The sequence below is a fragment of the Aplidium turbinatum genome, chromosome 4 (assembly GCF_918807975.1).
Source record: "Aplidium turbinatum chromosome 4, kaAplTurb1.1, whole genome shotgun sequence".
NCBI lineage: Eukaryota > Metazoa > Chordata > Ascidiacea > Aplousobranchia > Polyclinidae > Aplidium > Aplidium turbinatum.
This window is the reverse complement of record NC_137475.1, coordinates 20,514,228-20,586,316: the sequence shown is the minus strand read 5'-3', so window position 1 is coordinate 20,586,316 and position 72,089 is coordinate 20,514,228. Positions and strand designations below refer to the sequence as shown.

The following is a 72,089-nucleotide window of genomic DNA, read 5'->3' as shown; positions in this document are numbered from 1 at the left end:
TGCATTGACACTGTCTGCTTTGTAAAGCGCTGAGGAGCAACGCATTCTGCGATGGATACAGCGCTATATAAAAACTAACATTATTATTATTATTATTATTATATAAAGGGGAAATAAAAAAAATAAAAAATGTTACAAAACAAATAAACATATATAGGCTATAACTTTATTAGCCTACATAACTTTAGCTGATATATTTAAGATTTGTATGGACAGTTGCTATGAAGATCGGCCATGGTGCGTTATCAAGAGTGCTGATGGTCGTAAGGGGAACACGTCTTGATGCGTTTAGCTCATAGCAAAGAGCAAGGCAGGCAAAGAAAACCCCACAAAGAAATCCTACCACGGGCAAAGCCATTTCAAGCGCAACGCACCATAGGCCTTGCACGACTCACAAAATAGATAGGCTATAACTTGACGACATGAAACAATGACAAAAAACAAATAAAACAAACTAGCAAAAAAACAACATCATCATCTTGCGGAAATTCAATTATACCCAGGGAAGTTATGTCTTAAAGATATCAAGCGTGCTTTGATAAAAGTTGCGTTGATAAAGCGATAATTTTAGACCCCTGTCAGGTAAACTCGCCACTTCCACACCGATCTAACGTTGGCTAACGTTGAATTAATGCAAAAATGACAGTCATCGCCAGCTGGGATGTAGTAGTGGTATGTCCCAGTAATATGATAAATTTGGGTTACCGTATGTTTTACACGTTAAACCATATTAAAGTGACAAAAAATATCCAATTTGGCATATTACGTTAAACGAAATAGATAAACAATCAGACAATAGCATGACGATCCAGTCCAAGATATTGAAATAAAACAACTGGTTGGAGCACATGGCCACCGCTTCACCGAAAGATGGAGATTGGTCAAAAAGGATGGAAAAACTTCTGCAGACTCTGTAGAACTTCTGTGGACAAAAAACACAAGAACCAGAAGGCCAGTAGGAGTACTTACAATCTTACTATTTTGCTAATAAATCTACACACATTGGCTAATCATTGCTGGGCAATAAAAAAAAAATATTAATATGTTTGGTGCATGATGTAATACTTAGATGGGATTATTTCAAGGAAGATTTAGCTTGTTTATTTTTGATTTAAAGCCATTTACAGTTTTACATTCATTTCTTATAGTAGTTGGAAGCTTGTTCCAAACTGTTGGCCCCATGTACCGTATTGATTGTTTGCAAGTGTTAATTCTGCAATATATCGGAATATAAGGAGAATTACTTCTTGTTGTTAGGCTACTTGATTGTTTACACATAAGTATATCATTGAATGTTGTGGGAAGCAGCTTTTTTGAATATTTAAACATGAAAGTTGCAATCTCTGTAGTTTTCATGTGGTTAATTGACTTTAAATTATTGAGTTCCATTAGGCTACACCTTTTATGCTTTCTCTGCGGTCAATGTCAAATACAGTACGAAGAAAGTTATTGCATGTACGTTGTAGCTTTTGCAATGTAGTTTTGTTTTCATGACACCACGTTGAGATACAATATAATATCTGACTCTCAACTAGAGAATGGTAAATGGAGAGAAGTGCTTGTTTGTTTAGGAAAGGCTTAATTTTTTTTGTCACGCAGAGTGTTGATCTTATTTTTTGAAGCAAGATTTCCATATGAGATTTCCATGACAAATGCTCGTTTACAATTATTCCCAGAAACTCTATTGAGGCAACTTGTTCTATGTTGCTTTTTCGAATATTCAAGGGTGGGTGGTATGACAGTGTCTTGCTTCCTTGACTTGAAAATAATATATGTTTGGTTTTGGTGACATTTAGAGACAATCGATTTGTTGATAGCCATTGGTCTATGCATACAAGCTCTTGATTTGCCAAGTCATATACCGTAGAAACGGTTTTATTTTATATATAATGGTGGTGTCATCTGCAAACATAATTGCAGTTCCGTGTTGAAGGCAGTTAGGAAAGTCATTTACATAAATCAGGAATAGAAGAGGGCCTAAGATAGACCCTTGTGGGACACCCAAAGATATGTTGTTAACATTAGAAGATAGTGTGCCATTGAAAACCACTCTTTGTTTTCTATTACTCAGGTAACTCATGAACCAATCATAGGCCACGCCTCTTATTCCGAAATGATATAATTTAGCTAGCAATATTTTATGGTCAATGGTGTCAAATGCTTTAGATAAATCAAGAAAGATTCCTAATGCAAGGTGGTTGTCATTGAGTATACTAGTGATACTATCTATTAGCATTGAAGCAGCATGGCTTGTGGAATGATTTTTTCTGAAACCAAATTGATTGTTATAGAAAAATTTATGTCTAATTAAAAACGAGTATAATCTGTTGTACATGAGTCTTTCTAATATCTTTGAAAAAACAGGTAGTAGGCTGACTGGTCTGTAGTTGTTTGAATCTTTGCAGCTACCCCTTTTAAAGATAGGTATCACCTTCCCCAACTTAAATGAATTTATGAATTTTCCACTCGTTAAAGATAAGTTAAATATATGAGTTAAAGCATGCAGTATGTTGTTTGGGGTTGACTTTACAACTATGGATGGTATTTCATCGATGCCACTGCTAGTTTTTGCTGGCATAGCATGAATAATATTGTTTATTTCATTCAAAGTAGTTTGATAAATATAAATTGTCTCAGAGCATGGAGAATCAAGATATGTTGAAAATATTGTATTTGATTTGGGAATTTTTTTTGTAAGGGAATGGGCAACACAGGAAAAGTGATCATTGAAGTGATTTGCAATAGTTAATCTGTCAGTGACTGTACTATCATTTATTTTGATGCCATGGTTAGTCTTAGACTGGGATTTACCTAATAGATTGTTGATTGTTTGCCAAGTAGCTTTCATATTAAACTTTTGCTTTTCAAATTTAGATTTATAAAATTCCTTCTTTTTATGCTGAACTGTATGGAAGTATAAGTTTCTTGCAGAGGTGTAGTTCTGTTTGGAGTGAATAGTTTTATTTGATATGTACTTTTTAAACAAACGCTCTTTTCTTCGTAATAGATGTAGTAGTTCTTTATCAAACCAAGAATTATTCTTTTTTAAAGGTGTTTTTTGCAAAGGAAAATGCTTATTAAATTGATTGGTATATTCTCCTATGAATGACTCATAAGCTTCATCAGCATCAGTTTGATTTAAGCAACAAGTGATGTCCATATTTTCCAGAGCATTTGAGAAATTCTGTATGTTTGAGAGATTAAACGATCTGGTATATTGATGACATGTAACTGAGGGTTTTCCAATGTTAGTACAATACATAACTGGGAAGTGGTCTGAGATTTCATTAATTAGAATTCCACAGCGAGTTTCATTACCTGTTTGCACATTGGACCATATTTGATCTAAGACTGTTGCACTGGTGTCAGTTATTCTGGTAGGTTTATTAATTAGTGGGTAAAAAGAATTTGAAAACATCAAGTCTGTAAAATTGCCTACATTGATGTTTTCATAATCCAATAGATTATAATTAAAATCTCCCATTATATAGCATTGTTTTGATGTACCTATGTTATTTATGCACTCACTAAGCAGATCAAGAAATTCCAAATTTGACTTAGCTTCCAATACAGGTGCTCGATAAATGCTACCACAGGTCACTTGTTTACTACCAACAAAAATATCAATAAAAATAGACTCAAATACTTTTTCTTTCATAATGGTTAGGTCATCACGCTTGGTATACATAATATCACTTTTTAAGTATATTCCTACTCCTCCACCGCGACTGTTTTTTCGAGCATTTGATATGAATGTATAGCCCGGTAGGTTTAAGTAAGGACCTTTTGAATTAGGCTGAATCCATGTTTCGACTACAGAAATTAAATCAGGACTGATGTTTATAGACATCAGCAGGGCCTCAAGTTTGGTGAAATTTTTTACATTAACAATAGATCGAGCATTGATGCATAATGAAGAGAACACTGGCCCCAGTGAGCAGTCCATTTTTAGTTTGTTGACAGTTGTTGAGTCTACATATGTTGCAGATATGTTAGGCATAAAAAGGTCATCTATGTCATTGTTATTTGTGTAAGATGTGCTAGCAAACATATCATTCAAATGATCAGGCTTGAAGGTAAGATTTGTTGATACACTGTCTCTGTTCATCGTCTTAAACCGTTTGTTGAACAACCCATCAAGAAAGCACCACTACCGCCACAAGTGACGTCACACGCTATGAACAACAGTGATGGACTTTCGAACCTCGGAAATGTAGCTAAACAACAACCTCAACAATCAATGACATCAATTGCCCAGCAGTCGACCGGCGGTGATGTTCATCAAGGAGTAGACTTTCTTCCATTTGTGTCAAAGTCCGGGCGATCAGTCAACCGCCCGCAACGTTTAATTACCATTGTGTAATATTTCTTCCTGTAATATGATTCAAACTGCCTGGCAGCTCATGCGGTTAAAGCTGCAAATATTTACTTGTACGTTGTATTTTAATATTGTAATTATGTAACTTTATACTGTATTTTTTGTGTCTTTTTAACAGCGCCAAGCTGTTGTGCTAAGACGAATGGTCTTAAGGATTGTCCACTCCAGCATTCGTCCATTTGTTTATTTTGCAGTCTGCAGAGCAGCAATGTAGGTTATTTTTGTTTGTTCTAAATACATGTGTTTAAACCATGCAGTTCTTTGCAGGACAGTTACAGCTTTCCCAGTATAGCCATCTCATGTACTTTGAAATGAGGTGCACCTCAGCCACTGCGGCAATTCTTGGATGTCTGGCCATACAAGCTGGTCAATCTGCTTTTCTAAAGTAATACGAAATCGTTGTCTTTTTCTGCAACTGTCTGCATTTCTTCCAATGCAGAACCAGACAACCAGTGATTGTCAATTTCAACCTTTTTCTCTGTATAAGTTGTCTGCTCAATGTTTTTGTTTTATTGTGTATGGTTGAAGTGACTGCAATTGAGAGTGTGGCATGCAAACGGTTGGCATGGCATGTTACTAACCTAATTAACCTATGTTGGGCAAGCATGCATATGCCCACGAAACCTGAGTTTACATACTGTATGAAACAACCGCATGGTTTTGAATCATGTACTGCATCTTTTTTATTTCTGTGTTTTATTTGCAGTTGCCGAACGACTGTTCAGACTAATGAACATTTACGATTTTGTGAATGATATTTAGACCTATCGAAGCGTATGTTCTTTTGTTACGTATTAAATTTTTTTTCCGTATTACAAATAGTAGGCTACCTTCACATTTCGTACAGGTCGACTAACAAACCAAGTCGACAAATATTTCTATAGTCGGACGGGTAATTGAATGTATTTTGCCTTTCTCAGAAATCATCATGAACAACCAAGATCAAAAACGCAAGTGTTCTGCCCTTTTCACCGCCTGCAACGAAAAAAGTGCTTCAGAGCCACTTGCAACCGACTCTCTAGCGCCTCACAGCGAATGCAAAGGCCGAATGTCAATGATCTCCAGCTGCGTTGATCTCTAGCAAACAAAAAGGAGACAAGGCTGCTGCTGCATTTGCATCAACTCAATCGGCATGGTCTGCTTTTTAACAGAAAGAGCCAGACAAACAATGAATGCCTGCTACGGTTTTCAACGGCACTTACAAAACAATTAATGTTTCTACGAGGTGGACTCTTCAACACAGCACAAACTCAGACATTCCTTTGCGGAAGGCAGTGGAACCACGCAGAATCACTTCGCGACACGATATCACAAACACAACACCACATTATTATCATAAACACTAAACATACTTAATTCATACTATGTCTGTTAAAATTGTGTTAACGTTTTTAACTCCTTAAATTTGAGCTAAACTTGGTACCCTTGGTTCCAATTTAGCCCAAATTTGGGGGGGCCTCTGTAGCGATCCATTATTTCAACATATAAGTTTTCCTGCCTTTTACTAAAGTTTCTGTAATTTTCCATGTAAACTGCTCCCGAAGTAAATAGAAAAAGGGAACAGAAAATAAAAGGGTTTGTTCGCCCTTTGACAAGAGCTCACACGAAACCAGCTCACATCAAACCAGCTCAATTTTGGAAAAGAGCTCAGTTAGACCAGTTCAGCTCTCAGAAAACATTAAATTGATTGTTTAGTTAAAAATGTAATGCTTTGTAATAATGTTTCCCTGTTCCGTAATTACAATAATGTTTCCCTGTTCTGTAATTTCATTAGTCTGTAATGTATAAATTCAAATTGTGTTAGAGACCTACAATATTATATGAACACCTTCTGATATCTTAAAATTATAATTCGAATAACAATAATTGTGTGGAAATTATTTCATGGAGTCAGATAGCCAAACTAGATAAATTAGATAAATAGAACTTTCATCAGGCAGTTAGAGAGCCTTAATATTAATTCAAATATAAACAAACCATTCTTATACGTTAAATATAACCTAAATAATATATCGCCACACCCCCCTGCCCTCAAATTTTCTGCAGATGGAGGGGCAGGGGGGGCAATGGTGCCCTTTTAAAGTCATGTAAGCTACTGCACATTTTGCAATATAACGATTTCTGCTATTCGCTTTTAGCCTAATTATAATCTTTCATTTTTGCCTCAAAATAATATTTACGGCACAAAATTTTGCAACACAGTACAGGCCTTAAAACTCGTTTTTTTTTCGGCAGCCATCGTGGCCTACCGGGAGCTCCTTCTCGGCGGCCAAATCTGCGTGCTTGGAGGCAAAAATACAAAACAAAAATAACGATAGCACAAGTAAATAGAATTAAACTTGCAACAATGCTAAAATGATCACTTAGCGTTGTTGAAGTCTGGGCCTGGGCGACGTCCTACAATAGAATCGCTGCACCATGCAATAACTGCTTTATCGGGATTGTAATCCAGTACTCTTCAAACGACACTCGCACGAGTGTCTCCAATGTGGCTGATTTTATAAAAGTTCGCTACTCCCCTAGAATTCTTTTTAGCAACGAAAAACAACGTTCGACATGTGTTGACGATGACGGCAAGGTAATAAAATAAGTATTTCAATGATTAAAACATTACTTGTAGGCTTTAACTGCCCTTTATCAGAACTGACGATGCACTAGCAAGTGCGAAATATTTTTTATGTTGCATCTACTGACATCTGATCCTGTTGCCTTAGCAATTGAGGTTTTAGCTATTTCAATGATGTACATTACTAAAAGAAGCATAATTTTTGCAAAATATGATCAAAAAATGTTTTCCCCATTGATGTCAACTAACTTTGTTCACCTTTTTAACAACGGTTCAATGTCCGACAACATCGAATCGACATAAAAACGACAATATTGCCAGCCGATGTTTAATTAGCAATTCGGATTAAGACTTTGTTAAAATAAACGTCGGGAATTACAAACAAGACTTACAGCGCTGGCGATCGCAGATGGATATTCCATCAATAACAAATATTCCCCACACAATGCAACAGTGGCGATTATGACGCGCTGACCTAACTTTGCGTCACTCTTTGATACTGCATGTTTTCGACAGTTTATCCACGATCATTGTATTGCGAAATTAAATAATGGGCTAGGAGAGACCGGCGGCCAAACCTGGCCGATTGAGGAGGTAGCACCGGCGGTTCATTCAAGCACTACTTAGCGGCCATGGCCGCAGGCTGCTTTAAGGCTTGACAGTAGGTTACATCATTATAAAATAGCATGATGCCCTTCTTTGTATACCGGACACTTGTAGACTATCATTACTCAATGCATAGTGAGCTGATAGATTAGCATTATCGCTATGTCTTAACTTGAAAAAAAATTGGCCTTTTAGTAAACAAAAGTGCCCTTTTTTCGTAATCTTGCCCCCCCAGTCAAAAATCGTTCCGGCGCCCCTGCACTCAGGATTATATTGTTTCTGTTGCAGGTTATTTCAATCGAGAAATGATATAATTCTCCATTTATTTTGAAATCTTTTGTAAATTTTTGGCGTCTTTATCCATGCATTTCTAGTCACGAAAATTTAAAACTTTACATGCAGTGCTTTGATAAATGGAATGAGCTCGCACTGAGGCTTCAGGTTCATCAAACAACTGACAAAAAAATCGAAATTCTTAAGAATAAAGAAAAAAAAATAGATAGAGAGAAATCTTGCAGAAAGTTTCTCAGTAAACAAAATATTCTTTTTCGTGGTCATCGGGAAGATTCTAATTCAAGGAACCAGGAAAATTTTCTTGAAATTTTAAAACTCCTTGTAAATTACAGTACCGTATAGTCATTTACGAACACATGTTTAGTACCAAACTCTCCGAAAAGAGCATGACAACGTACCTTTCACCATTTATCCAAAATGAATTAATTGAGCTTTTTGGTAAAAAAGTAAAAGATCTTATGCTGGAAGAGATAGACAGCAAAGCATTTCTCAATTTTACTTGACAGTAGGCTACTCCTGATGACTCTCATATCGATGACAAGTGGGTGGAATCTTTGATGCGATTTGGCAATCCTAAGAGAATCTTATGACACTTAAAAATAATTATAGCAAAAACGTCTGTCTCTGGGAAAATGTACCCACAGGGTGAAAGCATTTAATGTTTTTTTTTTTCAACAATGAGCGCAATACGCTGGTAAAGTAATGCATTGAAAGAACGATCAAGATCAGCAAAAAGCAAGAAATGCCGATAGAAGAGAGTCGGATCAGTAGGATGAAAAAGATGCCTGGCGAATGTACAGAAGACATAGTCTTTCGGCTGTTGAATAAATCAAGAGATGCATGTTAGAAGCTATGGAGCGGTTTCGGAGTGAAGCGGAAAAGCGTTTCAGCAATGAAGTATTCGGCTTTTAAATCTCCACTACTTGTTGCAAAGTGACAGCATCGAAATAGATATGGACAAAAATGTATGCTGATTACGCAACGTTTACCGAATTAAAATTAAAAATGTCTACATTTAATCGCCTAGTAGACAATCCAGTGGTTTTACATTTAAAAATGATGCTAAACCAGTGGACGTGCTGTAGTGGTTAAGCAAACATCGTTTATGTGAATCTTATTTATATGTGAATCTTAAGATTTACCTCACTGTTGCCGTTTCTATCGCAAGCTGTGAAGTAAGTTTTTCAAAACTTAAGTTGATAATATCTTACTTGAGATTGACTTTGGTAGAAAGCAGGCTGTCTGTGCTAGCAATAATCTACAGTCCATTGAAAGTGATTTAGTCGAGACATTATCGTTTGACGATTTAGATTCTAAATTTGCTTCAATGAAAGCTGGACGTATTGAATTTTGAACTTTTAATAAAACTAAACAAACACTGCTTTCATTCTTCTGTTTTGTGGAATTTTAATGAGCTTTTATGACGATGTTGAAGGGGGGGGGGCGGCATTTTGTGCAAAAATCCAAGGGCGGCATATTGCGTTGCTACGCCACTGCTGTGCAATAAATCGTGACGTTGAAAACAGTTACGCTGGCTGCTCCATTGGCAAGCACCAAATTGCTTGTGAATACTTGATAACTTGTGAAGTAGTTAGAAGAATCTTGTTAAAAACATGGAATCAACGTTAAAAAACAAGGATCTGACTGTTAAATTTTATTCAAGTTACTTTTATATGAAAAACAAGCCAAGTGATACAATGATAAGCCACTTATTTAATGGGCTCTAGTAACTGCGCATAAGCTAATGGCGCTTGAAGGAACTGTTGGTAGTGTGTTAATCATAGCCGTACGAGCCAGGGGGCAGGGGGGGCAGCCCCCCCTCTGTTGTTTCAAAACGTAGCGAATTCGGGAAAAATCTTGAAATTATTAGGGCAAAAATTGCTATATAAAAAGCTACAAAATTGCATGAATTAAGAAAAACTATAAATTAATATCTTTTACCTATCAAACTAAGTAAGTTACAGCTTATTATTTGCACAAGAAATGTGCTGTAAAATTTTCATTTGGCACACCCGTATTGATGTATTGTATTGCATGGTGATCAAACTATAGTACGAAATGCATTTAACCAACTGCATCATGCCAATTTGGGCAGTCACCAAAATATGTCTTTAATACTTTTGTGAAACTGCCCAAATCAAAACACAAAATTTGCTATATAGCTGATTTTATTAATTTTCACAAATGCATCGTGTTGATTTGGGCAGCTAAAAACATGAATTTATTTGATGAAACTGATTAGTCTGTTTATGCAACTGCCCAAATTAGCATGAGGCAGTTTCTCCAAAATGAACAAATTCATTAATTTTTCCCATTTATATAACTGTATCGTTTAGATTTGGGCAACAAAAAAATATGAAATTATCTGATCATAGTCTATTTATAAAACTGCCCAAATTGGCATGATGCAGTTGCCTCGGCATCAAAATTTACAAAGTCTTTAATTTTTTTCATAATATCCATAAATGCATCATCTTGATTTGGGCAACTACAAAATATGAATTTATATAAATCTGGTGAATACTTTTATAAAACAATTCGGGTGGAGAGGTTACAGTAGCCTAGTAGGCTACTTTTTCATCCATAAACGGACATAGCTAAGCAACGCCACAACATTTAACAAAAACATGTTATACCTGTTAAAAGTACTGTAATGTTAAGGTGTTGCTTAGCTTTGTTTGGTTACTTTTATAAAAGGTTCTGCTACTATTCGGCGAGTTCCCTATTCGGCGAGAGCCTTTTTCGGCGAGTTCCCTATTCGGCGATTTTTTGAAAATCCAACGACGCCTTCTGCAAATCCGATGATTGAATATTATTCAATATTCAGACATTGAATCAATGTAAATACGTACTGTTAGGCTAATTGGGTTCTTTGAATCCTACGTCACTGTCTGTATGCAAACTTAGAATATATTAGTTATTTTTGTCATCAAATTACCTAGCCTAACTATATTTTTAGAAGTAGTGCTGCCAGACCTTTTTATTTTTGTATTAAAATTCGTATCATCAAAACTACTTTAATTGATTAAACAAAGTTTATTTGAACAGAGGTAGTATGTCTGTGTTTTATTACATTTAATTATAATTTCTCTATTGTTATATACTTTTTTCTGAATCCGCATGGTCACCCTGAGCTGGTTTCCTGCAATGTTTATTTTTCTGAGTCTTTTATGACATCACAACTGAATATTTAAGTGGCCTTGTTTATTATTGGTGGTGTGTAAAACAATATTTGTTACTCCTGCTTACCATGCTCTTCAAAGATGAATTCAGTTGTTCTATCTTGATTACTTTGGTAGGAAATTCTAGCTAGCTGGTGATCAGTGGCGTAGCCAGGGGGGGGGGACAGCACCATTTTACAGGAATATTCATAACCACATTTTTGTTGAAAATACTTTCAGAATGCACCAAATTCAAAATAATTTTTCAAAATTTTCTGGGGGTAGCCCCCCAGACCCCCCGCTGCTGGGTGTCGCCATAAGCGAAACATGCCGTCAAATCCCCCCCCCTTTCAAAATTACTGGCTACGCCACTGCTGGTGATCTTGTTATGTTAGTTTTTCACTGTTATCATGCACCGTGTAGCGCCCTGCGTTTCACCTTAGGTCCTTTCAACATTCCTTAGGTTTGTCACCGTCGTGAAATCTACAATTGTGCTTCGGGATTTTCACCTTAGGTCTTTTCAACTTTTCTTAAACACCTGTTACCGCTTTGAAATTATCGTTCTGTTGCATATATGTGATGTTACCCAGTAAGTCAAGCAATTCATGTAGTTTGGCAAGTGTGCTTTGGGCTTCCTGAAGTATGATTAGGAATTTGCTTGCTTTTTAAGAAATCGTATGCCAATCAGCTAAACGCATTCTTGCAACCGGCACCTTTCAATCACATATGCGTAATTTTTCGTCTTTTCAACGTTCTGGCTTACAGATGCTTCATTCCTCAGCGACTATGTATATCGCGTTTTGGCCGACCATTTGACAGACAGAGAATTTCACTTTTGGTGTAGGTAGTACGTCAGAGTACTGTATAATTTTTGGTGCAGTTCACTATATGATTTTGGTACATTAGTGATATTAATTCTGGCTCCGTGAGTCAACGTTCAGTGTGCAGTTTCCTGGGTTGGACTTATGATTTGGATTACGTTCTGTTGTGGAAAGATGATTGCTATCTTTTGAGTTATGTGGTGACAATAAAATCATACTTGTAGTAAAGAAGTACAGACCTCGTTCTCGGATCATTTCTGCCACATTGTTGTGCCCGAAACGTCGCTGTAGACTAGTATCACAGCTAGGTATGGGCGGATAAGTTAAGTTACCCGTTGTCCGCTACACACCGCATACATTATATTTGGGCAATTTCTATAAAAGCGTGCACATTTGGGCAAATTTACTTTCTGCCCCCCCAAAATGGTTTGGTTTCGTACGGCTATGGTGTTAATGTCTAAGCAAAACGCTGTTGGTCTGCAATTCTGATAGACTTGAAATTTCTTTCTGCTTTAGCTACTATGTCTTATAATAATAAGTGAGAATTACTGTCTCATTTGCTATAATAAGTAGGCTAAGTGAGTTTCAGTTTATAGCCTTGTTTGTTTGTTTGTTTATCTTTATCCTGCATTGCGGGAAAGCGGACTTGAGCGCTATGCATCGGTGTACGCCTTCTGACATACACCTGACCCACGCTGCAGCCGACGGCAATGTCTGTTTCCGGTTGTCTACTCTTCTTATGTTATGACTTAAATTTGGTACTACCCATTACTCGAAATCGATCACTAGGTAAGGCAATTATCGTAAAGTTTCTTGCCCAGAGAAACAACAGCAAGCGCGGGTGGCTGGAGTCGAACATGCAGGCTCTCGACTGCAAGCCCAACGCGCTAACCACTCGGCCACGGCTGCCGACGTTTTTGCTTCTTTAGGCTACTTGTGAAAGCAATGCAGCCTATCACTTATGGCCTACTTGCACTGAATATGAACCAACTGAAGTAGGCTAATAAGCTGGACTGCCATTCAATCAGGGCCGCAGCCTAACTTCGTCAGTTGGGGTTCCGATACAATTATGAGGCCTCCATTTGTTTCTGTGCTTATTATAGAACATAGAAATGACATAGCCTACTATGTAGGCCTAAAGCTCGCAGGAGCTACAGACCATGAAACACCGGTGTCTATTGCTGTCAATTCTTGCTACAATCAGCTGCTGCTGACAAACATTTATTGTTACTATAAGCTTATAGCCTACCTTGTTTTGGCAGCTTTTCGCTCAATTGCCAACGGGTCAACCTATTAATGAAGATGTATGGGCACACACTTCGCATTTGCGCAAACTCATCCAATAAAAACTGGATTTCCGCAGAAGTTTGGTGATTACTTTAGATACGAAATCGAAACTACGTTTTAATCTTTTTTCCGACCACAGAAGGATTTCAATTATTTGTTTGTTCAGCCTACCCAGTTGCGTATAAGCCACCCAGTAAAGTTGACATGAAGTCCAGTAATAGGCTAGCCTAATCACGTTTTTTGCTCCCATTGCAACAACATGTCGAGTATCCTACGTAGCCTTCACTGCGATCACAAATGCAACACAAAAAGAAGCAACGAAGATATATATAGCCTAGTTGTCGAGTCAGCTGTTATTCTTATTTTAGCATGACATTAAGTGTCTTTACTCTTTGCCGAAACACAGTCGCAAACTCTGGAGCGGTGTCGAACCGACGTCCTTTGCGAACGTCGCGCAAACGTTTTCACCACTCAACCATGCAGTCAGGGGCGTTGACAGGGGGGTCTAGGTGGTACTTTTGGACCCGGGCCCGAAATATTTAAGGGGCCCGGATTTAAAAAATTTCCCCGCGACTTCAAACATTATCAAGATCTTAATATAATCAGATCTAAAGGAATTGCCATCAGAGGTTAAAACAGCCATTTCAGCAGTCAGATAGTAAAGTACCGGGCCCATTTCTGGGTACCGGGCCCACTTCAGCTTTCTGGAGGTAAAATATCCACTTCAGCCACCAAACAGTAAAATAAAAATTTAGTCTAGTACAGTGATTTCCCTAACCACGAATATTACCCGAAACACGAATTTCAAAATAAACAGGCTAATATTTGTTCAAACTCAAAAACTGAAATGGCACAGCTAAGAACATTGCTCGCACTATTTCTGCACTAAAAATTAGACCAAAACCGCTTTTCAGATAGCAGCAATCAGCAAATGTTTGACCGAGGCCCAAACACTTTTCACAAATCAAATTGAAAACTTCCTGACTGTCTGGACTACCTTTGCTGTACTTAGAATGACCAGTGAAATATCAATGGAATCGGAAAGTAATACTCTAGCGCCATGTGACAAATAAGAGTTCAAAAATGCAACCGCTACATAGAGATGGTAAGTTTTGCGGTTCAAAAAATTTTAAGATTGCACAAGATTTGTTAAATGACCATGCTTAAATGACATCAATAAAAGTTTGTACAGTATGTACACAACCTTTATATTCATAACGTTGTCGATGAAGGGGGCCCGAAAATAAATTGGTACCGGGCCCGAGAAATCCTGTCAACGGCCCTGCATGCAGTTGCTACATTACTATAAATTGTTTGTACTTAATTAGAGTTTTATAATGTTAAAAAGTTTACTCAAATTTTAGACAACAGTTAGTAGGCTAATAATTTAATAAAATTATATTTGCCTAACCAGAAAGTATGGTATTGGGGATTCCACTTGCGTTGTAATCCAATTTAAAATGAATGCGTGTGTGTTGCAAACTTGTAATGTGATTATTCCTATTTCGACAGAAAGTAATAATTGCCCAAAATACATATAGTCCGGCAGCCCGTGACGTTTTTGTAACATCATAAGGTACAAAAGGTTTGAGTGTTTTATCAACCTTGCCCCACTGTGGGATGTTCTGAAACCCACATCCGAGGTTTCACTGCTGGGGCGTTTGGGGGCTACGGCCCGGTGAAATGCCTATTTTGGGGGTCAAAAAAACATCATAAGGTACAAGAACAAAACCTACGCCAGAGTTTATGCCTTCACTTGTAGACTTTGGAACAAGTCGATCTGGGTGCCCCAGGTGGGGCATTCCGGAATAAGGGGCCCCTAAAGTTGGGGCAAAATACATAAAAATAACATCATAAGGTACAAAGATGGAACTTCTTTCAGCAGTTGGGGCATGTTCCACTGAGTACGAAACAACTTTTCTTATGGTCCCAAGGTGGGGCTTAACCTCATTTTGGGGGTATAACCCCTAAAATTCACAAAATTAACATCATAAGGTACATGGATGAAACCAAGTGTAGTTGATAGTACCTCACTTACGGATTTCAGAACATTAAATTTTGGTCGCCCCAGGTGGGGCATTCCAGAATAAGGGGCCCCCAAAGTTGGGGCAAAATACGTAAAAATAACATCATAAGGTACAAAGATGGAACTTTTATCATTAGTTAGGGCATGTTCCACTGAGTTCGAAACAACTTTTCTTATGGTCCCAGGGTGGGGCTTAACCTCATTTTGGGGGTATAACCCCTAAAATTCACAAAATTAACATCATAAGGTACATGGATAAAACCAAGTGTAGGTGATAGTACCTCACTTACGGATTTCAGAACATTAAAATTTGGTCGCCCCAGGTGGGGCATTTCCGAATAAGGAGCCCCCAAAGCTGGGACAAAATGCGTAAAAATAACATCATAAGGTAGGCTACAAAGATGGAACTTTTATCGTCAGTTGGGACGCGCTCCACGGAGTTCGAAAAAACTTTTCTTATGGCTCCAAGGTGGGGCTTAACCTCATTTTAGGATATACAACTCCCAAATTCTAGGTTGTAGCCTATTTGGATGGAACCAAGTGTTTGCAAAACGTCAAAATTTTTTTGCTTTAGCTGAAGATTTTTCCTAGCACAAAGACTGATACCGGGTGCGAAAGTCATAATTCCATAATAAGCAACTATAATTTAATATTTCACCGGTTGAAGACTGTAGTGTACAGTAGCATACGTAGGCTACATGATGTAGCAAGAGTACATGTGTGTTACATACGATCTGGCTATTGCAAAACATGCCCTCACCATTCAAGAGCAAGAAAGTTCAAAAAGTGACCGTTTGTTCACATTACTGGGTGGTTTCCACATTTGCATGGCGTTCTTTAAAGCTATGGGTAAGTACTTGGATGGTTCAGGTGGTCTATACATCCTAACAGAAGCTGGTATTCTTGCCGAAGGATCCCATAACGGGTTTCTGCGTGGTACTCATTACAATAGGTGCAGACGAATACACGTTCTTTTCGGAACAGCATTAGAAATCTTGTATTTTAATCAATTCTTGTTACAATGCCCTGCTCTTGAAAATCTGGACGAAGAACTACGTCGTTTATGTATTCGTCCACCCCAGTCAACGATTGGCTTTTTGGATGACGATGTTAAAGACTTTTTGAGTTCCTACCAAAAATTTTCAAGAAAAACCGAAACAGGAGAAAATGGCAAGACTGGCCAGTACTGGTATGGATACTTAAAACTTGTCAAGACGTACCTCCTCTTTGCTCGGAGTATTCATTCTGCAAATCATCAGTTGTTTGTGCACTGCATAGGAGAGATGTCAAGCGTGTTCTTCATTTTCAACCAACCAAATTATGCAAGATGGATTTTGCGAATGTAGGATAACATGCTAAAAATGGAAGAAACTCACCCTGGAATAAGTGATCTGTTTAAACAAGGCATCTTGTCCGTAAAAAGAACTAAAAAAAACTTCTGCGGATGTGCTGTTGATCAAACTTTGGAGCAAACAATCAATGCAGAATCCGCCAATCGACTCACTGGGATTTCGTCTTTCACCAATTCAATTGGTGCCAGACAGAGATGGGCACTTACCCACTTTATGCGCCGATCGATCCTTCACAACTTCTATGAAGATCTGGGGATGACATCAGCAGAAGAAGCATCATTTGACCTTCGTCCTTCGAGCATCGATAGAGACTGCAGACATTTGGATAAACTAATGCAAAAAAATATGCAGTAGGCCACAGTTAATCCATTTAGTGCAAGCTTCGATGTATCCTTTCTATTCAATATTAGCACAGGAAAAGCAGTCGCTCCTGCCAATTCAAATTTTCTTTTGAATGTTTTTCAAAAAGGAACTGAGGAGTGAGGATAGAAACAAATTTACAAGTCAATGCCACCAGTGTAACATCACTTTTGTGAATATAAAAGTTGTGTGAGCGAAATCAAAATTTTCCTATCTGGAAATTTGGTTGTCTGTTGGATTATAGAAACAACATTTAAATTCTCCCTTTGTCTGTAGCGTCCGGAAAAAACAAGTCTATTAACTATCTTAGATTCTGACAGTTTTCAGACTCAAAAGGAGTCTATGCCTCCTTTAGTCATATAGTGGCGCCCATATTTCTGAAATCGTGTTATTTTTAACTTTCAACGCATCGAAAATAGCCTGTGTTGTCGGATTCTTTCCCGTTGATTAATTATTGTGAGATTACATCTGTGTATACATTGGCATAGCACAGTTTGACGTTGATTCTATGCTAAATAGGTTCGCTTGTTTCAAAACGTATTTCTTTGTGTCAATTTCTTAAAGATTCGTTGTATTGTGAAATACTCAGCATTAGCGTCAACGAACGGCCTTTTTATGCAACTGTAACGTTTTTACATTCAGCATCAGGAATAACCTTTTTTCCCAATTCATGGCTTTAAATAAAAGAACTTCGCATTATTTTTCAAATTCAGCAATGATAGCTCATCTACGCGAACATTCCTTTGCGTCAATTTCACACGTAATAAGGGATAGAATTGTTTAGCAGTTTAGAAATAGATTACTGTATTTGTTAACTGAGCTATTGAAATGAACTCTTGATCGTAATTTAAGAAAGGTTATATTAGACTTTCTGGAGTATTTGTTAACTATAATTCTATTCTATTTAGTCGTGATATAATGCTTAGGCGTATCACCTTGTAAATGCATTCTGGAAAAAGGGTTGTCAACAACCGGTAAATATGATTTTCATTTTATTCATAGTTTGTCTCATTTACCGTACATCTCTTATGAAATTTAACATACCAAACGTATGATGTCTATATTGTTGTAACTGTTTATTATTATTATACGTTTTCGTATTTGTAAAGTCACGGTTATTTTCCCCAGAGAAAAACCGCGACCTGACGAGGACAAATTGAGTGCTTCGAAAACAATTGCGCGTTTTTCCAACATAGAACAATCATCCCAGCTTGTTGGTGGTATGCTGTAGTTATACCTATTTTACGCGTGAGAATGTTAAGCGATGGTTTAAAATGTTAATTTATTAGGTAACTGGCTGTCTAATGAAACCCTGTTTGTCTCAAGGATATTCACACTCATTTGTCTAATTTATATATCTGACTCCATTATCTAATTTCCACACAATTGTTATTCGAATTATAATTTCAAGTTATCAGAAGGTCGTATAATGTTGTAGGTCTATAACACAATTTGAATTTAAACAGTACAGAATAATGAAATTACAGGATCGTGAAACATTATCACGAGTTATTACATTTTAATTAAACAATCAATTTAATATTTTTCTGAGAGCTGAACTGGTCTAACTGAGCTGGTTTGATGTGAGCTAGTCCGATTTGATAGAGCTCTCGTCAAAGGACGAACAAACCATTTTATAATCATCAGTTCCCTTTTTCTTATTGACTTCCGGAGCAGATTAAATGGAAAATTACAATTCTTTAGGAAATTACGCATGGTTTGAAATGGTTCATTTTAGTTAAAGAAAGGGAATTTATATGATGAAATAATGGATCGCTACAGAGGCCCCCCCAAATTTGGGCTAAATTGGAACCATGGGTACCAAGTTTAGCTCAAATTAAAGGAGTTAAAACGTTAACACAATTGTAACAGACATAGTGTGAAATAGGTATGTTTAGTGTTTATGATAATAATGTGGTGTTGTGTTTGTGATATCGTGTCGCGAAGTGATTCTGCGTGGTTCCACCGCCATGTGATAACGAATGAAAATGATTGAAAACAGTCTCACGAAATGACACAGGTACAATAGGGCGAATGGCGGTTGTTGAAGTATCACACAGTAAAGTTACGTTGGAATTATGTATCGGAAACTCTTCTATTTGAAGAGACAAATCACTGCTATTGAGCAACTTGGTAATCTCCGCGTCGTTCGGCTGAGCTTTTGCCATCTCAGCATAATCAAACCCTGGTACGTACTGTACATTGTTGATTTCTATACGAGACAGGGTGTTTGCCACACTGTTGTTTTTGCCGTCGATGTGCCGTAAGTCATTGGTAAACTCGCTGATGAACGATAATTGACGAGCTCGGCGTGGGATGAGAGATTGATGCTGGGAATGAAAACGTGCAACAAGTGGCTTATGATCGGTGAAAATGGTGACGTCACGAAGTTCCAAATAATGCCTGAATTTTTTTACGGAATTGAATATAGCAAATAACTCTTTGTCAAAGGTGGGCTTTTTAGTTTGACACAAGTCGAATTTTTTTGAGTGGTAAGCAAGTGGTTGTAGCTCACCGTTGATGTCTTGAAAAAGACAACTCCCAATAGCAAAATCGCTCGCATCAGTTTGTAAAATCAGTCGTGCCCCCGCTTGAGGGTAATTGAGCTTGGTAGCATCAGCCGCGATGCGCTTGCTGTCTTGAAATGCTTTAATAGATACGGCATCCCATGAAATTTTTCTGATTTTACTGAACTGTTTCGTTAAAAATTTTGTCAATGGAGCAAGGCATTCTGCTAATTTGGGTATGTGAGCATGATAATAATTGATCAATCCTAAATAACCTCGAAGTTGTTTGATGGATTTCGGTAAGGGAAACTTGTTTATAGCATCAATTTTCTCACTCAGTGGATAAATGCCGCCTGGTGTTATTTTATAACCCAAAAATTGAATTTCAGACTCGCCTAGGACACATTTGCTTTGATTCAGGGTAACACCATACTTGCTCAGCCGAGCGAAAAGTTCACGCAAATGATGAGCGTGTTCTTGTTTAGACTTCGAGAACACAATAATGTCATCTAAATAGGCCATACAGTGGGGTAGAGGTTGAACAATGAAATCCATGAAACGTTGAAAAGTAGCCGAAGCATTTTTTAAACCCATGCACATCACTTTAAATTGATGCAACCCCAAAGGTAAAATCATGGCAGTGTACTTTTTACTTTCTTCGTCGAGTGGGATCTGCCAGTAACCCTTGGAAAAGTCTAATTTAGAAAAATAGTTTGAACCTCCAAGACGGTGAAGTAGATTTTCTATTTTTGGAATAGGGTAGCGATCGGGGACAGTTTGCCTGTTTAAATTGCGTAGATCACAGCATAATCTGTAAGGATCAGCGCTACCGGCTGGTTTAGCAACGAGGTGAAGTGCACTGCTATAGTTTGATTCACTTACCTCCAGTATTCCATCTGTAATCCATTTGTTGATTTCTGACTTCACCCAATTGTACTTTTCCGGCGGTAGCGGTCGACACTTCGCAAAGCATGGATATCCCGACGTCACAATTTTGTGCTTCACCGGAACGCGTGCGGCATATTCAGCGGTTCGTGGTGCTGTCAGCTTGGGGAACTTGTCCAATATTGCTGAAAACTCGTTCTTTGTCAGTGATATAGGTGCGATACTAGCTTGTTTGCGTAAATGTTGCAGTGCGTAACGTTGTTTCGTGGTTTCATCAATAATGCATTTATTCTTCGGGTTAATTGACAAATTGAAATGCTGTAAAAAATCTAGACCAATAATATTTTGTTTTACATCGGTGATTATAAATGTCCAAGTCTTTATTTGATCGTACCCAATTTTGATGTCCATGGTACGTCTGCCGTAAGTCGGTATTTTAGTATTATTGGCTGCATACAAGATGTCGTTGGAAAATGAAATAGAATTTTTTTCTAATCGAGTGGGTTGAACGCAGCTCACAGCAGCACCGGTATCGCAAAGAAATAGCTGTTGGGAATTTAGATCTTCAAGAAATAGCATGTTGTTATTGAAACCTGGCCCTAAGTGTGATATACCTACCTTAGGGCCGACACCTCGTTTTTTGGTTTCTGTCTGTTATTTTGCATCAAATGGGGATTGTTAGGACGTGCTGTGTTTCATGAGCATGGCCATTGACACTTAAAGGCGGCGTGGCCAAACCTTTGATGATAAAAGCAAGTTGTTTGTTGTCTTTGGGGAACGTTGGGTCGGGGCGCCTGAAATGATGTGCGATGTCGGTTTGGGAAAGAGTTAACAGGTTGACGGCTTCGGTCAGACTGAAGATTAGACACCCTTGCCGACAGATGTTCCATTTGATGTTGTAAGCGATCAATCTGTTGCATTAGTTGGGTATTGGGATTTTGTTCTGTAGTATGCTGCACTGCGTTTACTGTGGCATGGGAAACGTTTGTTAGTTTTGACATTTGATCGGCAGCTTTTGCTAATTCGTTCAATGAAATTTCGAGATTTCCGGCCAAAACAAGTTTGATTTGATTCGGGAGTTTATTTACAAACAATTCCCGAATTAATCCCGTCGATGCGACATTTTGAGGAAGTTTTGCTCGCATCTCGGCAAGCACTTCGGACGGCAGTCGATCGCCGATTTCAGACAGTGACATGACGTCAGCGATACGTTCGTTCAACGTCGGTTCGAAACGCTGAAGTAAGCGTTCCTTTAATTTATCATAGTCTGCCCGGCGCTGATTAAGTCTTGTATGTTTACAATAATATCGTAAGGCAGACACGATACAAGTTTGTCTGTTTTCAGACGTTGGCAATCAATCTGATAAGTGGTGAATCTATTTTCTAAAATCGTAAACCACAACCTAGGGGTATCTCTCCAAAAAGTGTCGCAAAACTTTTCGCCAGGAGAGATTTTAATTTTTTGAGCAGAGGGTTCGCGATTTTCGCTTTCGGGTCGAGATTTTCTTGGGGCCATAATATAGATTATACAAGGCTAAAACTACAATTAAATTGTGAGATCTACAACAAGAGATATTGCTGCGATCGTAATACAAAAATAAGGAATACAAGTACTTCAGGGATATCTAAAGAAGGGGATACGAAGGCTTTTATTGCGTCTGACAATAGAAGGGCTTTTGTTTATCGTAAATAATCTGTGTTTATCGTAAAATGACAATTGGCACCGATAGTAGTTTAATAAATCTTGTTATAATAACTTGCATTGCGCTATTAGCATCAGGCCTGGATATTCACAGCATGCTCACGGTTGCTTGTTAATTCAACTACCCATATACTTGCTTTACATCTCGCCTACTGCAAAGGCTTTATTAAAAAAAGCAGCTTACTGGTAACTTTTCAACTGTCTTTGTAAACAAGTATTGTTTAAATATGCTCTACGTAACATTTGCTAACTGTTTTCTGTAGCTCATTGTACCAGCTGCACTACAAAACTTTCTACGATTTTAAAAAGAACCACATGTTTAACGCTCTACAAACTACCGCCCTGGTAGTGTCATGAGAATAAGGCAATCGCTGCGAGCCTTCATATCCCCTTCTCTAGATATCCCTGAAGTACTTACCAATATTCTGACGTTTTCTTTTGTAAAACCTACTGACGTGCGGGGTCACCAATGTAGTTATACCTATTTTACGCGTGAGAATGTTAAGCGATGGTTTAAAATGTTAATTTATTAGGTAACTGGCTGTCTAATGAAACCCTGTTTGTCTCAAGGATATTCACACTCATTTGTCTAATTTATATATCTGACTCCATTATCTAATTTCCACACAATTGTTATTCGAATTATAATTTCAAGTTATCAGAAGGTCGTATAATGTTGTAGGTCTATAACACAATTTGAATTTAAACAGTACAGAATAATGAAATTACAGGATCGTGAAACATTATCACGAGTTATTACATTTTAATTAAACAATCAATTTAATGTTTTTCTGAGAGCTGAACTGGTCTAACTGAGCTGGTTTGATGTGAGCTAGTCCGATTTGATAGAGCTCTCGTCAAAGGACGAACAAACCATTTTATAATCATCAGTTCCCTTTTTCTTATTGACTTCGGGAGCAGATTAAATGGAAAATTACAATTCTTTAGGAAATTACGCATGGTTTGAAATGGTTCATTTTAGTTAAAGAAAGGGAATTTATATGATGAAATAATGGATCGCTACAATGCGAGCAGACAAATTCGAGTGGAATCACCTCAGTGTAGATCGGGTGTTTTAACATCAGTCAACCCGCATCGCTATACGATCTTACATTGAAAGTTTTTCTCGGTTGACGGAGGTATCAACCGATTGATCCGGTCGTAAGTATAAACCGGTAGTGTACAGAATTATTTCTTTTAGTAAGAAATTTTCTGGTCGCAAAGTTGCGACTCGTTTGTCATCGTTCGAATAACGATTGGCAGTTCTCGTTGATCTCTTGAAGAAGTTTACTTTGTATTGTTATATCGCTTTTTCCTCTTTCTTAAAACTCTTTGAATGTTAGGAAGTGGGAAATTTTATAGCAAAATGGCCTGTAAAACTATTGAAACTGCTGTTAAAAATTTAAATGATTTCTATCTTGAAATCAATAACCTTATGAAAACTCCCCATTGCGCAAAAACGGTACGCGCTCGTCTTCCTGATTTAGATAATTTGTTCAGTTCTCTTATGGCACTTTGTGTTGACATTTCTGCTGATAAACCACTTCTGGAATCTTGTACTTTTAGTAAAGATGACTATTCTCGTGGTAAAGACGAATTCTTGACTTTTGTTGAAGGCTGGTTGCGAGAGCAGGATGATGAACACGAGAGTGGTCATACTCCTTCTATTGATATAATTCGTGTTTTGCAACGTTCCAAAAATGGCTCTAAAACCGGTAGCCATATGACGACGACTTCGAGATCTTGCAGGAGTTCTAAACAAAAGACGCTGCAAGCCAAGTTGGAACTTGCGCAACTGGCGGTAAAACACAATCAACAACGTCGTCTGGAAGAAGAAAGGGAAGCAAAGTTGAAGGCCGAACGAGCTGCCGCTGAAGCTAAGTTGAAGGCCGAACTCGCCGCCGCTGAAGACCGTCGCGTTCTGGAAGCAGCCTGGTTAGAAGCCGAGGTCTGGGAGGTCAACTCCCAAGAAGGTTCTCTACGAAACATTCGATCTCAACCCTTCGACCATCTCAACCCAAACAAGGTACAGTCAACAATGTTTCGTTCCAGTTCTTGTCATATAAATCCTGGGTGTTCTAGCTTTAATGCCGATGTGCCTAATCTCGGTGTTCCAGCACAGAACCTTCCCTTGCCAAATGTTAAAATTAACGAACAATTTTCTATGAAGAATGACTCTGCTATTCTAGCAGGAATAGTTACTGCCGTTAGCAAAATATGAATGCCCCAAACTTTCAGGGGATCCTAAAGACTATTTTACTTTCTTCCGTCATTTTGAAGAAACTATAAATTGCGCAGATATAAGCCCCAGCAAAAAACTGAGTTACTTACTTCTATACACAACTGGCAAAGCGCATAACTCGATTAGTCACTGTCCTTCACTTAAAACGCCTGAAGAAGGCTACAGTAAAGCGTTAACAATTTCGCATGACTTGTTTGGGCAGCCGCGCGTCATAGCAGAATCTTTTAAACGACAGTTGCTTAAAATCTCTGCAATCAAACATCTCGACAAAGAAGCAATGCATAGCTTCGCCACAGCTTTGAGAAAGTGTTACGAAACCTTAGATAGCCATGGACATTCTAACGAATTAAACTCTTACTTAGATGATCTTGCTGACAAGTTACCGCCGTGTATAAACAATTCTTGAAAGAGAAAGTACGCAAAAATTCAATGCAGACAACAAAGGGCATCTACCTTTCGGAACTTCGTCGAATTCGTAGAAGATGAAGCAAAACTTTTAAATGCTTATCCTACTAAAATTGAAAAGCGAAAGTTCTAAGCGCCACGTAAATTCTTTTGGTCGTAGTGGACAAAAAATCAGCAGTCAGCGAACTTGTGCTACGGTTTCAGCCACCCGTGGTAATCGTGCGTCACAATCCTTTGAAGGCAAAACACGACAAAGACAGCGATTTGCCGGTCGCCGGTGTTTCTTTTGCTCTGGAAATCATATACTTTATAAGTGTAATAAGTTTTCCAAAATTTCTTTACAGGATCGCCGAGATTTTCTAAACAAAGAGAGGCGTTGTTTTAATTGTTTCAATAAACATGCCACTTCAGATTGTAGGTTTGAGAGTACATGTACCGAAAAGGGTTGCAAAGGTCATCACCATTCTTTGATGCACTACGTCTCTAGTAAAGCGTCTCCTGATGTCACTCGAGTCAACACAGGTAAGTTGCTTTCAACTTCTGTTTCTTCCGATTCAGTGTTAGGTCATAAAAGTTTCTTTAATGTTGTTCCTATTAAAGCAAGGGCTAATGGGAAAGAAGTTAAAACTTACGCCTTTCTCGACACTGGATCGGATGCAACTTTCTGCGATCACAGTTTGATCGCGTCACTTGACTTAGAGGGCGAGCCCAGCCAAATAAAGCTGAGCACTGTAAATAAAAGCTTAGATATTATTAAAAGTAAAAGGGTCAGTGTCTCAATTTCTTCTTTAGATGAAAAGGTCAACTTTGAAACAGTGCAAGCCTACGCCATAGACAAAATACCAGTGTCTCCAAATCCTAATCTTTCTTGCGACGATGTTTCTAAATTTCCTTTTTGAAAGATTTAAATTTTGAAACTTTAGAAAACGCCCATGTCTCAATCTTAATTGGCATCGATGTTTTAAAGGCTCATAAAGTTTTAGAGCAGAGAGAAGGAAACAATGGCGAACCCAGTGCAATAAAAACACCCTTAGGTTGGTCACTTTTGGGATCATCAAAAAATCAAAACAACATTCTATCTAATTTTATTCATTCAGATGAAAAATTGGACAATGCAATCCAACAGTCTTGGTTTGAAGATTTCAAACCGGAAGAGCTTTCTTTTCCATCGTCTGTGCAAGACAGACATGTTCTTAAAGTGCTACGTGAAGAGGTGTCACGCACTGATGGTCACTATTACGCACCGCTACCCTGGCGGAAGGACGTAAGTTTGCCTGAAAATAGTCGCTTGATGGCAACAAAGCGCTTAAATTCTTTGAAGAAACGCTTTGAACGTGACGATCAATTAAAGCAAAAATATGCGTCAAAAATGCAGGAGTATCTAGAAAACAATCATGCAGAGGTTGTAAACGAATCAAATAGTGATGATGAAGGAGGTCAAAAACGTGTTTGGTACTTGCCACATCATCCAGTGATTCATCCCCGCAAACCAGACAAAGTCAGAATAGTGTTTGACTGCGCTGCTCAGCACAGAGGGGTAGCTTTAAATGATGCCTTGCTGCAAGGTCCTGATCTTGTAAATAGCCTTGTTAGTGTATTGACGCGCTTTCGCAGAGAGCCAATTGCCTTGGTAGCAGATGTGGAAGCGATGTTTCATCAAGTTAAAATAAAAGAACATGACAAAGATGCATTTCGTTTTCTTTGGTGGCCTGGAGGAGATCTTTCTAAACCTCCCGTCAGCCATCGTATGCTGGTACACATCTTTGGTGCTATATCTTCGCCTTGTTGTGCGACCTTCTGTCTGAGGCAAACTGAACAAGAGTTCGGTTCAAACTTCAACTCTGCTACATGTGATGTTGTTAAAAATGATTTTTATGTAGACGATTGTCTAACGTCTGCTAGTTCTGTAGATGACGCTGTTCTTTTAGTCAAACAGCTTAGAGAGTTGCTCCAAATTGGTGGCTTTAACCTTACAAAATGGATTTCAACGAGTCAGGAAGTTCTTAAAACTATTCCTGAAAATGATAGAGCGAAATCTGTTATGAATGTTGATATCAACAGTCCGTTGAAGGAACGTGTGCTAGGTGTTTCTTGGAACGTTTCCAATGACCAGTTTGCGTTTCAGGTTTCAGACAATTTTGAGTTGAAAACGTTTACGAGACGTTCCATTCTATCTGTTGTTAATTCTTTATATGACCCATTGGGTTTCGTTTCATTGCTCCAGTCGTGCTGACTGCTAGAATTCTGCAGCAAAATATCATTCAGCAAAAACTTGGCTGGGATGATCAACTGCGGAATTCAGATGTGCTTGAGTGGCAAACATGGTTTAAGCAACTGCATGATCTTTGGTGAGTTGAATTTATTTCGTTGTTTTAAACCTCTTAACTTTGGTAAAGTTGTTAGTCATCAACTTCATCACTTTTCGGATGCTTCTGTTCAAGGTTACGGGTTTGTATCTTACTTGCGCCTGGTCGACGATACGGGATCTATTCATTGTTCCTTTGTGTGTGGCAAAGCTAAAGTTACACCACCCAAATCAGAAAGTATTCCAAGACTGGAACTTGTAGAAGCGGTGTTGGCAGTTAAAGCCGACAAGTGGCTTCGTTCTCAACTTGATTATTCAAACTGTCAGTCAATCTTTTGGACTGACTCTAGTGCGCTAAGAAGGAGTATTAATAACGAAAACAAACGATTTAGGACCTTTGTGTCAAACCGTTTGGCAAAAATTCATCGACAAACTACGCCTTCCCAATGGAGGCACGTCAATTCTCATATCAATGTCAGCCGACGATGCATCTCGCGGCCTATCTGTAATTCAGTTGTTGAAAACTAGATGGCTTAAAGCTCCGAAGTTCTTGTGGAAAACAGAAGACTTCTGGCCTTCTATTCCCGCTTCAGAAGTAAATTTTGAGTCTGTTCCTTTAGATTTTCAGCCTCTTGAGCCTAATATTGTCTCTGCAGTTCAGGTAAGTCAGACAGTAGCCGTAGACAATCTAATTAGTTATTTTTCGACCTTGCACCGTTTAAAAAAGGCCACAGCATGGCTAAAACGGTTTTGCAAATTTGTCCAAGACAGGTGTTCTGTAACTCCAGGACGTCTTACTGCTGATGAACTGTACATCGCTGAGTTACGTCTCATATCTTATGTACAGAAGCAAGTCTTTTCGCCTGTGTTTGTAATTCTTAAGAATTCTTCTTCTTCTTCTTCTAGCAAAGCACTCAAAAGGGAATTAAAGAGTCTTCCGAATCTTCGATGTGTTTCGAAGTTGAGTCCATGCCTGATGAGTGGTGTTCTTCGAGTTGGTGGACGGTTAGAAAATGCACCGATACTTTTCGAATCCAAACACCCAGCAATATTGCCCTATCAACATCATTTGACAACTTTGTTCATTCGAAACCACCATGTCCTGGTTGGCCATTCTGGTATGTCCCATGCATGGACATCGCTTCGCCAACGTTTTTGGATCATAAAGGGTGGAGCTGCTGTCAGAAAGGAAGTAAGTGTGTTCTGTGTCGCAAACGTAGCGCACTTGGTTCTAAGCAACTTATGTCAGCTCTTCCTCCTGCTCGTCAGAAACCGGATGAGCCTCCTTTCTCACATGTAGGAATAGATTATTTTGGTCCATTCTATACTAAACGTGCACGCAGTTTAGAAAAGCGCTACGGGTGTGTCTTTTCATGCCTCACCATGAGAGCCGCCCATGTTGAAGTCGCTCCTGATCTTTCCACCGATTCCTTCATCAACGCTTTTCGCTGTTTTGTCAGCCGCAGAGGTAAACCCAAAGAAGTGTTTTCCGACAACGGTAGCAACTTTGTTGGAGCCGAGAGAATTTTGCGAGAATCTCTTCAAGCTCTTAATCAAGAAAATATAGGAACGTTCTTTCAACAAGAACAAATAAAATGGAATTTTAACCCACCAACAGCTAGCCATATGGGGGGAGCTTGGGAAAGGATGATTCGTTCAATCCGCCGAATTTTTAATGCCTTGTTAAAGTCACAAACCCTTACAGAGGATGTTTTGCACACCCTATTCCTTGAAGTTGAAAAAATTCTTAATTCTCGTCCTTTAGTTCCCGTTGTTATTGATCCAACCGCCGACGAGATTCTTACGCCAAATCACTTGTTATTACTGAGACCAGAAAGCAATTTGCCGCCAGGCTTGTTTAACCAAAAAGATAATTACATAAGGCGTCGTTGGAGACAAGTCCAATACCTGGCAGATCAATTTTGGAAAAGGTGGTCTCGCGAGTACCTTCCAACTATTGCCTTACGCCAAAAGTGGCCAGACGTGAAACGTAACCTTCACCAAGACGATATCGTTCTTGTTGTTGACAACAATGTTTCTCGTGGAAGATGGAGAATGGGTCGCGTTACCTGATCCTTTCCTGACAAAAAAGGAGTCGTTCGAATTGTAGAAGTTCTCACGCAGTCGGGAAGTATTCAACGGCCTATAGCAAAACTGTGCCTCATCCAGGAAGCAGATGGGATCGCCTCGAAAGAAGATGACATTACGGAAATAGTAAAAGAACAATGATCGGCATTATGTTTTGTAGCACGCTTACAATGAGAGACACTAAATGAGTTGTATGCACAATGCACATACGTAGGCCTAATTATGTACTGTATATGTAAAGGACACTTGTTTGTAGTAGTGTAACATAGAAGTAGCGATGTTTGTGTGTTTGTAAAATGTATCTCATCCCTCGTTAGCATTTTAAAGGGGAGGATGTAACATCACTTTTGTGAATATAAAAGTTGTGTGAGCGAAATCAAAATTTTCCTATCTGGAAATTTGGTTGTCTGTTGGATTATAGAAACAACATTTAAATTCTCCCTTTGTCTGTAGCGTCCGGAAAAAACAAGTCTATTAACTATCTTAGATTCTGACAGTTTTCAGACTCAAAAGGAGTCTATGCCTCCTTTAGTCATATAGTGGCGCCCATATTTCTGAAATCGTGTTATTTTTAACTTTCAACGCATCGAAAATAGCCTGTGTTGTCGGATTCTTTCCCGTTGATTAATTATTGTGAGATTACATCTGTGTATACATTAGCATAGCACAGTTTGACGTTGATTCTATGCTAAATAGGTTCGCTTGTTTCAAAACGTATTTCTTTGTGTCAATTTCTTAAAGATTCGTTGTATTGTGAAATACTCAGCATTAGCGTCAACGAACGGCCTTTTTATGCAACTGTAACGTTTTTACATTCAGCATCAGGAATAACCTTTTTTCCTAATTCATGGCTTCAAATAGAAGAACTTCGCATTATTTTTCAAATTCAGCAATGATAGCTCATCTACGCGAACATTTCTTTGCGTCAATTTCACACGTAATAAGGGATAGAATTGTTTAGCAGTTTAGAAATAGATTACTGTATTTGTTAACTGAGCTATTGAAATGAACTCTTGATGCTTTGAATGCTTATGCGTATGATGTATGCTTGCTTATGCGTATCACCTTGTAAATGCATTCTGGAAAAAGGGTTGTCAACAACCGGTAAATATGATTTTCATTTTATTCATAGTTTGTCTCATTTGTTAACCAGCCGTACATCTTTTATGAAATTTAACATACCAAACGTATGATGTCTATATTGTTGTAACTGTTTATTATTATTATACGTTTTCGTATTCGTAAAGTCACGGTTATTTTCCCCAGAGAAAACCCGCGACCTGACGAGGACAAATTGAGTGCTTCGAAGACAATTGCGCGTTTTTCCAACATAGAACAATCATCCCAGCTTGTTGGTGGTATGCGAGCAGACAAATTCGAGTGGAATCACCTCAGTGTAGATCGGGTGTTTTAACATCAGTCAACCCGCACCGCTATACGATCTTACAACCAGGACGCTAGCACCTTCAACAAGCCAATACGTAGAAACAACATCTGCAACTTTGCTTCTAAAGCTGCCGTTGTGAAAAGCATAACCCGCGAAGGCAAATTTTCTCAGTTGAGAATGGAACGCAATTTGATGGGAAGGCTTCTATGTTTAGCAGTAGATCACAAGGTAGACGTGGAATTGATGCTGTCTTACCCCCTCACACCAGTACCACTGTCTTGTTGCCATATGGATGCAACGATGAAATCAACCCAAATATCAATGCTTTTGAAGGCTCTTGAAATCGAGGGTATGTTTCTTTTTCACACTTTTGGAGATTTGCCGATGACGTTCGGAGGTGTTGCAAAAACAACTTTGAAGAAATTGTGCAGACACAGTGGGAAAACAATACACGTTGTTTTCGATAGAACTGTATCGCCGTCCATCAAAGATGCCGAGCGAGATCGCCGACCAATTCATGGCTTCCGCGCTCAGCAATACGTCATCGAAGGAGAGGCTATAAAACGATCTGTTAATTTTGCAGCCGCAATGAGGAATGACAACTTCAAGCAAGCATTGGTGCATTTTCTTGTTAATTATTGAAAATCAGATGAGTATTCCAGCTTCCTCGACTTAAAGGTTCTTTTATGCTACACTTGATAAAAATGTTATGTTTATCGAAAAGATGACGAAAAAATGTTGTGTGGTGAAGAGGAGTCCTTGTTATGCTAACCACAAAGAAGCAGATACGCGCCTAATGTACCACATCGTCACCGCATGCCAAGATGTGAAAAATGTGGTAGTCCGCTCTAATGACACGAATGTTCTGATTATATTGTTGGGAAATTTGTCGTTCGTACAAAAAGACGTAAACATATGAATGGAAGTTGGTGTAAAGGCAAACAACACTCTGAGATATATTGATGTATCAAAGCTTGGCAGTAGGCTACTTTATCTCCAGACATGCTTCGGTCGCTTCCCGGTTTTCATTGCTTTACAGGCTGTGATTGTACAGCTGCTTTTTCGGGTAAAGGGAAGGCTCGACCCCTTAATATATTGGAGAAAAATGTGCATGCTCAACATGCCTTTGCTGCTTTGGGATATTCAAAAAATCTTGATGAAAACATTGAAAAAGGCATTGCAAAATTTGTGTGCCAGATGTATGGATGTAAAAGTGGTCATTGCGTTAATGAATTACCATTTAAAAAATTCATTGAGACATACAAACCGAAAGGTTCCAATCCATTGCGACGACTGAAAGGTTCAGATGGAAGCAACTTTTCCCCGTACAAAACTGTGCTCCATCAGAAAATACTCAGAGCGAATTACATTTGTGGCATTTGGAATCATGCTGCTGAAAAAAGAGGCTTTTTCCAGACACCAGTTGAAAGCGGCTGGCGTTTGGAAGATGGTAAATTCACTGGTTTGGTTTCATGGAGATCCAGTTCCGTCCACGCTGGACAACGTTCTGCAAAGTGAGAAGGGTTTGGACCAAGACGGAACAGAATCAGATGATGAAACAACAGAAACGGAGGAATGTGACTTTTCTGACGACGAACCTGCAGACCTTTTAATTAATGAATAGATGTTTTTGCCTTTCTCCACCTCAAGCATAAATAAACTGTAGGCTATAGCCTACATAAGCAACTTTTTACCTTTATTCTTGTAAACATAGGGATAGATTATGATTTGAACTTGTATTAATTTTACGGTTTCCACCAGAACTCACGAAACCACATAGAACAAAGTGTTAGGATTGATCTTTTCACATGACTGCAAACCGGGACCAATGGTGCATAGCCTATCCGAGAGAGATTATGCAGGAGGTATGCTTTTTCAAGAAGCCTTTTGACTTGATGAACAGGGCATACGTTTTTAAATAGTTTAATGTGCATCTTTTCGTTCTAGTGTCTTATAATTTAACGCTTCTTTCGCACGCCGTTCCAGGTTTCGTTATTTTGTAGCGAGCAATTTTTTCATTCCTTTCTGCACAAATCACATGTTATTCTAGAAGTCCTCTCAGTTGTTTAAATGAGACCACATAGTGTGATTTGTTTCTGTTCAGTGTTTAGTCTGAGAGAAACTTAAATGTAGGTAGGCCTACGTAGGCTACAACCAAGGGCGGATTAGCAAACTGAATTAGCCCGGGAATTTAAAAATAATAACGGTCCACTTCTATCAAAATAGATTTAGCATAAAAATGCTCGTTTCACAAACAATTTACTTCATTTCAGAAAAAGTCTTTCACCGGTAATATGATGTAGGCTATAAAGTTAGACATTGTACGTATTTGTATAGCAAGCTTCGATTTGTAACTTGAATCATTGTCAGTGTTATTCAAACAAAGAATAAGGATATAGCGCTACGACTATTATATTTCAAATAAAATTTTCTTTTGTACATAAAACAGGACAGTGACCCTCTGACCGGCCAACGGGGAACGTTCTCGAATTCCCAGTAGGCTAATGATTAGACGCCAATCCACCCCTGCGTACAATATGTATTTTCATAGTGATAAAATTTAACCTATTAAGCAAATGTTATGCTGTGTAGATATTATATCTTACATGCTTCGTTGATTTTCCAAAATATTTGCAGACGTTTTGAAATATAACTTACACGAGAGACACTTGGTTTTATACCTTATGATGTTAATTTTGTGAATTTTAGGGGTTATACCCCAAAATGAGGTTAAGCCCCACCTTGGAGCTATAAAAAAAGTTGTTTCAAACTCAGTGGAACATGCCCTAACTAATTGAAAGAAGTTCCATCTTTGCACCTTATGGTGTTATTTTTACGGGTAGGCTACGTATTTTGATCCAACTTTGGGGGCTCCTTATTCGGGAATGCCCCACCTGGGGCGACCAAATTTGATGTTCTGAAATCCGTAAGTGATGTACTATCACCTACACTTGGTTTCATCCATGTACCTTATAATGTTAATTTTGTGAATTTTAGGGGTTATACCCCCAAAATGAGGTTAAGCCCCACCTTGGGACCATAAGAAAAGTTGTTTCGTACTCAGTGGAACATGCCCCAACTGCTGTAAGAAGTTCCATCTTTGTACCTTATGATGTTTTTTTGACCCCCAAAATGGGTTTTTCACCGGGCCGTAGCCCCCAAACGCCCCCAGCAGTGAAATCTCGGAAGTGGGTTTCTGAACATCCCACAGTGGGGCAAGGTTGATAAAACACTCAAACCTTTTGTACCTTATGATGTTACAAAAACGTCACGGGCTGCCGGACTAATAGGCCTATGCTGTCTCATTCTGTGTCAATGTATTAATTCCATAAGAATAAAAGAAGCCGAACCACACACAAACATTAATTGGCTAGAAACCTGGAGTGACCAAAAGCATAGGGTAAGCTAGGACAAAAACATCAAGTAATAAACGGAAAAGCTGCTCTACGTAAACAGAAGTCAGAAAGAAATTCAAAATAAAACAGTTACGGTTCATTAATTAACAGAACGTCACAACGCTTTTCGTCAAAAAGAAAATCTGTAATGCCTTGGGTCATTTTCTTATGGATTCAATAAGCTCTCTAAGATTCATACGTCACACACTAAAATCCAAACAATATTTAGATTTATTCAAAGTAGTATTTATTATGCGTCAAATCATTGTGAACCTGGAGAAATACTTTACAAAGAATTAGCTGCCTAATGGGCGTTTATGCGATAAAAATGTCAGTTTGGCAGTAAAATATTGATAAGTATTTTGATTTGGTTACAGTAATACCGGACTGCAGCAATTGGCACAAGGCTCTTGCAGCAACATGTTTCAACTTGATTCAATGGTAAAGCAACCTGTGTTCTGTCAGGTTATGTACACACAAGTTCAGAAATATTTAGGAATATGCAATGAGGCACATTGAAATTACAAGTGGCTGCACATTTACAATTCGATAATACGAGAAATTGAATACAACGCTAATACAATCATTTCGACGTGGATTCAACATTGCAAGACGATGTAAACATGCGCGGGTTTGCAATTAGATTACTTCTCTTCTGTCCTTGTTTGTATAAAAGTCATAAAATCAGTCGTTGTACCCGTGCTAAAATTCAGCTATGTTCAAACCGCATTACATTGATATTTTCTAAATAGAAAATGGATTTATAAAATATGAATACAATACTGTTTCAGCATATAAAAATGCTGAATTTTACATCGAGTATTACGATTAGTATTATGACCCACTTTTTATACAAAAAAGGATAGATGATTTAGATAAGCAATCTAATTGCAAAACCGCGCATGTTTACAAGTATTCAACGTCTTGATATGTTGAATCAACGTAAAAATAGCTATCTGTTTAATGAAAGGAAAAAAGGAAAATCTTTCATTGAGCTCCGCGTTTTATTTAGGCTGTGGTTGAAGCCAATGTTTATAAAACCGCAATCATTCAAATAGTTTATTCTGCGCAAAAGCAAGCTTGACATACTCGTATGGAATGTGCAGGACATAAAGACTTTTCACAGCACTGACATTGGCCACGGTTTTTTGGTAGTTTATTTTTTCTGGCTTTGGCACCTTCTCCCATAATAGCGTGTTTGCATACGTCGCATCTACGTCGTGTCGACGATAGTTGGGGCAGAGTGGCCCTTCTGCCGCTTGGAGTTGTTACTGAAGGTTGTTTCCCTATTACTGCTTCAATCTTATGTATGGTGTGATAGTTCAGGCCCTGGAGAGATCGCGACTTTATGAATGGCTTCACGAGTTCCATGGCCAGTTCCCAACCGAAGTCGAAGGATTTTCGCTTGCGTGGATCAGTCCCTTCATTTAGTGCTAAAACTGTAGATGCGTTGACGCGGCAAGTATCCAAAAAATAAGCAAACGCAGTAGTTGTCCACCTTGGTGACTTCGCTTTGCACGTGAATGAACCCATCCTTTGGTCGATGATATCGGTGCCACCCTTTGTGAAGTCGTAAAGCTTATACAAGCCTGGCTTCTTTTTGCCGTCATCCTTGGTAATCCCCAATAGAGGTTGCATGGTCGTCAACATCAACACATTCCGCATGCCAGAACTCTTTGTCTTTACTACATAAGAATGTAGGCTGAGATCAGCCTCACTCGTCTGCCAATAAATTTCGTACGAAAATTCCTCCCCACCACTCACTTGCTTCACTTCCAGGGGTATTCCTCTACGTATAGCGTTGAGGGTTCCCACTGACGTTATACCCCTGTCAAGCAACCACTGCGCGAGTGGTATGGAGGTGTACAAGCGGTCATACGAAATATTCCGACCTTGAAGGTCACCGTGTTGTTCCAGGCTCATCACCATTCCTTTTACCACTTCTTCTGTTCCACGAACGTAAAAATTAAATGGCTCTTCCTTCAGTTTACCTGAATACACGGATGCCGTAAATGTGTATGGAAAACTGCTGGCGTTTACAGACTTGAACAGAAGGCCATATTTCGCAGGCTTGTTTGAATTATATTGCTTGAAGGCAATTTGTGTCCTCATGGGGTATAGCGTTTCGTCCAACGACAAGTAGTCATCTGGAATGACATGTTTGCCGCAGTTTTCGTTAAACATTTCAAAAACGACTCGAAATGCGGCAAACCGGTCATTCTTCCAACGTTGCGGCCTAGTATTTTGGTCATCGAACGAATTGTTCGAAAATAAAAATTTAAAGCGGTTCTTGCTCATTGTTGCACTAAACACGGGATGCCCTTGCAGTTGATTGAACAATACATCCGTGGAATGACCAGCCTGTTCTAAAAGCCCCCGAAAATACCCCAATCCAACAAATGCCAGCATCTCCTCGTTGTTAGTTGGGCCAAAATAGCAGTACCTGCTGTCATCGAAAATTCTCTCTGGCAATTGAGAAATAAGTGTGGCAATTTTTGTATTTGTTTCTTGAACAATAATGTTCAAAATGTTTAAAGAAAAAAATAGTTCCCATGCTTGCCGAGGAGTCTTGGCTTCTTTGGCTTCTCTTCTAACATCAGTCGGGCCAGATATAATGTTAGCTCGGCCCCTTCTCCCATTGTGCACCGGTCTCGCATTAGACCAAGTAATGCTGACGCCGCCCTCTTGTCTGTTTTTTGGCTTTTCTACAAAAGTTGTATAAGACTTCAGTGTGTCGGGAAACTCAACAGCATCGTAGTTGTTCATGTCGAGAGAGGAATCTATGCTGTTCACCAGTCTTTTCGATGTTATAATCCGTCGTGGTGGCGCAAACTCCGGTTGAACATCGCCCATGGACGGTAACTGGTCGTCAATCTCGATCGGAATCGCTGTTGCGGAAGTTGACGGAGAAGAATCCGCTTCTTCATCTGAATCGGCGTGCCATAAATCCTCCAAATCATCCGCCTGGCTTTCGTCGTCAGAATCCAGTAAAACATGTTGCAATATTTCTTTAGCACTGAATCCTTGCCTTGCCATGCTTTATTTAAAAGTGAAAAGGACGTAATTTTTTTAATAATGGCGTTGAAATACTAAAGAAAATGTAAAATGAAACAAATTGCTAGTCACATAGAAACTAGTTAGAAAAAAAATGTTACACAGAATTATAAAAGTCAAGAATAAACCAAAACTTTGCAATATAATAAATTGTCAGACCGTTGTCAAAAATTGTGAAGTGCACTTTACATATTTAGGCCTACTGATGATGAAACTATATGAATGTTCTGGTTATCTATGGTGATTCAGATTAGCTTCTTGAGCAATGCTTCACGTTTATGATAAACTATACGTAGAAGGGAAATCCAACAGGCGTTTGCACAATTTCGTCGTTTAGCGACGTAGATTCGACGAAAGCGGCATAATAATTAGTAGGCCTACCTGGTATCAATATTGGCTGTTTCTGCAATGTTGCGTTATGACCATGAACGCCACGTGGCTTGAAAAACAACATTATAACGCTGAATGAAACCATGTGCATGAAACTGATAATCTGCAGAAGTTTTTCCATCCTCTTCGACCAATCGCCATCTTTCGGTGAAGCGGTGGCCATGTGCTCCAACCAGTTGTTTTTTTTATATTAATGTCTTGGACTGGATCGTCATGCTATTATCTGTTTGTCTGCAATTTTTTCTACGTAATATGCCGAATTGGATTTTTTTTTACTTTTATTTTGGTTTAACGTGTAAAGCATAGGGTAGGCCTAACTCAATTTTCTCATATTACTGTGACATGCCACTACTACATCCCAGCTAGCGATGCCTGTCATTTTTGCATTAATTCAACGTTTGCTAACGTTGGATCGGTGTGGAGGTGACGAGTTTAGCTGACTGGGGTCTAAAATTATCGCTTTATCAATGCAACTTTGTAACAAAGCACGCTTGATATCTTCAAGACATAAGTACTTTCCTGGGTATAATTGGATTTCCGCAAAATGATGATGTTGTTTTTGCTAGTTTGTTTTATTTGTTTTTGTCATTGTTTTCATGTCGTCAAGTCATGGCCTATCTACTTTGTGATTCGTGCAAGGCATGGTGCGTTGCGCTTGAAATGGCTTTGCCCGTGGTAGGATTTCTTTGTGGGGTTTTCTTTGCCTGCCTTGCTCTTATTTGCTATGAGCTAAACGCATCAAGACATGTTCCCCTTACGACCATCAGCACTCTTGATAACGCAACATGGCCGATCTTCATAGCAACTGTCCATACAAATCTTAAATATATCAGCTAAAGCTATGTGGGCTATTAAAGCTATAGCCTAAATTTATGTTTTTTATGTTATTTTTTTGTAACATTTTATTTTTTTATTTTCCCCTACATCTTAAATTTTTCTGAAGGTGTTGCGACCGTGCCAAATTTTTTTCAACTCAATAACTTACTTTGGTCAGAAGCACGCTTAAACGTTTGCGTTTTGTCGCTTCTACCTTTTTCTCGACCTTTGCTATGTTGACGTGTATTGTTTTTGGTATGATGGTCAGAAATAAAAACAACTGAACTGAATCTATCTAATAAAATTATCTCTGATGGAAATTCAACGATTGGGCAATGGTATGTCTCAACAAAATTATCAAATATTCCATCATTTTGACGGCTAGAATGCATTATTGAACCTAAACCGAAAAATATAGATGCGCTATTCATCCATAAATTTTGATATTTGTTCATATGTTTAGTGAAAATAAGCTGTCATTCTTGTTATTATATTGAAAATGAAAAGAGCAGTTTGCAAAACGTCTATATTACCATGAATGCGGTTTCATCTATTTTGATTGTCCCTTGCTGTAGGCCTACTCAGGCAAGTTGTAATTATCACAATCTAACTTTTCCCAACTATGAGCAGCACTATATCTCGATGCGCATTTGTGTATTGTGTGAAAATTTTGATGGTGTCCAAAAATCAAATATTATTTACAAAATAACTCGGTCTCTTAGAGTATCCTCATATGTCACATCAACAAATACTTTCCTGACTGACCAATAGGCCTAACTAAGGTAATAAAGAAACATTCTACTAACGGACAGTTCAGTGATAAAAAAATCCAAAAGTTTGATATTTCTTGCAAATGCAAACAATATAAGTTTTTCATAACAAGATGAAGTTCAATAGCATTACAAGAATTTCATCACCATAATTCAAAAAGAACCTTTCCATTACTTGGGTTGACCCTTGCGTTTGAGGCCGCCGCAGATTACGTTGTTACATACTAAAGCATGAAAAAAGTTGCATCAGTCTGCGGTTATAAGTTATATTTTTTTCTAAATTCAACTAAAACAGCTATTCGCATTATGAAACAGTTGGATAAGTGCCATAAATCAAACTATGGAATAAGTTTGTTTCCCTATAAAAACGCCTGCCTGCAAAATGATACCATGTTCATAAAAATTACTAGATGTACATAACGCAATATACTTTATGATATTATATTTTCTGATTATACATTTCCAGTCTATGTCACAGACTGCATAATGCTTACTCATTCACTTTCAATGTAACTGAAAGTAGTTGTTAGATAAAACCTATATATCACAGGCACTATCAAGTAAAAGCGTTCTATTTTACATTGATTCGATTGGCTTAATATGAGATAGCTACTTCTAAACTACACTTATGAAGGCAGAGTCTGCAATTACTTGAATTTTTGCAGGTGTTACCTACAATAAATAATGCGATTAATCGAATACAATTCTCACACAACTCGTGAATATGTCTAGTCAATCAGCGCTAACATAATGCTGGATGATGCATTATTGTTTATTGAATAATTTAGTAAATATGCTAACTTCATCTGTTTGTTATTGTGAGACGAAACTAGGAAGAATGGAAATAGAAATGGATAAAATAAAGGTATTTTTATTCAATGTAAACGCGCTGCCGCGTGTCATTATCTAACTAAAATATCTCTCGCCGCTAGCCTATGTCGATTCATCGTTTTCTGACGTCACGTCCATTCGACAATAAACGATATCTTTCATGCATTCTCAGTTTAGGTTGGCAGTTACCCTCCTTTCCGTCGATTCAACGTTGCAAGACGTCGCATAAGTTCATATCTTTAGTTTGGTAAACAGAGATAAGATTTCATTGTGACATTGCTATGTAAACATATATTTCACATGAGACAACTTGACAAGTAAATACACAAGTTTTCACAATTTATGACGAGTTATAGCACATGGAAATGTTACGCTACAATTGCTTCGCGAGGTACTGCATTGCGGTTTAGTTTATCAGTGACAGTGAACCTGGTACAAGAAGCCTTGAATATATTGATTCAACTAAGCCGCATCACGTATAAACGTGGTGGAACGATCGTCCTTTTCACAAAAGCGTGATGTTCTGGTTTATCCTACACAAATGAGAAGTGTATTGCATTTCAAATCTTTACATATCGACTTGGAAATAAATGTTTACAAGTATATGTGAGAAGCTTTGGGAACATCGACGCCTTTTCTGCTTTTGATAGTGTGTCAGACAAAAGGAAAGAATTGAAACCAAAATCATATTATGTTACAGCGCAGCTTCTACAGTAGGTAAATTTCTAATTATTCAAAAAAGCGTTGTGGCCCAAACAGAATAATCTAAAATCAGTCCACAACGTTGAATATGTCACGAGAAATGAGAGTGAAACAAAACAAGTCGATCACTTTCAATACTTATCTCATATTTTACATCAAATCTACTCCAAATGACGCTGAGTCATTGCAATAACGTTGTAGCCTATGCTTTGTTTGATTGAAAGGACATCATTGTCTGCGAAAAACAATTCTCGCTCTAGATGCATTGGCACCAAGTCTTATGTTTAATTTTACGCAATTTCAACCGCAAGCGACGGTAACTCATCGTATCAAAGTTGAAGCTTTTCCTGTATCGATGTCGCTTATAAGCCGTGGTGAGAACAAAAGGTCCACGCATACTGCCAATTTCCTTCACGCTGTGAAGCAGTTAGGATTAACGAGACATGGGCCAAATTAATTACTTTCATCCAGCTGGTGGGAAAGTTTTGAACAATAGAATATGAAATATTTCAGAGGATGTGCTGAGAAATGCCTTATATCTATTTCAATTTATAACCTTTATTCGCTCATAATTTCAGTTCAATAGAGGTGAATGAAAGTTAGGAAAAGTCAAGAAATCTCGTAGTCGCAGCCTCAGTGGTTTTAGAGATACAACTGTTGATGCAAAAAAGTTGAATTGACAGCCCCCCCCCCCCCCAACCTTCAAAGAGTTAACTAAGCTGAGTGTAAAAAGATTTATTGGCTGCAATCAGGTGATTTCAAACATCAATGATGTCATATGTCACGCATGATTGCGTTACTGCTTTGGGAAAGTGTAATACGTTAAAGTGCCTACCGCTTTCTGCCTCACTTTTTGCTTTTAGATTTTTTTAAAATTAGCTAGACAACCACATTACTAGAGTTTAGAAAATAGCCTACGTCAGCTAGATCAGTGGCTCTCCCTTGTTCGGAACCACTGATCTAATTGAGTAGTTATCCTTTTTTCCCACCCTAGATTGTTTTTATGAAGCGGCTTTTCCCTTTTAAGGGAATCAGCTGTTTTCCACGAAGACAGGTCAGGAGAGAACAGTCAGCTAGTCTCTGCGGGCTGGACAGCCTGGAATCCCTCCTCACCACTGAAATGTCTTCAGTTCGGTGGATGAGAACACGGACTCAGACGACGGCCCAGACTGCCTAGTCGACCCCTTAAAATTTAACCTCTTTTTTCTCTATTATTAATCATGTTCGCATGTACGGAGAGTGACGACTCGGACACCGGACTGGGCAACCTCAAGGTTGGCTCAATGAACATTAACGGAATAACCAAAAAATTGCGAGATGTCAAAAAGTTCTTTACATCTCACAGACTCTCTGTATTATTCATACAGGAAACACACAGGACCCCCACCGATCGACGAGACGTGGGCACAACATAACAATTACATAACATATGCCAACATCGAACCTGACAGAACTCCCTTGTATGCAGGGACGATTTTTGTAGTAAAGAAAGACTTACATGGCAGCAGGGGCGCATCCTCAATGGAAGCAAGGAAAGCATTGCTTCCCCTGTCAAAATTGGAAAAAGAGCAGATGGTATTTTTCCGTAAAATGGTTTCGTAATTCCTTTACCTAAATACGAATTACAACAGTTTCTAACTCATGTCCCCGCATTTTAGCTCGGTTTTAATTTTATAAAAGTTGGAAGCTTACGGAGGCAGAGATTACCCAGTAAACATTTTTTTCGGCCCAGCGTTAGCGGACAGTTGTTCGGGTTGGCTGAGGGTAGTGTAGTTTTGCCAATTTTGCCAACTTTGGAAATATTTTAGTTGATAATACCTTCGAAGAATTGTTTAAGTTTGCTTTATTGTATTCCTTTTACAATTGTATTGAGATACTGAAAATGCAAAAAATGTTAGAATTAGGAAGTCGTTCTTGCCAACGTTGGTGTGCAGTTGTACAGAACGTTCGGCCAACGTTATTATTTGCGGACGTGCTACGGTAACCTTTCAATTTTTTTTCGTTATTCCTTTAAAGGGCGGGGAAACCCAAATTAATTTTGCGAGTTTTTTGTTTCAGCGTGATGTCATTGTGTACAACATGAGTTTTAGCAATAAAAAAATCCAAACTTTGTTGCCCTCGTCTCGCTAAGGCCGCTTTTGTTTGATACCCGTTTGCGAGGTCTCGTTGCGCATCAAGCTGTGATTCTGTTCGCGGTGACGTCACAAGGTACATATAGTTGTGGCCAAAAGTTTAAGACCAGACTTGATTTATGACGATTTTTGCATTACTTCAAAATACTGCATCAGATATAAGATGATGCATAAAGATGATGCAACTGAAACAATATATGATGCAGTATTTTGAAGTAATGCAAAAATCGTCATAAATCAAGTCTGGTCTTAAACTTTTGGCCAAAACTATATGTACCTTGTGACGTCACCGCGAACAGAATCACAGCTTGATGCGCGCGAGACCTCGCAAACGGGTATCAAACAAAAGCGGCCTTAGCGAGACGAGGGCAACAAAATTTGGATTTTTTTTTGCTAAAACGCATGTTGTACACAATGACATCACGCTGAAACAAAAAACTCGCAAAAAGTGAATTTGGGTTTCCCCGCCCTTTAAGAAAAAAATTGAAGATCACTAATTTTGAACAAAAACACTAATTCGCAAATTTAGCTACAGTTTTTCAAGTTTAAGTTAGCCGCAGCTAGTTTTTTTAGTACCGTAAACCGGGGCTACTTTGAACGCCAGGGTAACTTTGAACATTTTTTTTTATTTTGTTTGTTCATTGCATGTTTACCTAAAAACATATCTTCGCTTATTTTATTCTTCTGTTTAGCAGTCAATTTGTAAATAGTGTCTGGAAAACTATTTTTGAAAACCCTTTCTGTTCGAAAAAACAGAAGATTGCTGCTTGGAGACTATTCTGCTTTCAACCTGGATTTTCAGGGAAATAATCAGTTTTGGCAAGGAAAGACTACCGGTACTTTACTTTTAGTGGTTTTAACGCTTTTGGGCAAGACCTTCTTATCAATTGCAGGGTAAGTCATAAGCAAGTTATATCAATATGCACATCGATTTTTTTTGTAGTAGTTTTGGAAAGCTAGGGTCATATGCTAGATGGGGTTACTTTGAACACTGTTCATACTGTGATTTGAATCAAAATGGCGATACCAGTAGCCTACCGGTACCGACACAGCTCGCAGAGTGTCAGATGCAGTTCTTGGAGTGCTCAGAATGATGAGAGGTGTGGATGAGGACAGACCAAAGAAGAGAAGAATATCAATGTCATTCCAGGGAAAAAGCATCACATGTGATGAGATAGCAGAAGCAGGTGAGCACCAGAGCACATACCGGTAACCATTCTTTTATTTCTAGAACCCTGTTTTTTTTTTAGTTTTGTTGCAAAAGGTTAAATAACTCAATTTTATGTACCAGTACTGGAGTGCAACCTAATTTGTACCATGAAAAGATTGAGAGAAAAAATAGCAAAAAGCCGAAGTCGCTAATCGATCAATTCGTACCATGAAAAGATCGAGAGCCGAAGTCGCTAATCGGAGTTTCCGAAACATTTTAAAGTTAGAGTTAAGCGGAAACTCCGATCCGTGTGCTATTTTGGCTTTTTTTAACTTCTTTTTTTCGATTTTTTCAGGGTACGAGTTGATGTTACGAATTGACTGTACGAATTGTTCATGGTACGAATTATGTTGCATCCCCAGTACTGGTATTGGTGTTTAAAATATTTCGGCTATGAAAGCACATCATTAACAACTTCAGTACTATTTGCAAAAAGCTACGATTTCGTTACACTGCTGTTCTCAATAAATATTTTTGCAGGCACATCTAAAAGTGCAACTGCAGTTAGGGGAAACCTGTGTAATTTGATATCATGTGTAATTTGGACCACCCACGTTTTTTCGTTTCACTCTCCTTCAAATCTGTTTTTTACTGGACAGCTGCAACCACCACATGACCTTACGTCATCACTAGCAACGACTAGTTTCTGAACAATGGCGTTAGGCCGCAGTTCAGCATTTTCAGTTTTCAGGTAGACTGATGTAATTTTCTGCGATCATGCCGTAAGAAATTGTGAAGAGGATGTAACATTTTTTTCAAAAAGAAATGTGAGGATTTGTCACCCAATGAATTGGCCACCTAGCTGTGTAAAAGTTTTTTTTGATTTTCATCTTAAAAGGTAAAGCAAAAATAATAATCTATGTGACATGTGTGTAATTTGAACCACCAGGGGTTCAAATTACACAGGAACTTTTACAATGAAGTGCAATGTTATTGAAAGTTTTATCACTAACCTTTGTGCTAGGAAACTACTATTAGGTGACAAAACACGATACTTGTGTTAAAATGTCTACTCGAGCTGAAAGAAAAGCCAAAGGAAAATATCGCAAATGAACAGAAGAGGTGATGAAACCTACTCTTTCTGATGTTTCAAATTAGTGCCCTCTTGTGTCAACTCTTTCACACTTTTTACTACCCAAATCACTCCTTGCCAATGTTTCATAGGAACTTTCAACTTAGGAAATTGCTAAGATAGAATACTTACTTCTTTACTGCAAAATATGCTTTCACCTAATAGAAACAAATACTGGTTCAAATTACACATGGGTGAGGTTCATTTTACACAGAGCATGTGTAATTTGGACCAGGGTACGATTTTTTTTTAATTTTCCTTGTGGCCATTATGTACAATTTCGTCCAATAATTTTTTTCATGTGTGTAGCCTACCTTATGTCTTCAAGTTGTTAACATGTCAATTTCAAAAAAAAGGTTATGTTGTAAAGGAGTTATAGCAAATGCTACTTAAGGGGTTCAAATTACACAGGTTTCCCCTACCGGTGCGGACGGTGAAGATGAATCGGAAAGCGATGAGTCGTATGAGGACGAAAGCATAGAAGATGGTGCTTCATCAGAGGATACGGTTTCTGATGGTGATATTGAAGAAAATGAAGCAGAAGGATCTAACAAAAAAGATATTGCTACTGGAGAGTACATAACTGTTGAATACGAAGAGCAACAGTTTCCCGGTAAAGTGACAAGTGTTGAGAGCGAAGGAGCGGTGGTATCGACATTGACAAAGTGCAATCGAAACGGATGAAGATGGCCCCAAATAAAAAGCTTCATATGTGGCGGGCTGTTGGATTTCAGCTCGAGCATCAATGCTCATGTCATTCCCAGTGAAGGATTATGAATAACGCTGCCGAAAAGATTTGATATTCGCTGGGAATACGCTTTTTGCTGAAGCGTAGGCCACAAAAAAAGCAGAATTGCAAAAGTACCGGTAGGCTATTACATTTTAAATATTTATTGTGGTGTTTGTTACATTATTCTTTCAGTTTGGCACAACTTGTGGGATTATATAGGCTGGTTGTTGAACAAACAAAAAAATCAATTTGGTAGGCTACCATTTTTAAAAGTCTCTGGTTTTATTCGATTACATCTCAAAAATAAAAGTTAATTTCTGACGACATCGGTAGTATTTGTGTAAATGTAGGCTGAACGTTATCTGCTGTTCTGTCGTGTTGTTTGCTACATTGTTGCCTTCCTAAAAACAAACTGCTTTTCACCCCACAGTCTGCAGTCCTGAAGAAAACGGCTGATTCGGATAAGGCGGATATAAAGAATTATCTGCTTCTGTAAAAATTTCTTTGTTGTTTGTTAGTTATTGCTGATTTTTCTGTCCTCTTTTCTGAAAAGTTTAAAGTATCTTCGTCCATTTTAAATATATATCCTAATTGTCATGTGTGGCACCTTGAAAAAAGATTCGCCCCTGGATCTAGTCTCCCTTCCTATTGTCATCTCCCGAGTGACTGACCAAACTTGGTATGGGATTGGAACCCATGATTGTCCTCATAACGGTTGACGGTTGTGTTGCAAAAGTAAGAACAGTGCTTTTTATTGGAAAGCAAGCTTTAGCCAACCAGACAATAGACATTGTGGTTAAGGTTATCAATATTGGCTTACAACCACAAATCTAAGCCCAACTACTAATAGATAATACGTTTACAGACTCACGTTTACAACTCACTGTAAATACGTTTACAACTCAGTAGTACGTAGATAATACGTTTACAACTCACTGTAACAGGATTTGCGTTTGCTTACTTTAGAAAAGTGTTCACTTATCTTCAAACAATTCTGACAGAGCATTGTCAAATGAACAAACGGCTCTGTGAAATCGAAAGTATGCTGAAAGAGAAGGGAGGAATTATCCCAGATAAATTCCAAGAATTGGCTTCGATTCCTGAGGATGTTCCTCTTCCTGCTACAACCATAGTGGAATTAAAAATCGTAAACAGCCTGCTGGAGAATGAGGAGAACTATCAGATTGTGGTTAGTGAACACGATATGTTCTTACTGCGCATTACTTATCTAAAGTCACCCACATTTTTGGTAATGCATGAGTTTTATGTGTGGGGCTTTAGTTCTTCTATGTAGCCTAAAACTTGAATGAATGAATTCTAAAACATTTAATGTCTGCCTCAACAGCAACAGGCTAATTGCACAATTCAGCGCACATAACCACATGGTACACAAACTACACATCATTATACAAAAAAATTCATGCTATTGTATGCTGGTAGCCTGGTAGGCTACGCACTGCGACTGTTTTATGGGGCTGCTTTCTATACTGTTTAAATGATCTCGGCGTATGCATTTCAATATCCATCTGTTCTATTACAGTTCAAACTTACAAATCGATTGATGCCTCATGTGCTTTTAAACGAAATCGCGAGCTTCGTCTCGCGGACCAGGAAGGGGAAAAACAAAACTAGTGAAGAGAAAAAGTTTTCCTTTGATTCTATGCAGAACTTGAAGAAGGTGGTCATAGGTGAGTAGTTTGTTCAAGTTTTGCGTCTCCAGCACAACTTTGGATATAACGTATAAGTTTTGCAGCATCTGAAGTTTACTTTTTTTTGTAATCTCTTTTTGTCAATTTGCTGTTTACTATCCCTGATTAATGCTTCAGTCTGGATCCAGTTGAAAAACGTCTGTTGTTTACTCGTGTGCAATAAAAGAAAATCTACCTGGTCGATTTTGCAGGGAAGGGTGGCCTTCCTTGCGAAAGGTCGGGGAAGGCCAACCTTTCCGGGTTCCTCAACTATGCTTATGGTGATGTCCTCGCTTTTATTTTCATTACAGCTCTCTTGATGATCGTGCTACGCACATAAACCAGACTGTAGAGCAACGGTTCTTAACCTTTTCCAACCCGTTACCCACTTAAGCATGCTTGGCATCTTAAATCTATTGTCATAAATCACACAACCTTGTCCATGGCGATTGGTATCAGAGAATGATTGCCCTGCAGTTCAAGACGTTTACGTCAGAACAAAAGTAGCACAGATAGGCAACCTTCGACAGGAACACGTTAGTTCGCCCCGTTAGTTCAGTGGTTACGCGCCTCTGCTCAAGATCATACGGCGCTGGTTCTACTCTGGCACCTAGTGATTGGAATAATTCCCCGGAAACAACACTTCAACAATCGGAAAACGTCACTCTGCCAATCTCGGTAACCGGCCCTGCGTCAAGAGCCTCTACAGTCTACAAGTATGCGAAACTACCAGGAATGACCTATCAAGGTTTTGTCAGTCCGAGGAGAAAGATTCAAAACCAAACCAAGCATGTGGTTCTGCATCTTCTCATGAAGGTTTCCAAACAGCAACATAAAATTAATTTCATTTGTACCAATTTTATTATTCTCTGGCAATCAATTGAATGGAATAGCCAAACCCAACAATCATTAATTTTGATTAAAACCTGGCAGCAATTTGCCCTGTCCTGCTCATTACCCTCCGGAAGACCTCAAATTTCCCCAGATTAACCGTATCTGTCACTGCTTCCTTTTGGCGGCAAGAGTTACTGGCCGAGACCATCAGGTCTACGTCTCTCTTACTGCTAATTACTCCGTCAGCTTATATCAAATAACAACGGGAAAAAGTATGCCGTTGGTCAAAAGCCTTATCTATCACTTCAATCAATTTATTTCGCAAAATATATTCGTGATTGTGTATTTTAGGTAAAAAAGGTGATAAAGACTCGGTTTTTGACCTATTTTCGCCATTTCTTGGTCAAATTTCTCAGTTCACATTTCATTTTGAAAGTCCTCTTGCATACAACACAGAATTTCATCAATTTTGTTTTTCCGTTTCTGTACAAACAGTAAACTGTCAATCAAGCTATTGAATATCAGGAAATTTCTTGCATTTTATAACTGGCTGTGACAAAAGGTTTATTGTGAACTTCACAATTATCCGATACCAACATAATCGGGATTAAAAGTTGGGGCAAGAAAAAAAAGTAAAAGTCAAGAAATCTCAGGTTTCTAGCGTCGCTGCTTCTATGTGAAATTGCTAAATTAGCAGAGGGCGAGACCATAAGGTCTACGCCAGTAACAGATACGGTTAAGTAATTACCCACAGGTTAAGAACCGCTGGCCACTGCTATAGATGCTTGTGTAAAAATAAAAATCGATGTGAATTTATTTGTTTATAAAACTGCTTTACTTATAGGTGTTGTCCAGAGCCATACGAAATCAAGCACTCTACAGGAAATCGACCACAAACTGGGCGACTGGTTTAAGGCATGGGAAGACCGCGATGGGGCCCGGCTTAAACGTCTTGTTAAGAAAAGCACTACGGGTATGTTCATTTGTTCTCTCCGTCACTGATCTTCATTTGTGATGATATTACTTTCGGATTAGGAGTAAAGGCAGCTGATATGGTTTCAGAACTGGTTTTATTTCTCACGGTGCTAGGCAGAAGATACCGAAAAAGGTACAATGGCTAGTACCCTCGTCCTGTAAGGACACTGCCCACACAAAAGACAACTGCAAACCACTGTGCTATCTTATTGCAAAGAAAATTATGGTCGTAAACAATTAATTGACTTAAATTTTCGTTCATAAACAGTCACGTGCATTATTGCATATTAGCAACGTTAAGCGTACTTCATAGTAGCTTACCCAAAGGTTTGCTAGGAGTTTAGTTTTAATGCCTTGATAATATAAACTATAGTATCTAATAAACTCACTGTTATTTTAACTCCAGCGTCAGTTATGATCATAATCGATTACTGCGATTTTTAAGCTGTAAAGCTTCGCAAAGCAGCTGTGATCACACCCTTAGGAATTGAACCTTGCTTCAGTGCTTCTCACTATAACTAGTAACTACACCTATCAACACTATTACTGAACAAAAGCGTTATGCAGTAGCAAGCAACTCCAGAACTACAACAACGCAATTCTGAAAGCTCTGTTGACAAGAAAGAGAAAGCAAATTATACTTCTCAGGGTTATGCCGTCATAAACACTAGAAATATGCAGGAGCATTCCATCTCTACGCTGCTCGCTTCAGTTAAGCTCAAACAAGACAAATCGTTACTATTCTCTCAATAAGGGCAATAAAAGCATTTCTATTTACTAAACCAGCGATTAGTCTATCACTGGAGCAGAACTTCAAGAAATATTTGAAGATCTATCAAACGATAACAATAATAATTTGTACTGGTTAGAAAAGACAAGCGGCATTAACACGATTAACGAATTTTATTAATGTTAGAGGTTAATAGAACATGACGGTATACCCATTCCCCAACCCATCATATGCGAATTACAGAATTAGAACATACTGAGGAATGTGAGAATGTATTAAAATAATGCTTGTTATTTAGTCTGGGAGCCTACGACAGAAGATTTCACCCCATAAGGTACAAAAGGTTTGACCCCTTGAAGTTACTGGGGTCAACCATGTCACTCACAAAAAGTATGGAAGATTGACCGCACCGGGTGGATCTGGACCCTAGAGCCCCCTAAAAAGCCCAAAAAGGGGGTTAATTTCACCCCATAAGGTACATGGACCAAACTTGGTGAAAACGAAGTTCTATGTCAGGACATCACAAAAATATCAAATCTAACAATATTTTCGAGTGGAAAGGTGATGTAAGACTCCCCCCAAAGTGACCCCCCAGAGGGTTAATTTCACCCCATAAGGTACATGGACCAAAGTTGGTCAAAACGAAGTCTTATGTCAGGACATCACAAAAATATCAAATCTAACAATATTTTCGGGTGGAAAGGTGATGTAAGATGCCTTCAAAGTGACTTCCCTTAATGTGACCCCCTCGGAAGGTTTATTCCACCCCATAAGGTACATGGACCAAACTTGGTCAAAATGAAGTCTTATGTCAGGACATCACAAAAATATCAAATCTAACAATATTTTCGGGTGGAAAGGTGGTGTAAGATGACTTCAAAGTGACTTTCCTTAATGTGACCCCCTCGGAAGGTGTATTTCACCCCATAAAGTACATGGACCAAACTTGGTCAAAACGAAGTCTTATGTCAGGACATCACAAAAATATCAAATCTAACAATATTTTCGGGTGGAAAGGTGATGTAAGATGTCATCAAAGTGACCCCCAGAGGGTTTATTTCACCATAGAGTACATGGACCAAACGTGGTCAAAACGAAGTCTTCTAGGGCACCACAAAATATCAAATCTAACAATACTCTCAGTTGGAAAGGTGATAAAAGACCTACCCAAAAGTGAATCTCCTCCTATAGTTTAATTTACTTCATCCCTTTCTCGAACCAACCTTGGTGTAACGAAAGTGCTATGCCAGGACAGTACGAATGGATTAAATTTAAAAATATTTTTATATAGGTTTTGATGAAATACATTCACAAGCTGTCCCATGATGCATGAAATGGAACTATAGCCTACTTTACAAAAAGTTTTTGTATAAATCATATTAAGTCAATCGAAAAAAGGCAACAGGACATGACAATACATGGCTTTGTAACACCAAAAACAGAAAGTACACAAGAAGCATATAGGCTGCAGTAGCCAGAAAATTGATCCAAGATCTTGATACCACCACTAAATGTGGACTTAATCGAACAGCTGACTATCCAAATCAAAACGTTTCGAAATGAATCATTTGGAACGTTAATTTAGGCAGTAATGAACATTTTCCAGCTGCTACAATAAATAACCTAATAAACCCAATGCAGTAAATTTTTATTTAATGCCATTTGCTTCATGTCTCCAATCAGTTATCGTAACTGTTCATTCATAAACAGAGATTGTTCGTGTAAATGTAAACGGTCGTTTCTTTATTCTTCATTGTCACTGCTGTCGCTTTCACTTTCTTCATCTTATTCTTCAGATTCATACAATTCTCCTGTTATATACAGAGATAAAGCAAGCTGTCTGCGATGTACCAGCCCCAAGCAATGTGGTTATCCGCACGTCTGACACTGACTGTCTTGTAATTGGCTTAGGTTGCTATGGAACTTTTGATCCTTCATTAAAGATATGGATAGAAGCTGGCTTGCAAAGCAATAACACGCAGCGGTACATCAACATCAACCAGCTGCATAGGCCTACCGCACTTGGAGTGACGATTTGCAAGTGTTTACCTGCATATCATGCCTTTACAGATTCTGATTACACCTCGTCATTTAGCAGGAAAGGGAAAGTGCGGCCGCTGAAATTACTCCAAGGAAACCACGAAGCGCAGGCAGCTTTTAGCCAACTCGGACACGACAAAGAAATTAGTGAAGACACTATCATCGCCATAGAGAACTTTGTGTGTAACATGTACAAAAACAAGAAAATTAATTATGTCAACGAAGTCCGTTTACAAATGTTTTTAGACGGCTACAAACCCAAAAAAGAAAATGAAAGGATATCATGCATACCAGAAGCTACTGTAGATAGTAGTACTCTACCACTTTGTTTACGAGTACTTCTCCAGAAGACAAGGCGCACACATCTCATCACAAGATGGTGGTTATCTTCAACTAGAAGTGAACAAGCAGCAACGTTGCTGCTAGAGTATGGCTGGAAAGAAGAAGGAGGTTCTTATAAAGTGGTGTGGTTTGAAGGTAAAGGTATAAAGCATCTTTAGATGTCTCTGCGTGGAATCTGATCTCATCCAGGAAAGTCAAGAAGAAGGTAAACAGCATTGGATGTCGCTTGGGTTACCCTTTATAAATATAAAACTTTCTCCTGGTCTATCAGTCGTTTACTTTCTTACTGTAAACATTAGCCAATAACTGGCTGTAAAGTTTCGTTTTAGGAACCTATAACCAATAGTTTCTGCAATCTTGAGAAAAATGCCTGGGTGCACTAAATAACAAATAAATGTTGAACTTTTTCCAGTTAATAGTAAGTTGCAATGTTGCATTATTCGAAGAAAAATAGACGTCTGTAAAAGATAATAAAATTACTATTGTATGTTACGCATATCTGTAGTGCATAATAGCAATTGTTTCGTACAGTCTTTATTTCTCTGTATATAACAGGAGAATTGTATGAATCTGAAGAATAAGACGAAGAAAGTAAAAGCGACACCAGTGATTGATTGATTGATTGAATCTTTATCCTCGGACTGGGAAAGCTTCTTGCAGAGCTTAATCCTGGCAGTTTCGCATACTTGTAGAGGCTTTGAATCACTGGCGCAGGCCCGGTCACCGAGATTGACAGAGTGAAGTTTCCGATTGTTGAAGGCTTGTTGTCGGGGAATTATTCCATCCATTAGATGCCGCTGAATGGAGAGCAGCCCTTAACGTGCGTTGCTCAAGCGCACACCCCGAGAGTCGAACCAGCGCCGCTATTGATCTTGAAGCTTCTTCGTTCCAGAAGTGACGCGCTAACCAATTGAGTTACCGTTTACATTTACACAAACAATCTCTGTTTATGAATGAACAGTTACAATAACTGATTGGAGACATGAAGCAAATGGCATTAAACAAAAATTTACTACATTGGGTTTATTGGGTTATTTATTGTAGCAGCTGGAAAATGTTCATTACTGCCTAAATTAACGTTCCAAATGATTCATTTCGAAACGTTTTGATTTGGATAGTCAGTTGTTCGATTAAGTCCACATTTAGTGGTGGTATCAAGATCTTGGATCAATTTTCTGGCTACTGTAGCCTATATGCTTCTTGTGTACTTTCTGTTTTTGGTGTTACAAAGCCATGTATTGTCATGTCCTGTTGCCTTTTTTCGATTGACTTAATATGATTTATACAAAAACTTTTTGTAAAGTAGGCTATAGTTCCATTTCATGCATCATGGGACAGCTTGTGAATGTATTTCATCAAAACCTATATAAAAATATTTTTAAATTTAATCCATTCGTACTATCCTGGCATAGCACTTTCGTTACACCAAGGTTGGTTCGAGAAAGGGATGAAGTAAATTAAACTATAGGAGGAGATTCACTTTTGGGTAGGTCTTTTATCACCTTTCCAACTGAGAGTATTGTTAGATTTGATATTTTGTGGTGCCCTAGAAGACTTCGTTTTGACCACGTTTGGTCCATGTACTCTATGGTGAAATAAACCCTCTGGGGGTCACTTTGATGACATCTTACATCACCTTTCCACCCGAAAATATTGTTAGATTTGATATTTTTGTGATGTCCTGACATAAGACTTCGTTTTGACCAAGTTTGGTCCATGTACTTTATGGGGTGAAATACACCTTCCGAGGGGGTCACATTAAGGAAAGTCACTTTGAAGTCATCTTACACCACCTTTCCACCCGAAAATATTGTTAGATTTGATATTTTTGTGATGTCCTGACATAAGACTTCATTTTGACCAAGTTTGGTCCATGTACCTTATGGGGTGGAATAAACCTTCCGAGGGGGTCACATTAAGGGAAGTCACTTTGAAGGCATCTTACATCACCTTTCCACCCGAAAATATTGTTAGATTTGATATTTTTGTGATGTCCTGACATAAGACTTCATTTTGACCAAGTTTGGTCCATGTACCTTATGGGGTGGAATAAACCTTCCGAGGGGGTCACATTAAGGGAAGTCACTTTGAAGGCATCTTACATCACCTTTCCACCCGAAAATATTGTTAGATTTGATATTTTTGTGATGTCCTGACATAAGACTTCGTTTTGACCAACTTTGGTCCATGTACCTTATGGGGTGAAATTAACCCCCTGGGGGGTCACTTTGGGGGGAGTCTTACATCACCTTTCCACTCGAAAATATTGTTAGATTTGATATTTTTGTGATGTCCTGACATAGAACTTCGTTTTCACCAAGTTTGGTCCATGTACCTTATGGGGTGAAATTAACCCCCTTTTTGGGCTTTTTAGGGGGCTCTAGGGTCCAGATCCACCCGGTGCGGTCAATCTTCCATACTTTTTGTGAGTGACATGGTTGACCCCAGTAACTTCAAGGGGTCAAACCTTTTGTACCTTATGGGGTGAAATCTTCTGTCGTAGGCTCTCGGTCTAATTGTAAAATAACCGTGTGTTACATATGCATATCCATGAGATATGTGGCAATTAGAGTCTGTAATTCTTTCGCGGCACTGTAAACATAATCTAATTTGCACTGTAGGCTACAGTATACTGTATTTTCTTTACATATGTTGCATATTGTTTTATAGGTACTTGCAGGTCCACAACAACGTCTTCTGATGAGGCATGAAGTAGCGCAGTCCACTGTGTTTTTAGACTTTCATGCATGTCTTCTTGCAGTTGTGAATTGTGCAATGTGAATGGGTGGACGGGTGGTGCTTTGCACCATTCGAATAAATGTAATTTTCAACAACTTTACGTTTGTTTACATCATTGACTTAAATTTGCTCAGTATAAGAAGATGGTCATCGTATTGGCATATGGGTCAGGACAGTGTCAACTTGAAATTGCAGGTTAAGTTAATCAACGTTGCTTAACTACAACGATTGGTGCAAAATACATTGAGCCAGTGTTGTACCAACGACGAACTACGATGGCAGTGGAGTTGGGATTACGTAGGCCCACAGATTTTAAAATAAGTTGGCCCAACTGCGACGAATTGTGCAAGATACGTTGGGCCAGCGTAGTTGCCAACGATAAACTACGATTGCAGTGGAGTTGGGATTACGTAGGCCCACAGATTTTAAAATAAGTTGGCCCAACTGCGACGAATGATGCAAGATACGTTGGGCCAGCGTAGTTGCCAACGATGAACTACGTTGGCAGTAGAGTTGGGATAACGTTGGCCCAAAGATTTTAAAACAAGTTGGCCCAACTGCGACAAATGGTGCAAGATACGTTGGGTCAACTTCGACCACAACGTAGTGCCAACGAAGGAGCACTATTTTACCAACTGTCACACTACGTTAGGCAGAAGTACAATGTTTGCTGGGTAGTATCGCATCCCTTGCTCTCGTTTTTGCTATACGAAGAAACAAGCGATAAACAAAGGAAAAAAGCAGAACAAAGTTTACACGATTTACGTTTTTTTTAACTAAACTGTGTAAGCAATTTCAAAATCGATTCCTCGGTTGTTTATCGTGCAGAGTTGCCAGATTAGCCTTTTTAGCTTTTTTCAGAGTCTGTTGGCCTTAGAAATTATACATTTGGTCTTAAATTTGACTTTTTTAATTTACTCTTCAAAATGCATAATTAATAATCAATATTTCTCATATATCGTAATCTTACCAGATGAAACCATATTCACCATTGTTCAATACATGTTTTATACTTGTATTCGTGATGTGACGCTTCACGCTGGCGCCGAGTCAGACTGCGCTCACCGGTAGGCACTGTTCTGGACAACTACGGACCTAGTTTCGGTTGACTGAAATATTTTATGATCACTTGCCGCAGCTAACAAATAATGCTCAATATCCAAAGTCCTACCAATTATGTCGCAATAAATTACTTCTGACTTCTCTACCAGCTCACCACAACTGAGGGGTATAAACACTGTAATACACAATTAAGTCAAAAGCAATTCACCACACACACTAATCAACAGGGGCTCTATCCACTTTTAGAATTTGGGGGGGTGATTTTTGGACAGTGGGCTAAAAACGTCATAGCCATTTCAACTTCTGGGGGGCTACGCCCCCCAGACCCCCCATTGTAGCATCAGCTTCATTGATCACCCACGTGCATAGGGTTTCCAATTCGTTTCAAAAAGTATGTTTCGGAGGGCAGTGGTGCCGAAGTTGGGGGAGGGGATATACCCCCCAATATTTTGGCAGCATTCTCTCCCAATAATTCATAAAAAATTATTTGCTATGAAGTTGTAGGCTACTTCGATCTAGTTGTTTGCAAGCATCTTGCATTGCTGTTGTTTTTCTTTTATTGATGTTTGATCACAGTTCTAAGTTGTCTTGGATTTGATGCTAGACAATGCAGGACCTTCATTGAAGGTATTAAGGACGAGTTGGACCATGCCACTGGCCACGGCACTGCAGTAATGAAAAAACTGCACAAACATATTTGGAACTTGTGCTGATTTTGAAGCCTTTTGCACTTATAGAGCAATATAGTATCACGTTGCAAGAAAAGCTTGACATTGACTCTTGTGAAGAGCTGTTTTAAACCTTGAAAATCACTCGAGAGAAATATCGTGATTTGGAGTTTGAAAACAATAACAAAAATGCAGTTTCACTTCCGGAAAAATTTGCTGCTTATTTTATCACGCCTTTGCCAGCACCACGGCAATGAAGAGTCCCTAAAAGATTGGGTGGAGGCTCGGTGGCAACTACTGCAGACACTCAACTGCATTATAAAATACTTTACAATCAGTTCATGGACAGAGTTATCTCTAAACTGACCGAACGGTTTAAAAGTAGCCTGAATTCAGATTCGGCAAAGTATAAAACACTTACACGAATTTTCAAGACCGGCTTAGTTCCTGAAATGGTCAAAAATTATCCAGAGCTGAATAGACAATCGATGAGTTATCAAATTTATTCATTCAGCAAGGCAACAGGAGCAAAATCTCTGTACGATGCTAAAAAGGCTTACCAGGCATTGTCCGAGTTGGAAAAATCTTTCTATACTCAACTACTCCAGCTGATTAAGATCTTCTTAGTTTGCCTGTAAGCTCTGCTGCTTGTGAGAGGTCGTTTTCTAATCTTCGTAGATTGGAAACCTGGCTGAGAAATACTTTGGGACAGGAAAGGTTGAATGCTAGCATTGTTTGCAACATTCACCAAAATATTCTTAATGACATCAGCATAAATGACAGTGCTAATGAGTTTTCAATGCGCACTACCGTAAGACGCAAAATGTTCGGTTGTAACAAGTTCTTGTGATGTGTTTGAAAGTTATTATTTTTGTCATAAATTTGCAGATGTTCTTCTGTAGCTTCGATTGTTTTCAGTCTCCTGACTAGTGACTTTGTCCTATAGTGCACTAAGTGTAGTAATTCCAGTGAAGGAGAGGGCAAGAAGAAAAGTATCTTCGGTTTTTTTTTTTGGAAAAACCAAGTGTTTATTGGAAGGTCATAGGTTCGAATCCCGCTGGAGGTACCAATTTTTCTTTGCTTGTTTCTTAATCTTGCAGCAGTCATTCACAAGGGCACTGGTAGCACTTTTATCTCCATAATTTTTTATCTGTAGGCTATATTATGCTGTTAGCAGCTAATCTGCCAAGGTCCGGTGATTGTTTAATAAATTTAATAGTAAATACCAGTAGCCTACCACTAAAATTGTGCATAAAAGTATGCATCCCCCCAATGTTCATAATCGTCTAAAATTTGATAAAATTGTGATTTATTCCCTCCCCCCCAATTCTCAACTAACTTCGGAATCACTGTCGGAAGGGCATTTTTGGGTTTGCAAACTAAGTTAAAACTCCACAGTGTAAACGCCTGGCTCGTAGTTCAGGGTTGTCAAATCAAAAATTCAAAAAAGTGGTAACAGCCGAAATATTTTTTTTCAAAATTCGATCAATAAAATATCACAATCCTTTTCAACGCTAAATGAGTAACAACAGCCGAATAGTAACAGCCAAAATATTTTTTTAAAAAATTTGATCACTAAAATATCACACAACCTATTCAAAGTCAAATGAGTGGGGGGGTGATTTTGCATTGCTCACCCCCCCACTACAATGAGTGGGGGGGTGATCACCCCCCTCACCCCCCCTTGGATAGAGCCCATGCTAATCAATATACACAATGAAAACCGAAGACATCACTTACTGCAACAAAGCAATTTAAAAAAAATTTCTCCTCGAAACCAACGTCCTCCGTCCAGCGATCCAAATTCGAAAAGAAAAAGATTTACGACGAATACACACGAGGAAGAGATAGTAATTACTAGAGCGTGACAAATGTTTTTAACTAAACAAAAAGGGAGAAAAATCGAGATTAAGTCTAAATTGTCCGTAACATACTCCCCACAAAAACGTAAATTACAGATTACCGTTTTTACAATAACAAGGACAATTTTGAAACAATGATCTAAATGTTTTCACGAAATACAAAACACTTAGATACACAGATAACTAATGATAACCCTACGTTGCTTCCTACCAGATCGCTTCCTACAGTACGGACGTACGTGGTACATGCAACGAAATAGGACAGAGAATGCAATATCATGACTCATAAACACAATTGAATAAAACACAAACGGACAGTCCTACAACTATAGTTAATGGTATTCCGGACATGATCAATATAATCAAAAGGCATATAGCCTACTCCACAAGAGCAACATCGGTTCACCAAAAGTGAACTGATGTAGTGCTTGCTGGGTAAGGACATCAATTCACAATACAATTCACAAATATAAGAACAAAAAACATAGCTACTGGCGCGAGAGGCGCAGGTTAGTGACGTCAGTCATCTACTGCTTCAAGCAGGCACAGTTTTCGAATATCACGAACTAATGTTGAATTAGCAGTACGCACCTTAGCTCTACGCACTAAATTGTTTTTATCTGGCACAACCGACTCAACGATGCCCTTGGGCCAAGAACCGCGCTTGGCCGACTCATCTACAACTAACACGAGATCTCCGGGTTTCAGATTGGGCGAAGTTCCAAACCATTTCTGTCGAGGTTGAAGCAATGGCAAGTATTCCTTGATCCAGCGATCCCAGAACACATCTGCTAGATATTGCGTCTTCTTCCAGGACCGACGATAAGCATCGGCCTTCATAAAAACTCCAGGAATAACGTCATCTGCGAGAGAACCGGTTAATATCATGCTTGGCGTCAGTGCAAACAAATCATCGGGGCTGCTGGGAAGGCCAGTGATAGGCCGATCATTTAGAATCCTTTCTACTTCCGTCAGGAATGTCAGCAATTCAAACTCATCTAGCGTGGCATCGGCAACAATGGAACGAAAAATCTTTCTCACAATGCGAAAGAAGGCCTCAGTGAATCCATTCTGATGGGAGGCTAGGGGTGGCCCAAAATGCCAGGTAATCCCATCCTGCAGCATAGCGTCCTGAAACTTCTTACTTTTCCACAATTTAATTCCATGATTCAGCTCCCGGTTTGCAGCAACAAAATTACCTCCATTATCGCTGTATACATGACGTACAGGGGCGATTCTTCGATTACAGAATCTCCGAAAGGCTTGGATGAAGGCACTGGCTTCAAGAGACTGAACCACTTCGAAATGCACAGCTCTACTGGATAAACAATTAAAAATACACACGTAACGTTTGACGTTGTTTCTTCCAATTTTAACGAAAAGTGGACCCATCAAATCGGTTCCACAAGCACTGAATGGGGGGATGCGTGTAACTCGGTGAGCAGGCAGTTCACCCATCTGCTGACCGCCTGTCTTTGCTGCCCAAAACTTGCAGTTTAAACAAGTACGCAAAATTCTCCGCACCGTCGACCGTCCCTTCAAAATCCAATAGTTCTGGTTCACTGCTGTCAACACATGAGCAGTGCCCATATGACCATTCTTCTCATGGCAAGCCATGACGATCAAGCTTGTCACGGGATGGTCACTCGGAAGCAAGATTGGATGTTTATACGAATCTGGAAGGTTGGAATTTTGCAAACGTCCTCCAACGCGTAAAACACCGTCGACCTGATAAGGAGTCAACGCACAGACACTACGCAAACACGGATACTGCTTCAATTTGCTTTCTGTGATTGGCTCAACCGGAGCTTCGAAATTGGGATGATCAGGAAGTACCTCTGCAACGCCGGGAAAGGCTTCGCGTTGAGTCGCTTTTACGATGGAGAGCGTAGCCTTGTGAACTTCGTCAGCACACAACAAACCTTGGCGAGGTGGATCGCAATTTGGTAGGGCTTTCCATTTCAGAAATTGCTGATAGCGGAGTAACCAGGCCCATGTGCGTTGCAAAACGTGGAAACTTGAATATCGACGCACCAACTCGTGTAGGATGTCTTTCACAGGTTCGACTACTTGAGTGGAACAAATCTTCACATTGGGGTCTTCTTTAATTTCGCCGATGAACTCGGGCTGCGTTGGCCAGTGAACCTCAGTCTTAAGTAAAAAGCTTGGTCCGTAGAACCACAAGTCCGATTCAGTAACTTTTTCCGGGCTCAGACCGCGTGATGCAATGTCCGCGGGATTCTCGTCAGTCGGTACATAACGCCATTGTTCTACTGAAGTCAGCGTATGGAGCACTTCTAGTCGGTTGGCCACAAATGTCAAGAAACGAGTAGAAGTATTGCGAATGTACCGCAGAACAACGGTGGCATCAGTCCAGTACACAACACGAAATAAATTGTATTCTAACTCACGGCTAATCATTGTGCCAAGTCTTGCCGCGACCACAGCAGCAGTCAGTTCAAGTCTGGGCACACTGACTGCCTTAAGGGGCGTTACTCTGGATTTTCCCATAACAAGGGAACACGTTACGAGCCCATCATTGTAAGTTATGCGAAGGTATGCACATGCACCATACCCATCAAAGGAAGCGTCAGCAAACACATGTAATTCGATTTGAGCAACTGTGCGATCTGGCAGTTTGAAGCTTCTAGCAAGAGAGACTGTCTCAAGATTTGGAAGTGCCTGCAGCCATTGCTCCCAAGACATCCCCCCACCCCCCAATAACGGCAGCGGTTCGTCCCAGGAAACCCCTAATCGACAGACCTCTTGCAGAATTCTTTTTGCAGGCAGCATAAAAGGTTGTAATAATCCTAATGGGTCGTAAGTCTGAGCAACCATTGACAATAAGCCCCTCCTAGTGTATGGTTTTTCGGTAATACATACCTTGACCTCCAACCTATCTGTCTCCGCATTCCAGTAGACCCCGAGAGCCTTTTGCGTTGGCAATTCTCGACCTTGCAAATCCACCGCATGTTTGGCACGATCTTCTTCTGCAACACAACTCAAAACCTGCTTGTTGTTTGACAAGAACTTGGTTAGTCGAAAACCACCACTGTTCAACAAGGGACAAAGCTCCTTGATTAATAGATTAGCTTGATCTACATTGGGGCAAGACTTACATAAGTCATCAACATAAAAGTTTCTCAATACCGTTTGTATGGTGTCCCAACTAGCGTCCGTCACGTTCTCTTGGGCAGTTCTCCGTAAAGCAAAGGCCGCGACCGAGGGTGATGATGTCGCTCCAAATAGGTGAACATTCATGCGAAAGCAGGCCGGCGGTTGACTTAGATCGTTTTCTGGAAACCACAGAAAGCGGAACACATCTCGGTCCTTTTCTTCCACCAAGACCTGGTAGAACATGCTCTTGATGTCCGCTACCACAGCAACTTGTTCCTGCCTGAAACGAAGCAAAACACCCACTAGGTTATTCGTTAAATCAGGACCCTGCAGTAATTGGTCATTTAGGGAGACGCCTTCACATTTCGCACTACAGTCGAAAACAACTCGAAATTTTGTGAGTATCGAAGTGCAATGGTGAGGGACATACCACACTTTACCCTGTGACACCAGTTCATTCTCCTTTAGTTGGCTGCAATAACCATTGTCCAGCATCTCTTGGATTTTTTCGGTATACTGGGCATACAACTCGGGGCTTGCAAGCAATTTCTTTTTCAAACCAATAAGTCGCTTCTCAGCTACTGCTCTGTTATCAGGCAGCCTTGTAGTCTCGTTCTTCCACGGGAGAGCAATTTTATGGTGCGTACCAACCTTGGTTGCTGATGTCTCCATGGTTTGTAATGCTATTCTGTCACCTCTGGATAAGCTGGCAGTTTGAGGCAAATTAACGTCAGCAAAGTCTTGATGAAGCACGTTTAATATATCATTACAAGATTCGACTGGTGAACTACACTCTTTTATAAAGTTCACACTCACCTTGCATCCAGGAATTTCGACCTGGGTCAAATGATCAACTCCCCACAGTGTCCAACCTAAAGCGGTATGAAGTCCAAAGGGCTGATCATCTTCTCCATATCGAAACTCACTTACCCGGAACGCGTTCTGGACATTCTGTCCTAAAAGCAGCTCAACTTCATTGGTATTAAGTTTGTAAAACGAGAGGTCTTCCAAATGAGGGAACATACCGGCTATGTCTTCCGATGGTATGCTGGACCTCACATCAACTATGGAATTTTGCACAAGAACACTTTTAATGTTAAAGATTCTAGTCTCTCCCATACCTTGGATGTGAAGGTTCTCGATTTTGTGACCAACTTCTGTGGTGGCATTGTTTGTGCACACCTGAACGCTCGTACGTTTCAAGGTGGCACCCAGCTTGTGAGCAAAACTGCTGGTGCACAAACTGGCCTCAGATCCATCATCCATATAAGCCCAAGCATACGTGCAATCACTTGGATCATTCACCCAGACCTTCACGGGCACTACCTTATGGAGCTTTTTTCCTCTCGTACTCTGTGAATCATCACACGAATTGCATGACACCAGCACTTTGTTACCAACCTCCCCACTGTCATTGGAGACAGGAGCAGGCGTTTTGCGAACAAAGTGCAACAAGGAATTATGCCGCCTACCACAATGTCGACAGCTTTGCTTGTTGGAACAGTTCCTGGCCATGTGGCCTGGATTCAAGCAAGTAAAACAAATGTTTTTGGTCATGACCCATGAACTCCGTTCCTCTGCTGTTCTCTCTTTGAAAGACGGGCAGTGCCACAACCTATGTGCACCCTGACACAAGGCACATGATTGCTGCACTGCTGGCGACTTCAAAGGATGCTCTTTGACTGCACTGACCTTTACAGGGCCACGTGACTGCCTTTGTACCGCACCACCATTTTTTGTTCTTCTAGAGTCAATCCCTAAACCATGCAGCTTCTTCCCTAGGGAACATTGCGCGTCAGCAGCTGCCTCGTCCACTAGCTGTCGGAGCTCTCGAAAACCTCCCTGACCTCTTCGATACACCGGAATAAATTGTTTTCGAAGGGCCTCCGGCAACCTATCAAAGATTTGGTGGATGACCTCAAGACTGTTGAGCTCTGCTAAACGACCCAGGCAAAGATAAGTTTGCTCACACTCGAACATCTTATCCCTGAGGTCGTTTAAAGCAGAGGCGTCAAATTCCTGAATAGGCTGCCCACTCAGCATTTCATTTTTAACTCGACTTACTAGGAGATGAAGATTGCCAAACCTTTCATCAAGCCGGCGCCAAGCTGTTTCGTACGCTAAGGTACGATCAGTGTGACCACCAAGACCACGAATAGCCCTACCAGCTTCACCTACACACAATGACTGCAAGTAGGTCATGCGCACATCGTCATCCCGATATACGTCACCTACAAATTTATTAAACTTTCTCTTAAACTCTTGGTACTCCATAATTTCGCCACTGAACTTTGGCAGAGTAACTGGTGGAGATATTCCATGAGTGAGGTGTCTCGCTGGTGGAGCATGCCCATCAACATGAGCACCAGGGAAACCATTTCCTGCACCATACGAATAAGCTGGTTGCGATCTAGCCTGAGCAACAGAAAATGGTTGTGCAGCTGCTCGTAATTCTCTTGTTTGTGTAAAGCCTGGGTCACTATCACTGACTTCTAAATGGCTTAGGCCACTGTTTACTTGCGGCCCAGATGAAAACGGATGGTCAGTTCTCTCCTGCTGGTCAGTGGCACTGCTTTCTAACTGAGGACTGGGTACAAAATTAGTCAAATTAGCCTCCAAGCTAGAACTTGGGAAACGGCTGGTAGATTGCACAGTGCTGGGCCGAAAACCGGTATCTATTGTCACACTGTGTGGCACATTACTATTATTACCAGGCGTCATTTCCTCACTTGTCACGTGACTTGAATGAAATTTAGTGGGAGTCTTGGGTGGCTTGGTCAACTCTTTAATTGACTCAAAGGTTCTCTGAAGACATGACCAGCGCTTTCTTGCTCGTTCTTTACCTGAATCAGTGAAAGAAGTATCCGCTTGGATCCGCTGGTAAGCAAATGCAGGTTCACGCATAACCACCTCGCATTGCTCCAGCAAATCAGCAATCTCTTCCTCCACTGTCTCTGGTTCCGTTACCAAGACCCACAACTCTTGCTTAAGCTCGACAAGCCTGGCCTCTGCAGAGAGAAAGCTTTTTCTCAACAAGATAAATTCATGAGAAGAATTAACCTTTCTCTGCAATGGCTGGGACTTGTTTGGTTGCTCACTTTGTTCGCCAGTAATAGATGTGCCTTGCACTAAAATGGGGGTGACATCTTCTTGACTAGCAGCAACTGTGCTAGTAAGCACACTCACACTACTTTCTGGCGAGGAATCTGACATTACAAGCTTTGCACGAGACCTAAGATTATACTTACAATTTTCTAAACTCATGTACCTTAGACTAACGTAATTTAAAGGCGAGGCATGCAGCAACTACAATGAAACTGAAAACTTATTCTACTATCCTCAGCAAGAGTAGAATAGCTGGAACACAATGAAATGTGAAACAAAGGTTTTCACCACCAGATAATAGGATTAAACTATTATCCCAACGACTAAACAGAATAGCGAGAACCAAGCAAACAATTGATTCGTTACACCAGGTTGCAACACACAAATTGACATAAAGTTAACACTAAGGAAAATATTTAATCAAAGCTAGACTACCACGATGTAGCACTAAGCTGACACAACATGCACTGAAATGACTGAATTATAGTCACAGCGGGACTACCGCAATATAGCATAAAGCTAACACAAGAGACTGAATTATGCAGACACAGCTGGACTACCACAATATAGCACGAAGCTAACGCAAGAGAGTGAATTATACAGTCACAGCTGGACTACCGCAAAATAACACTAAACTGACACACGAGACTGAATTGCACAGTCAAGGCTACCACCGTGTAGCAACAATAATTCGATCTACTACTCAGGTAGACATACCACTAATATGACACAAATCACAACTACTGACACTGTTCACAAACCACAAACCAAAGACTACTTCCCAATTCTAAGTAAATTAGAAAAACACTAAACTAATTTCCAACACGAATTAACCACTATATTTCAACCAAGTGGACTAGTCTTTTTAAATTTATGTTCTGGACAACTACGGACCTAGTTTCGGTTGACTGAAATATTTTATGATCACTTGCCGCAGCTAACAAATAATGCTCAATATCCAAAGTCCTACCAATTATGTCGCAATAAATTACTTCTGACTTCTCTACCAGCTCACCACAACTGAGGGGTATAAACACTGTAATACACAATTAAGTCAAAAGCAATTCACCACACACACTAATCAATATACACAATGAAAACCGAAGATATCACTTACTGCAACAAAGCAATTTAAAAAAAATTTCTCCTCGAAACCAACGTCCTCCGTCCAGCGATCCAAATTCGAAAAGAAAAAGATTTACGACGAATACACACGAGGAAGAGATAGTAATTACTAGAGCGTGACAAATGTTTTTAACTAAACAAAAAGGGAGAAAAATCGAGATTAAGTCTAAATTGTCCGTAACAGGCACTTTTAACATAGGACAGTTTTCCGTGCAAACCAGCTACCACCATTGCGCCGCGGCGCATTGGTTAAGAAAGGTAAGACAATTTTCCTTATAAACTCAATTGATCACAGTCATTAAGATCCTTCTTGCAGTCAGTTCAGTTGCTGAAGAAAAAAGAACATTAGCAGAGGGTGGGAATCGAACCCACGCAATCGAAATGACTATTCCCTTTCCCTAACCTTAACCCTTTAATTTTCTTTGTATTAAAATCTTTCGAGTAGATCGGTCAGAATATCACGTGCTGAGTCACATGACTGAAATCAGCTGATTCGCAAGGAAAACTGTCCTATGCAAAGTGCCTACCACGCTCACCTTCTAAATCAGCCAGTGGTGCCAGATGTCACGACTGTAAGGGATTAACACTCATCCGCTACAGTCCTTTTATACTTGCTATTTTTCGGGGTACTTTCAGAATTGTGTTTGCTACAATTTATTAAAATCCGTTACAAGACGTATTTTATTATATTTAATAGAAACAGGTAAATATCCATTTAACTTTTTATGTAATATTTTGGCTTTAAGGCCTTTTCATAGTCTGGCAACCCCGGTATTGTGCCAGTAGGCTACGTAATGAGAAAATCTAAGGTCCTGTTAGGTTTATATCGGCCTCGTAAGGAAAAGTTTGACCCTAATGTTGGCTTTACACTGTTATCCTGGCTGGATAGACTTTGGCATAAGACAGGATATGTGAGGTCTAGGCTAGAATTGACTGAAATGAATACTGGCTTAAGTTACTGCAGCAGTACTGTAGGTAGCTGTAGCTGAGTTTTTGGTGTTCTCTACTTTTAGCCGCAGTTTTTGCCCTTTTGTGTGTAAGAGCTACCTTTAATAAGTTAATAGCTGTTTATGTGCTAATAAAACTCATACAAATATTACCTTAAAAGTGTTTCCAGAAAGCACTATAATCCATTATTTGAGTGCAATTTTGCAAAAAAAATTCGGAGGGGGGCATGACCCCCCTGGAATACATGTGCCTTCGACACGCTCTAACCCTCCGCGAGTTTTATTGCTTCCCTTGCTCAACCAACAAGGATACGCCACTGCATGACAGATTAGAAATCACACACCACACCACATTACATAACTGAATACATCATCTCAACATCAAAAGTGGCAACACTAACATAAACATCTTAAACGTATACCTTCCGCAGAGTAACGGGGAAGAAAGTCCTGTACGTATAGAAATTTCGAAAAGGTACATAAATAAATCCCCTATGTTGAAACTTTGGCTAGTTGTCGTTGAGGCTCATTATGATAGCTATCACCGTGGTGTGCAACAGACACTGATATCTACTCGTCATTGTTTTTGGATTGCAAATGGTAATTCTTCGGTGAAACATTATTTGCAAGACTGCACTCCATGTGCTTTGGAGAAAGCAAGACCTATCAGGCAGCTTATGTCTGATTTACCATTACCAAGAACCACGGCCTATAACAAACCTTTCTTTAACAGCGGCATAGATTTTTTATGATTATGCAGGGTAGAAATAAGTGGGCCAGTTTGGAGAAAAACGTAAAGCCTGGCCGATTAGTAGTGATTGGCTCTCCAGATGATATAACTAAGAGAGTGAGGTACCGCCTGGGGAGAGTCCATGAGATCATCCCCCAAATTAGGAAAGGAAAACCGATTGTCAGGCACGTCAGGGTGGCAGCCTCAGCGGTGGATAAGGCATCGGGTGAGGTCAAAGTGGATCTGGTCCTAAGGGATATATCGTGCGTTGCTCCTGTGGGGAGTTATTCAAAGTCTTCACGATCGGGCTCATTTTATTATTGGTGGTTACCCACATTTTATCCCTACAGAATACAGATGCAAATAAAAATTCAAACAATCGACTGATCGATCTCTTGCAAGATGTCGCGTTCAAGCGAAGAGAAGATTACAATCAAGCCAATAGGAGCCTATGCTCCACACTCTGGACGCTCACCCGAACCACACATTGGAAGAGCGTCGACCGGAATTCTTGGAGAAAATTAATAACTTCTCCGATTACAAAGCAATCAGTTCTCAAATCAGATACAGAACAACTCCAATAAGCGATGAAGAACCCTCCAAAAGCTTTATCAAAGCAGAAGAAAAAAATTGCAACAGCGCAGTTCTATCACGGAGATACACGACGCAAACAACTCTCATCAAGAAAGACGACATACTCAAAAAAGTACACAGCTTCTATCGCTTCCTTTGGAGTCTTCTTCTTCATCGTGTGTCACACGGCCGTAGCCTAGAGCATCACGCAAGCTCTTGCTCTATCGCTGAACTCGACCAAATCCTTGAAAAGCACCTTGCTTTTAGGTCAGGGCATTCGAGTAGATGTTGTATTATTTGCTCCTATCCGCATTTGCAACTTGTGCTCTCCATGGAATACCCCCAGTGTCTCATCAAAGTTTTACATATGGGGTGTAGTATCATTATAATTACATCAGTCGCATGATTATATCATTCCCTATGGGGTGTGACGACATCAAACCTCAAGAAAAGGACAGATACCTGGACATTCTGGGAGAAGCCAGAATTGACGGACACAGCTGAACAAGCGGAACAGCTGATAACTTCAAAAGAAGTAAAAACCGCCATCGACTCTCTGAACAAAGATTCTGCACCTGGATCCTGTGGTCACGACATTTTGGAAATGCTTACAAATTGCTATAGTGTATATTGTAAAATTAGAGATTTTGAGAAATAAAAATAACCCCCTCCATGAGAGAAGCAAAAGTGAAGTAAATCTTGAAACAAGGATAAAAAGCTCAAAAACTGGAGACCGATCTCTCTCCTCAACACAGACTACAAGATTTTGAGTAAAATCCTCTTCAACAGACTCACACCCATCATCACTAACCTGATTTGTCTAAATCAGAAGTGTGGATTGCCAAACCGCAGATTAGAGCATGCCACAAAGAACATACAAGCCGCCCTGAAAGCATCTCAAACGCAACACAGGAACTTGTACTGTACAATGTACATCATGACAACTGACTTTGAAAAAGCCTTCGATTGAGTAAGTCACTCCTCTCTCTATGGAATCGAAGAAACTCGGCGTGAAACCAATAATGATGAACTACCTGTCTGTGGTCTACAACAAAGCAAAAAGCAAGATAGAAATAAGTGGAGCCCCAACCAAACGAATCAACGTCAAAAGGGGCATTCAACAGGGATGCACATTGCCCACTCAGCATGCTCTACTTCATAATCTGTGCTGACCTGCTCACCTGTCGCATAAAAAAAAACTTATCAACGGTTTTCGCTTTTCCAAGCTGACAATTAAAATACAACAATATGCGGACGACACCACATTCATAACAAGGGACATTAAATCTCTCGAAGAAATCTACAAAGAACTAGCCTTGTACAGATCATGTCCGACTAGAAAGTGAACCAGGGAAAGACCCAGATCTTGGCATTCAAAAATGATCTGGCCCACCAAGCTCAAAAGCTCTTTCCTGAAGCTGCGATCTTGAACAACATCAAAATCCTGGGCACTTGGCTAAGAACAAACAAAACAGAGCTGGATAAAATGAACTGGCAGACAGCCATCAAAAAAACTCAGACGATCGCCGACATCTACAAACACGAAGACTCTCCCTCTACGGAAACATTTCCACTATCAACACTCTTGCTACACGTCACATTGCATTTGAGTATAGTGCTGATGCTAACAAACCAACACCTCAAAAACCTCAACAAAATCGTTTTCAACTTCCTCTGGTATCCTTCACCATTCGAACAACTCCAGAGAAGCAGAACACTTTCTCCTGACAAAGATGGAGGCATCAACATGGTGGATATCCAATCCAAATTTCAAACAAGCCGCATCGATTCCATTTGCCATCTTCTACGTATAGAAGACGCCATCGAAATCTGACATGAATGGGCCATGTTTCATTCGAGCTACAAAAAGAAGCACATCAATCTTCTTTTGTTTTCCAACAGCGTTCCGCATGCCCGGAATGCCTGGGCAGAGGACTGCAAATGAAATGTATGTGGACATGCAAATGGACTGCAAATGTCCATTTGCGTGGACGTGGACGTGGACCAGTACGTGGACTGCAAATGAAATGTATGTGGACATCTTCAAGACCTTTTGCAAACTAACAGGCTTGAAACACGATCGGGAAAACACTTCCTATAAAAACATTTATCTTCATCTGAAAACCCAAATTGAAAAGAAAATGCACAAGATTGACCAACATAGAAAAAATATTTCTTGGAACAAAATTCTTTTAAAAAACAAGGAAATCGAATTCCTCCTGCCCCCTTACCCATCCTCCACGTCCTATAGGATAGCTCATGGAGAATACAAATGGGGTAAATTTGAAAGATCACTACAATCCGGTAGAATAACAAATTGCAAATTCTGCAGAAAACTTGATGACAACGTGGCTCACGTCCTCACCGAGTGCTCCTTTGCGCTAGGAATATGGGAGCGCTTGGAAAAACAATTCAGACCTAACCAACGAAGACATCGTAATAACAAAGGGTATGGTCCTTTATAATTAATTTCCCGGCGGACAAAAGATGAACCAAATGCTTTTGACCATGATGAATGTCGCCAAGCATATCATCATCCAAAAGAGGATATCTCTAGATACTGACAACACATACATAAGGAGCACAAAACTGTCCACCATACAAGCCCTGTGGGTCATCATGACGAAAACAAAGACATACCACAAAAGCATAACATTCTTTTGTCATTTGACATTTCCCTTCCTTCCAAACCTTTTCCTACTGTCAGAAGAAAGAAGAATCAGTCGAGACTCTTTCTTCAGCCGCTCCTTGATGGTAAGGGAGACTGATTGCAGCGGTGAGTTTCCCTAGATCAGCACGGTCATTGAACATCGTTGAATAAGTGTAGACAGCCAAAGGCGTATCAACTTATCTTTAACCCATCCCTCTCACTCAGCTGAAACAGCCCGTTGCCGGAAGAGTGATTGTAGCGGGAAGTCTTAACCCTCCCTCTCCCTCGTTCCACTCGCCCTGGGATGACAGGGTTGCAGCCGCCCATCAATAGAGGACTCTGGGGTCAGCGAAAGCTGCCCTTCCTCTGGCCGCTCCTTTCTGGTTTCTCCACCAAATGAGACACCAGACTGCAGTTGCCTTTTTCCCTTCTTCAAGCGGGCATCAAGAAGAAGCATACACGCAAACAAACTCAAATTAAATTAAAATCAATTATCTACCAAAACGTACTCGTTCTCGAGCTTGACCAGCACTTCCTAGTCTGCTCCAACATCAACAAGAAGAAAGTCGAGACAGGTAGTTAAGCTTGAGGCATTTACACATCAACAGATTACCATCTCCCTTCAGTCAGAGTAAGTCCACCTTCATGGTAGATATCTTCCATGTATGGTTTGCCTGCTGAATGTTTGGGTGTGTAGACGGTTCCCGGAGTTGGCGCATTAATGATGAGTTAGGTTACAATTCCATTTTCTATGGAAAATTGTAAACCTGCCAGGTGTAGTGGTATCCACCTTGAACTCTGAGCGTTGCGCAAATATAAGAAGAAAATTAATAATTATCATGTTTACTAGTAAAATAATGTGTCATTCACATTTTTTTAGCTAAATTTTTTTGCATAGGAGAAGGTGAGGTAAGTTGAGCCAGTGGGTAAGTTGAGCCACTCCCCGTAACTCGAAAAATAAAGATTGCATCAACTTGCTACTGCCACCTACCTGACCGTTTATCTTATATGAAGCTGTTCTGCAAATACTACAGGTCTTTGTCTTGTAGAAAGACAGAAAAACTGATTTTAGTGATTTTCGGAAGTTTTTTAACTTTTTGATAAAAACGTTTTTTTTGGTTGTACAAAATGTCTGTGGCATACACCAGGATTGATATGTATAACAGTAATCACTGATGTTAGCTTATTCAGAAACTATTAAAGTGAGGTTGCTAGCTCATGTATGACTGAAGAAATTTCAGTTTAACTTTTCATGGCGGCCTTGAGGTAAATTGAGCCAGTGATGTACAGGTAAGTTGAGCCGGTGGCTCAACTTACCTCACTTCAGCTGCCAGTTTTAAGTGATGATATATGTAGTCATTAAATACCTAAAAAAGTGTACTTTAATCTTTAATAATCTGACTCTCTGGAAAAATAATTTGTCCATTA

General features: G+C 39.4%; 3 protein-coding genes across 4 annotated transcripts; 2 read left to right on the top strand and 1 right to left on the bottom strand.

Annotated features, from left to right (window-relative positions):
* Nucleotides 1–23,311: 23,311 nt before the first annotated feature.
* On the top strand, nucleotides 23,312–28,970 carry LOC145768968 (uncharacterized). The gene is made up of 6 exons (XM_082580571.1): nucleotides 23,312–24,151; nucleotides 24,937–25,114; nucleotides 25,690–26,667; nucleotides 27,034–27,219; nucleotides 27,377–27,558; nucleotides 27,804–28,970. The coding sequence occupies exons 1-6, from the start codon at nucleotides 23,312–23,314 to the stop codon at nucleotides 28,968–28,970; spliced, it is 3,531 nt and encodes a 1,176-aa protein (XP_082436697.1).
* A 14,200-nt stretch (nucleotides 28,971–43,170) lies between these two features.
* LOC145769600 (uncharacterized) lies at nucleotides 43,171–54,869 on the top strand. 2 transcript variants are annotated; one of them, XM_082581264.1, is made up of 6 exons: nucleotides 43,171–43,649; nucleotides 45,156–45,611; nucleotides 46,476–46,663; nucleotides 47,015–47,162; nucleotides 48,841–48,969; nucleotides 54,754–54,869. In XM_082581264.1, exons 3-6 carry the CDS (start codon nucleotides 46,487–46,489, stop codon nucleotides 54,792–54,794), a joined length of 495 nt encoding a protein of 164 aa, XP_082437390.1. In that variant the 5' UTR covers nucleotides 43,171–43,649; nucleotides 45,156–45,611; nucleotides 46,476–46,486; the 3' UTR covers nucleotides 54,795–54,869. The 2 variants fall into 2 exon arrangements, with proteins under 2 accessions (XP_082437390.1, XP_082437391.1); XM_082581265.1 differs by lacking the exon at nucleotides 43,171–43,649 and having other exon boundaries at nucleotides 44,881–45,611.
* Nucleotides 54,870–58,933: 4,064 nt separating this feature from the next.
* Nucleotides 58,934–64,744, bottom strand: LOC145768967 (uncharacterized). Its single transcript, XM_082580569.1, has one exon. It carries the CDS (start codon nucleotides 64,742–64,744, stop codon nucleotides 58,934–58,936), a length of 5,811 nt encoding a protein of 1,936 aa, XP_082436695.1.
* Nucleotides 64,745–72,089: the final 7,345 nt, after the last annotated feature.

What these genes read in the sequence shown, in the direction of transcription:
- LOC145769600 (XM_082581264.1), top strand. Translation starts at nt 46,487, where the DNA reads ATGAACAAACGGCTCTGTGAAATCGAAAGTATGCTGAAAGAGAAGGGA. An exon ending in CTTGAAGAAGGTGGTCATAG is followed by an intron (nt 47,163 to 48,840) that starts GTGAGTAGTTTG and finishes CTTTACTTATAG; the next exon opens with GTGTTGTCCAGAGCCATACG. An exon ending in TGTTAAGAAAAGCACTACGG is followed by an intron (nt 48,970 to 54,753) that starts GTATGTTCATTT and finishes ATTGTTTTATAG; the next exon opens with GTACTTGCAGGTCCACAACA.
- LOC145768968 (XM_082580571.1), top strand. Translation starts at nt 23,312, where the DNA reads ATGGCCTGTAAAACTATTGAAACTGCTGTTAAAAATTTAAATGATTTC. An exon ending in TAGCAGGAATAGTTACTGCC is followed by an intron (nt 24,152 to 24,936) that starts GTTAGCAAAATA and finishes ATTTCTTTACAG; the next exon opens with GATCGCCGAGATTTTCTAAA. An exon ending in TCAACTTGATTATTCAAACT is followed by an intron (nt 27,220 to 27,376) that starts GTCAGTCAATCT and finishes TATCAATGTCAG; the next exon opens with CCGACGATGCATCTCGCGGC.
- LOC145768967 (XM_082580569.1), bottom strand. Translation starts at nt 64,744, where the DNA reads ATGTCAGATTCCTCGCCAGAAAGTAGTGTGAGTGTGCTTACTAGCACA.